At 48.3% G+C, this 68,042-nt stretch overlaps 6 protein-coding genes across 8 annotated transcripts; 3 read left to right on the top strand and 3 right to left on the bottom strand.

Annotated features, from left to right (window-relative positions):
- Window positions 1–16,388: 16,388 nt before the first annotated feature.
- Window positions 16,389–18,702, top strand: LOC138841756 (selenide, water dikinase 2-like). Its single transcript, XM_070042623.1, has one exon. The coding sequence runs from the start codon at window positions 16,572–16,574 to the stop codon at window positions 17,916–17,918; it is 1,347 nt and encodes a 448-aa protein (XP_069898724.1). The 5' UTR covers window positions 16,389–16,571; the 3' UTR covers window positions 17,919–18,702.
- A 3,205-nt stretch (window positions 18,703–21,907) lies between these two features.
- On the top strand, window positions 21,908–25,004 carry LOC138841696 (dCTP pyrophosphatase 1-like). The gene is made up of 3 exons (XM_070042473.1): window positions 21,908–22,052; window positions 23,111–23,221; window positions 24,580–25,004. Exons 1-3 carry the CDS (start codon window positions 21,952–21,954, stop codon window positions 24,857–24,859), a joined length of 492 nt encoding a protein of 163 aa, XP_069898574.1. The 5' UTR covers window positions 21,908–21,951; the 3' UTR covers window positions 24,860–25,004.
- A 402-nt stretch (window positions 25,005–25,406) lies between these two features.
- LOC138841755 (zinc finger protein 771) lies at window positions 25,407–39,730 on the bottom strand. 3 transcript variants are annotated; one of them, XM_070042619.1, is made up of 4 exons: window positions 39,614–39,730; window positions 39,395–39,535; window positions 38,875–39,024; window positions 25,407–26,429 (listed from the first exon to the last, which is right to left on the bottom strand). In XM_070042619.1, exons 2-4 carry the CDS (start codon window positions 39,509–39,511, stop codon window positions 25,617–25,619), a joined length of 1,080 nt encoding a protein of 359 aa, XP_069898720.1. In that variant the 5' UTR covers window positions 39,512–39,535; window positions 39,614–39,730; the 3' UTR covers window positions 25,407–25,616. The 3 variants fall into 3 exon arrangements, with proteins under 3 accessions (XP_069898720.1, XP_069898721.1, XP_069898722.1); XM_070042620.1 differs by lacking the exon at window positions 39,395–39,535; XM_070042621.1 differs by lacking the exons at window positions 38,875–39,024; window positions 39,395–39,535; window positions 39,614–39,730 and adding an exon at window positions 28,576–28,656.
- Window positions 39,731–44,904: 5,174 nt separating this feature from the next.
- On the bottom strand, window positions 44,905–50,897 carry LOC138841754 (zinc finger protein 48-like). Its single transcript, XM_070042618.1, has 2 exons — window positions 50,638–50,897; window positions 44,905–48,216 (listed from the first exon to the last, which is right to left on the bottom strand). Exons 1-2 carry the CDS (start codon window positions 50,714–50,716, stop codon window positions 46,427–46,429), a joined length of 1,869 nt encoding a protein of 622 aa, XP_069898719.1. The 5' UTR covers window positions 50,717–50,897; the 3' UTR covers window positions 44,905–46,426.
- Window positions 50,898–58,867: 7,970 nt separating this feature from the next.
- Window positions 58,868–62,610, top strand: LOC138841753 (septin-1). The gene is made up of 11 exons (XM_070042617.1): window positions 58,868–58,969; window positions 59,136–59,226; window positions 59,325–59,411; window positions 59,572–59,695; window positions 59,971–60,105; window positions 60,187–60,304; window positions 61,066–61,167; window positions 61,281–61,380; window positions 61,617–61,782; window positions 62,012–62,102; window positions 62,207–62,610. The coding sequence occupies exons 1-11, from the start codon at window positions 58,967–58,969 to the stop codon at window positions 62,291–62,293; spliced, it is 1,104 nt and encodes a 367-aa protein (XP_069898718.1). The 5' UTR covers window positions 58,868–58,966; the 3' UTR covers window positions 62,294–62,610.
- Window positions 62,611–62,740: 130 nt separating this feature from the next.
- On the bottom strand, window positions 62,741–65,803 carry LOC138841695 (myosin regulatory light chain 11). Its single transcript, XM_070042472.1, has 7 exons — window positions 65,765–65,803; window positions 64,639–64,731; window positions 64,347–64,422; window positions 64,080–64,184; window positions 63,910–63,988; window positions 63,042–63,090; window positions 62,741–62,951 (listed from the first exon to the last, which is right to left on the bottom strand). The coding sequence occupies exons 1-7, from the start codon at window positions 65,765–65,767 to the stop codon at window positions 62,847–62,849; spliced, it is 510 nt and encodes a 169-aa protein (XP_069898573.1). The 5' UTR covers window positions 65,768–65,803; the 3' UTR covers window positions 62,741–62,846.
- Between the last annotated feature and the right edge of the window lie 2,239 nt (window positions 65,804–68,042).

The following is a 68,042-nucleotide window of genomic DNA, read 5'->3' as shown; positions in this document are numbered from 1 at the left end:
CAAGGCTAGCGCTCTACCACTTGAGCCACAGCGCCACTTCCGGCTTTTTTTCTTTTTGCTTATGTGGTGCTGAGGACTCAAACCCAGGGCCTCATGCATGCAAGGCAAGCACTCTACCACTGAGCCACCTTCCCAGCCCAAAAGTTAATAATTTCATGGCTTGGTCTAAACTCTCTCTTTAGCCTTCTAGCCTCTTTTCCTCCTTCAGTCTCTCAAATCAGCCTGTCCCCTTGACCTGAAGTATACATTCTTCTATCAGCAAAATATTCTCTTGGGGCTGGGAAGATGGCTCAGTGGTAGAGTGCTTGCCTTGGATGCATGAGGCCCTGGGTTCAATTCCTCAGCACCACATAAGCAGAAAAAGCCAGAAGTGGTACTGTGGCTCAAGTGGTAGAGTGCTAGCCTTGAGCTGAAGAGCTGAGGGACGGTGCCCAGGCCCAGAGTTCAGGCCCCACGACTGACAAAACAAAACAAAACAAAACAAAAACTCTAAGGCATCACTTCCAGTCTATTGTGTTATCTTTCTCCATACCTTTGCCTAATAACATCATTTCAGAGTTGGAAAACCTTCAAATAGCAAAAGTATTTTCCTCCTCTACCTCACACAAGGCCCTTCTATGTTCCTACTACAAGACCTGTTCTCCAGGAACCAGAATTCCCAGCCAGAGCCATGGCATCTCCTGCAGCTCTGCCCATAAGGGAAGATGCTTTTTTGTTGTTGCTGGTCCTGGGCTTTGAACTCTCTGCTTGGAGGCTGTTCCTAAATTCCTTTTGTTCATGACTAACACTCTACCACTAGAGCTAGGGCACCATGTCCTGCTTTTTCTGTGATTAATTGGAGATAAGAGTCTGACTTTCCTGCCTGAGCTGGCTTCAAATCTCGATCCTCAGATCTCAGCCTCCTAAGTGGCTAGGATTACAACCCTGAGCCCCTGGTCCCTGGCTAGAATATGCTTTCTTGACTCACACATCAAGTTGAATCTACTGTTCCCCATAAAACAAAACCTCAAGTGCTTTAAAATTCCCTCCTAAGATCTGCTCCAATGCAGCAAGGGTCTTCCAAGACAAAAAAAAATTGTGTACATGTCCCCATCCTGGAGCTTAAACTCAGGACCTGGAAACTGCCCTTAGCTTTTTTTTTGGGGGGGGGGGTCCGGTCATGGGACCTGAACTCTGAGCCTGGGCGCTGTCCCTCAGCTCTTAAGCTCAAGGCTAGCGCTCTACCACTTGAGCCACAGCGCCACTTCTGGCTTTTTCTGCTTATGTGGTGCTGAGGAATCGAACCCAGGGCCTCATGCATGCAAAGCAAGCACTCTACCACTGAGCCATCTTCTCAGCCCTACCCTTAGCTTTTTTGCTCAAGGTTCGTGGTACTCTACCACTTGAGCCACAGATCCACTTCCAGGATTTTGGCAGTTGATTGGAGATAAGAGATCAGAGTGTCACATGGACTTTACTGCCCAGCCTGGCTTTGAACCAGGATCCTCAAGTCAAGCCTCCTGCGTAGCTAGGATTACAATGAACCACCAGCACCTGGCTCAGGAAATCTCTTTATTTTTCCAGTCCTGGGGGCTTGAACTCAGAGCCTGAGCACAGTACTTGAGCTCTTTTTTGTTTGTTTGTTCAAGGCCAGTGCTTTAACATTTGAGCCACAGCACCACTTTTGGCTTTTTCTGTGTATATGGCACTGAGGAATCAAACCCAGGGCTTCATGCATGCTAGGCAAGCACTCTACAATTAAGCCACATTCCCAGTCCCCAGGAATTATTTTAATACATTTTAAAAAACTAAATGAAGGAAGATGGAAGATGGGCTATAGCTCCATGGCAGAGTACTTGCCTAATATATGCACTGCTCTGCTTTCCATCCCTAGCACTACATACTCATACAAAAAAAAAAAATTGTTGCCAGGCACTGGTGGCTCACGCCTATAATCCTAGTTACTCAGGAGACTGAGATCTGAGAATCATGGTTCAAAGCCAGCCCCGGCAGGAAAGTCCGGGAGACTCTTATCTCTAATAAACCACTAGAAAACCAGAAGTGGCACTGTGGCTCAAGCAGTAGAGCGCTCGCCTTGAGCTGAAGAGCTAAGGGACAGGGTCCAAGCCCAGAGTTCAAGCCCCACGACCGACCAAAAAAAAAATTGTTGGGGGGCTGGGAAGGTGGCTCAGTGGTAGAGTGCTTGCCTTGTATGCATGAGGCCCTGGGTTCAATTCCTCATAAGCAGAAAAAGCTGGAAGTGGTACCGTAGCTCAAGTGGTAGAGTACTAGCCTTGAGCTGAACAGCTGAGGGGACAGCATCCAGGCCCAGAGTTCAGGCCCCAAACCAACAACAACAACAACAAAAAAAAAAGGTGGTTAACCAATTCAATATATCCATTTAATGAGTGTAGTAGCTCATACTTGTAATCCTAGCACTTGGGAAGTAGAGGCAGGAAGATCCTAAGTTCCAAGCTATCTTAGTCTACGAAGTGAGAACTGGTCTCAAAAATTACACACACAGGGCTGGGAAGGTGGCTCAGTGGTAGAGTGCTTGCCTTGCATGCATGAGGCCCTGGGTTCAATTCCTCAGCACCACATCAGCAAAAAGAAAAAAGCTGGAAGCGCCGCTGTGGCTCAAGTAGTAGAGCACTAGCCTTGAGCTGAAGAGCTAAGGGACAGCACCCAGGCCCAGAGTTCAGGCCCCACGACCGGACCCAAAAAAAAAAAAAATTACACACAAACACACACACACACACAATCATAGAATACCAACTTTTTTTTCAAACTTTAACAAAATATGATAGCCCTGCATGTACTAGCATAGAAAGATTATGATAAAGATAACGAGAGTTGGAAAATTACAAGTTACAAAATAGTGGGTGTTGCATCCTATTTGTGAGCAAGGAAGGAAGTCTGTCTCAGCTTCACTCCCACAGCGCTGCTGGTTGGTTTTGTTTTGTTTTGTTTGTTTTTTCCCAGTCCTGGGGCTTGAACTTAGGTCCTGGGCACTATCCCTGAGCTGCTTTTGCTCAAGGCTAGTGCTGTACCACTTGAGCCACAGTCCCACTTCCGGTTTTTTTCTGTGTATGTGGTACTGAGGAATCAAACCCAGGGCTTCATGCATGCTAGGCAAGCACTCTACTATTAAGCCACATTCCAAGTCCCTAGGTTTGTTAGTTTTTGGTAGTTATTTTGATTTTTTAAAAAAACTTTGGGAGCCTTTTGTATGTTAGGTGAGCATTCTTTCCAGTCCTATCTCTGTCCTTGACAGGAACCCAGCATCTGGCCATCTTGCTTGGATCAGGAAGTTCTCAAATGGGGACTGTAGGGCTGGGCGGGTCACCAAGCTTATTTGTTTCTTAGATGAAGCTCAGTGTTACTCCATGCTGTGGTTTGGATCATACATGTCCACCCCCCCACCCAAAGCTTATATGCTAAAGGTCCCCAGCCTGCGGTACTGTGGGAAGTAATGGAACCTTTGGTAGGCGGGGCCTAGTGAGACATGTTGGTCATTTACAGTGTGTGTTTGAAGGAGATTTTGAGATCCAGATTCTTTCCTGTCTCTGTTTGCTTCAAAGTGCCACAAAGTGAATAGATCTCACTGGGTACCAGTAGCTCACACCTGTAATCCTAGCTATTCAGGAGGTTGAGATCTGAGAATCAAGATTCGAAACCAGAAAAGTCTGGCACATCCTTAGCTCCAATTAACCAGTAAAAAGCTGGAAGTGGAGCTATGGCTCAAGTAGTAGAGTGCCAGCTTTGAGCAAAATGCCAAGTGCTAGTAGAGCACAAAGCTTTGTGTTTGGTGTCAGCACAAAAAATGAAAACGCCATCATTGGATCTCATCCTCTCCAGTGTCTCCACGCTCAGTCAAACCACCAGTGCCCAAGACTTCCTCAGGAGCCGCCCTGCCTACCCTCACCTTGCAACCAGGCTGGTCATGGCACTTCTCTCTAATGATTCCTCTCCTACTCAGAGTCAAAGACCAAGGCCTTCCCAGGGACCACAAGGCATTGCGCATTCTAGTCCTTCATGGCTTGCCCCTGATCTCCCTCATTTCTCCTTTGCCACCCATCCTGTACTACTTCCTCTTTCCCACATTAGGTTGGCTCCACTGGAGTCTTGGCCATGGTCAATGCTCTGTCCTGAAGGCTCTGCCCCACCCCCACCCCCCAATTATCACATAATTCCATCCTCTACATCTTCAAAGCCATCCTGCCATTCTCTGTCTATATATCTTCCACTTCCTGAGATCTATGCCATTTTTCTATAACTGTTTCTCCTCTCTTCTCTCCCTCTCCCCCCCCCCACCTCTCTCAATGTCATGGCAAGAGATGACTCACAAGGGCTTCTCACATTTGCCCCATATACCAAGCTGAAGCTTTCTGTCACTTGTGACTGAAGGAAGGTGAGAGCTATGGCCTTGGGCGTCAGCTCTCGAGTCTCCAGGGTAGAGTTCCAGGAAGGCCTATGGGTGGTGTGGTTGACAACTGAGGCTGGACTAGACTTATTGTTCTAAGCTTTAGAAACCAGAGAACTATAGTTCTGGGCAGTTACGTTGGAGGTTTATTGTTCAGGGCATTAATCAGTAGTGGTCCCAGCAATTGTCAGCTAGTATAATTCTCAGCTTCCAGCAGCAAGGGAGACAGGAAGCAGCAAATGGCACCTTCTAGTTTTACCACATTTGTAAAGGCCTCTGGTAGGGGTACCTCAGCCTTAAAGCAACAAGGGTTACAGCTCTCCTGCCTAATATATCTGGACTTAACCTAGGCCCACAATTCACATTGTTTCTGCTCTGACTGCCCTCTAGATGCTACTGCTCTCACCCAAAGTGAACTGAACAGCTTGTTCATATAGATAGAAAAGGAGTGTGGCAAGAGGGCCTGATCTTCATGCAAATGAAGATCACATGAAAGACTACCCTTGCACCAAGTAAAGCAGCCCCTCATGCAAATGAAGAACTGTGTTTGAGCCAATCGTAGGCCTCTAGTTGGGCCATCAGGGGAAGTGCTTCTCTGGCATAGGTAGAAAAGGCTGCAGGGTACTGTAGAGTTCACTGAATCTTCTGATGGAAAAGAAAACCTCTGGAAGCTGTTTGAAACAGCTAAGGCTGAACATTGCCTTCAGGAACCAAAGATGTGCTTCAGCAGCAAGCAGCTGTGGTTGCTCTGTAGCTTCCTCAAGGTGTCCATGGAGCAATCCAGCTGGCTGCTTGGCATATGATCCTTCCCTGGAAGAAACTGAGGCATCAGGGAAGAGTCTAGCAGCAGCTGTCAATTAAGGACTCAAATTGCTTTGGCACCCAATATCTTAGCTTATTTAAAAACTAAACCTTAGAAGCCGGGCGCTGGTGGCTCACGTCTGTAATCTTAGCTACTTAGGAGGTTGAGATATGAGGATCACAGTTTGAAGCCAGCCCAAACAGTTAAGTCTATGAGACTCTGATCTCTAATTCACTACCAGAAAACCAGAAGTGGTGCTGTGGTTCAAGTGGTAGAGTGCCAGCCTTGAGCTGAAGAGCTCGGGGACAGCGCCCAGGCCCAGAATTCAAGCCCCATGACCGACAAAAAAGAAAAAAAAGAAAGAAAGAAAGAAAGAAAACTAAATCTTTTAGGCCAGGCACTGGTGGCTCTGGCTCACACCTGTAATCCTAGCTACTCAAGAGGCTGAGATCTGAGGATCCTGGTTAAAGCCAGCCTAGGAAGGAAAGTCCATGAGACTCTAATTCCAACAAACTACGCAGAAAACACTGGAAGTGGCACTGTGGCTCAAATGCTAGAAGGCTAGCCTTGAGCACAAAGAAGCTCAGGGAAAGCACCCAGTCCCCGAGTTCAAGCCCTAGGACTGGTAACCTTCCCATCCTTCCCCCCAAAAATAAACCTTAGCTAGGAGCTGGTGGGTCACTGACACCCGTAATTCTAGCTACTTAGGGGGCTGAGGTCTAGAGTACTGAGGTTTGAGGCCTGGTTGGGTAAAAAGGTTTGCTACAATCTATCTCTAAATGAACCAGCAAAAACCAGAATTGGAGGTGTTTTTGAAATGGTAGAACACCAACTAGCATATGCAAGGCCCTGAGTTCAAACCCCTTTACCAATAATAAAACAAACTAGGGAAAAATAAATATTAAAAAAATATATTCAGAAGCTGGGCGCCGGTGGCTCATGCCTGTAATCCTAACTACTCAGGAGGCTGAGATCTGAGGATCTCAGTTCAAAGCCAGCCCAGGTTTTGAACCCCCCCCCAAAAAATTATATATATATACACACACACACACACACACACACACACACACACATACACACACACAGAGGGAGACTGATGGGAGATGTATTACACTCCTAAATTTATATTTATATATATATATATATATATATATATGTTTTTGTCAGTTGTAGGGGCTTGAACTCTGGGCCTAGAAGCTGTCCCTCAGCTCTTTTTGTTTTTTGTTTGTTTGTTTGTTTTTGGGTCCGGTCGTGGGGCCTGAACTCTGGGCCTGGGCGCTGTCCCTCAGCTCTTCAGCTCAAGGCTAGCGCTCTACCACTTGAGCCACAGCGCCACTTCCGGCTTTTTTCTTTTTGCGTATGTGGTGCTGAGGAATCGAACCCAGGGCCTCTGGCATGCAAGGCAAGCGCTCTACCACTGAGCCACCTTCCCAGCCCTGTCCCTCAGCTCTTTAGCTCAAGGCTAGCACTGTACCACTTGAGCCACAGCACCACCCCCTATTTTTGAGTAGTTTATTGAAGATAAGAGTCTCATGGCTTTTCTTGTCTGGGCTGGCTTTGAACGACGATCCTGAGATCTCAGTCTCCTGCATAGTTAGGATTACAGGTGTGAACCATCATTGTCCAGCTATCATCCTTGAACTTTTTTGCTTAAGGCTTGTGTTTTATCACTTAAACCAGAGCTCTACTTTCAGCTTTTTAGTGGTTAATTGGAGTTAAGAATCTCGTGAATTTCTCTACCCAGGCTGGATTTGAACCATGATTCTCAGATCTCAGCCTCTTGAGATTATTATTACAGGGTAAGCCCTACCAATGTCTGGCTTATTATTAGTTAATCTTTAACAGATACAGACACACAATAGAAGTTGTATATTTTAGTGAGATGCAATTGTCCAGACACACAATAGAAGTTGTATATTTTAGTGAGATGCAATTGTCCTAAGACTTTTGAATAAAGGACATTCAATCTGTAGAAACAAATTTGATTATGCTATTTTTGCTGAGGGAAGAAAAAAAAACAACGTAAAATTGTATATACCCAGAGCACATGGGGTGGAAGGTGTTAGGGTGCCCTCTAGTGTTCAGTGAGAGGTAATGTTGTCTACATACAAGAAAATATCTAAAATAACTTCTTATTAAAAATGTAAATGTACTTCTACTTTTCTCTGGGAAATGGAATCTCAACTTATTCTAAATTTCCTTTTTTTTTACTAAGCTGTCTTTTTTTGTTTTTCTCCCATGATAACAGAAAGATTATTACAGGAAGAATACCAAGAGCGAGAGGCGCTCAAGCCTCAGTACTGACACAAATACACACACACACACACACACACACACATACACACAACTACTGATTATCTGCAAGAATGCATTTTGATGGATATTACAATAGAAACTTTCTTTTTTGGGGGGTCCAGTCGTGGGGCCTGAACTCTGGGCCAGGACACTGTCCCTCAGGTCTTCAGCTCAAGGCTAGCGCTCTACCACTTGAGCCCTAGTGCCACTTCTGGCTTTTTTCTTTTTGCTTATGTGGTGCTGAGGAATCGAATCCAGGGCCTCAGGCATACAAGGCAAGCGCTCTACCACTGAGCCACCTTTCCAGCCCACAATGGAAACTTTCAAAATAAGGATATCAAGCCAGGCACTGGTGGCTCACGCCTGTAATCCTGGTTACTCAGGAGGCTGAGATCTGAGGATCATGGTTCAAAGCAGACCGGGCAGGGCTGGGAAGGTGGCTCAGTGGTAGAGCGCTTGCCTTGTATGCTCGAGGCCCTGGGTTCGATTCCTCAGCACCACATAAGCAAAAAAAGAAAAAAGCTGGAAGTGGCGCTGTGACTCAAGTGGTAGAGCGCTAGCCTTGAGCTGAAGAGCTGAGGGACAGCGCCCAGGCCCAGAGTTCAGGCCCCACAACCAGACCCAAAAAAAAAAAAAAGCAGACCGGGCAGGAAAGTCCTTGAGACACTTATCTCCAATAAAAACCACTAGAAAACAGGAAGTGGTGCAGTGGCTCAAGTGGTAGAGTGCTACCCTTAAGTTGAAGAGCGCAGGGACAATGTCCAAGCCCAGAGCTCAAGCCCCATGACCAACCAACCAACCAACTAATAAATAAATAAATAAATAAGGATATGTCACTGGCAAATGATCAAACCATCTTAATAAGGTTTTTATAATAAGTGTTTTTAGAGTTTCATATGACTATGACATGTAGATATGCCAGAAGTATTTAAATCACTGAGAAATTAAAAAAAAAAAAACAGGCTACCAGTGACATTCTTACTTTACCTCTTAGTTTCTACCACATTCCAATAAAGTCATCAAAAAATAAAGTCATCAAATTATGAATCCATCAGTGGATTAATTAATTGATTAAGCTAGAGCCCTTATGATTCAATCACCTCCTTATGTGGGGTGTGTGTGTGTGTGCGTGCGTGTGTGCGTGCGTGCGTGCGTGTGTGTGTGTATGTGAGCGCGCCTGCACGTTCGCATGCGTGTGCATCTTCTACTTCTACCTTTGTGCTGGTTAGAGATTTTTCTGCTCAAGCTGGCTTTGAACCTTGATCTTCAGAACTCATCCTTCTGAGTAGCTAAGATTACAGGCATGCACCACCAAGGTCAATGAACTCAGGTCAATCACCTCTTCCTGACTGAATCTACCAGGTAGGCACCAGATCTTCAACACTTGAGCCTTTGAGGAAGGGGCGGGGATTTCATATCTAAACCCATGCTTCATTGACTCACATGCTTTAGTCCAAATGAGAAATATAGCTCACTGGATCTCAATAAGAAACAAGATAAAGATTAAAGGGATTCTTTCCAATACTCATGAGATGTCACTAAGATTCCTCTGGGGAGGCCTGTATGGACCACCAGCCCAAAGGGACATAACCTTGTAACTCTAAGCCCCAGTGAGTTGATCTCTAGCCAAGACAAATTCATAACTTTGTGTTCATCAAGTGAACATTGCTCTCAAGTAGCAATGAGCTAGCCATAAAAAAAATTTGGTGGATGACAGGCTGGGAAGGTGGCTCAGTGGTAGAGTGCTTGTCTTGCATGCATGAGGCCATGGGTTTGATTTCTCAGCACCACATAAGCAGAAAAATCCAGAAGTGGCTCTGTGGCTCAAGTAGTAAAGTAACTAGCCTTGAGCTGAATTGCTGAGGGACAGCACCCAGGCCCAGAGTTCAGGGCCCAGGACTGGAAAAAAAAGAATTGGTGGATGAAACTGTACCCTAGAAGAGCCCTGGAAGGGTTAAGGCCACGATGTGGGGTGGTTAGTATCATTGGGTGGTCCCAGGAGGGAGGTAGAGCAGGAGTCTTGAGGTCTGTCAGACTTGAGTTTGCATTCTCACTGTGATCCTAGTTGTTACCCACCCCTCTTACAAACACAAGACTCTTCACTTCTCACAGACCTACTTTTCTGTAAAACAGAAGTCTGGCTGGGTGTGCTAGTGCACCCCTAAAATCCCAAGGGGTACTGAAAAACTGCAACACCTGGAATCTTTGTCTCTCTGGTGTCAAAGAATGAGTCCCCAGACCTAGAAGAAAAAAATACAATGGAAAAGATTTATTGAAGAAAAAGATAAACAGAGCTCCTGCTAAGTTGGAGGGGTCCCAAAGGAGGGTATTACCTAGGGGTGCATTGTACAGGGGCAAATAAGGTATCTTTAGGGGAGAGCTAAAGTTCCTTCATTGGACAGACTGAGGGTCACGCAGTCCACAAACCCAATCAGAGGCCCCATGCAGCCTGTACAAGCACTCCATGCCTTTTGATTGGGTGCCCATTCCAACACACCCCTCAGGGATCCAATCAGCCTGGTATTCCTATGCAAGTGGAAAAATGGGCCATGAAATGATGCCCAAGGGCCTCCAGTGTGTGACTTCTCAAGGTCATGGTGATGTGATGTCTTGGGCCATGGAGAGGGATGCAGAACCCCTGTTGGAGGGGAGCTTTTCCCCTGATTGCCTACCCCAGACCTACCTTTGTGCTTTCACAAGTACTCAGGAGGTTGAGCAAGAGGATCCCACATTCAAGGTCAGCCCGAACTACATAGTGACACCACAGAAGGAAGGAAGGAAGGAAGGAAGGAAGGAAGGAAGGAAGGAAGCCATTTTCCTGGGGCTACTTTGAGAATTGAATGAGGGCATAAATAGATGCAAAATGCTTACCTCTAGCTCATCAGCTAGTAGACGAGATGGTATAAACTGTGTAAAAGGATATATTCATTCACCAGTGGTTATTACCATGCAAAAATGCTAGGACAAAACAAGGCAGCCCTGCTTGGTGGAACTTGTGACTGAGTGGAGCAGATTACACAAACAAATAATTACCAGTTGTAATCGAGAGGGAAAAGTCCAAAGAACCAAGAGCAAATTACCAACATCTGATTTAGTCACTTTTTAACTCAGGTGAAGTGATTACAGATTAATACCTTCCCCTTAGAGAGAGAAGGATCCTTCATGTGCTTTATAGCCACAATTTTTACAAAGTTGTTTTTTGCCTTTGGGGCTTTGGCCTTTCAGTTTATAGAAATGCAGCTTCCGTGCACTAGAATTTCCTCAAGGACACAGCTCAAATCCCAAAGGTTGGTTGTAGGGGAGGGAGGTAGAGCTCAGTGGTAAAGTGTGAACCTAGAATGAAAATAATAATAATAATATGATGTTTTTTGTCCCTATATCTGTTATTTTATCACTGTTATTTTATTCTATAAATCTTTTTTTTTCTTTTGTGCCAGTTCCAGAGTTTGAATTCAGAGCCTGGACACTGTCTTTTGGCATTTTTTCCCTCAAGGCTGGCACTCTACCACTTGAGACACAGCTCTATTTCTGGCTTTTTAGTGGCTAATTGGAGAACAGAGTCTCATTTTCTGCCCAGGTTGGCTTTGATACCAGGATCCTCAGCCTCCTGAGAAGCTAGGATTACAGGCGTGAGCCACCAGTTACTTAAAAAAAAAAAAAAAAAAAAAAAAGCCAGGCACTGGTGGCTCACACCTGTAATCCTAGCTTCTTAGGAGGCTGAAATCTGAGGATCATGGTTTGAAGCCAGCCTGGGTAGGAAAGTCTGTGAGACTCTTATCTCCAGTGAACTACTCAGAAAAAACATTGGAAGTGGTGTTGTGACTAAAGTAGTAGAATGCTAAACTTGAGCACAAAGAGGCTCAGGGACAGTACCCAGGCCCTGAGTTCAAGCCCTAGGACCAAACCGCCCCTGCCCCTACCCCTACCCCTACCCCCCACAAAGTTGTTATTTAAAACTTCTCTTTTTTCCGTCAATCCTAGGTCTTTTTTTTTTTTTTTTTTTTTTTTGGGGTCCGGTCGTGGGGCCTGAACTCTGGGCCTGGGTGCTGTCCCTCAGCTCTTCAGCCCAAGGCTAGCACTCTACCACTTGAGCCACAGCGCCACTTCGGCTTTTTTCTTATGTGGTGCTAAGGAATTGAACCCAGGGCCTCGAGCATGCAAGGCAAGTGCTCTACCACTGAGCCACCTTCCCAGCCCAATCCTAGGTCTTAAACTCAGGGCCTAGGCGCTGTTCCTGAACTCTTTTTGCTCAAAGTGAATGCTCTACCAATTGAGCCACAGCACCACTTCCAGCCTTTTCTGTTTTTGCAGTACTGAGCAATCGAACCCAGGGCTTCGTTCATGCTAGATGAAAGATTATTAGACTTTGCCAGAGAATCACGCAGACATCCAGGTACAGAGAACAAAAAAAGGTTTATTGCTGGAAAAGGGGGCCGGCAAGACCCCTTCTCACAAGGGAGAAGTGAGAAGCAGCACCAGCTATTGTCTGAGGTGACCTATATAACCTAGGAGGTTTAGGAGGTGCTAGAAGAGGCTAGAAGGCGGAGACTCTGGTGTGGACATGTGGGCCAGGGGCTTCATCATGGCGGACTTGGATCTATGGCTGCCATCTAAATAGTAGATAAGGGTCCTGCAGCTGCCTAGACCTGAAGATCACTTTTAAGTGGCTCCTGTTGCTTTATATAGTGGTAGCTGCCCCCAGAGAAGTGCCATCCCAAGGTAAAAGGGGTTGGAAGTGGATTATTTACTGCCTTTACTACAGGGCCTAGTATTGCTTAGGAAGGGAGTGTGCTAAGCTGTGGAGAAGGGAAGGAGTGGACTAAGCTATAGGAAGGGAGCTCATTTCGCTAACACTAGTCAAGCACTCTACCACTAAGCCACATTCCTGGCCCCCATTCTCTTGCCTTTTGAACAAATTTTATTATCTAAGACTGTACCTCTTAACAATACCTGGTGCCATATGCACCAATACTGGTTCACATACATGCAAATGTTGACTTGTTTCTCTTTATATATATAATAAGCAGTATAACCTAACCCAGTTGGTCTTTGGAGCAGGTTGAATTCCTGTTTTGACTCTAAACTTGATGTGATCTTTCATTTCCTTCAATTACTTTTAAAAATAAATTTATAGCCAGGTGCCAGTGGTTCACACCTGTAATCCTAACTATTCAGGAACCTGAGGTCTGAGGATCACAGTTAGAAACTAGCTGGAGCAGAAAAGTCTGTGAGACTCTTATCTGCAATAAACTACTCAGAAGATAGCTCAGTGGTAGAGTGCTTGCCTTGCATGCAGGAGGCCCTGGGTTCGATTCCTCAGCACCACCTAAGCAGAAAAAGCCAGAAGTGGCGCTGTGGCTCCAATGGTGGAGCGCTAGCCTTGAGCTGAAGAGCTGAGGGACAGCGCCCAGGCCCAGAGTTCAGGCCCCACGACTGACCAAAAAAGAAAAAAAGAATTTAAGGTTGTGCCTATTAAAACTGTATTATCTCTCAACTTACATATTTTTACTTTTTTACAGTTACATAATGTCTAATATATAGTCTCATAATTACTTCTTATTATTTTGCTATTGCGGTTATGGTAATTGAGCTGGAGTCCTTCTGTATATTAGGCTCAACCACTGAGCTATATCAGTTACCAGAGGATAGATGACGGCCCCTAGCTCCCAGTCCTGGGGCTTGAACTCAGGGTCTGAGCACTGTCCCTGAGCTTCTTTTGTTCAGGGCTTTCACTCTACCACTTGAGCCACAGCATCACTTCTGGCTTTTTCTGTTTATATGATACTGAGGAATCAAACGCAGGGCTTCATGCATGGTAGACAAGCACTTTACCACTAAGCCACATTCCCAGCCCAAAGACTTCAAATTCTTGAGATCCACTCCTGAAAAGCATTTCAGGGTGTCTAACAAAAAGGAGACTATCACAAGGTAGAAAGTTGTTTTGTTATAGTTATTGTTGTTGTTTGTCGGTCATGGGGCCCATACTCTGGGCCTGGGCGCTGTTCCTGAGCTCTTCAGCTCAAGGCTAGCACTCTACCACTTGAACCACAGCACCACTTCTGGCTTTTTCTGCTTATGTGGTGCTGAAAAATCTAACTCAGGGCCTCATGGGTGCAAGGCAAGCACTCTACCATTGAGCCACCTTCCCAGCCCACAAGGTAAAAAGTTTTAAAAAGGTTTGCTTTAGTAAAAAACAGAGCTAAAGGAAGAAGAAATAAAGAAAAACATTTCTTGCTCCTCATACAGGAAACAAGAGTCTCTATCTGTAGCTTTTTTGCTTTCTGAGCTGGGAGAATACCTATAGTCATGTCAGACTAGTGACTCTTTATCCCATCCAAGACCTAGGTAGCCTGCAGGACTTCCTTCTATAAGACATACTTTCCAATCTGTCTTTACCCAACCACTTATTTTGGTTTTGTGTTTAAAAAAAAAAATTCAGGGGCTGGGAAGGTGGCTCAGTGGTAGAGCGCTTGCCTTGCATACATGAGGCCCTGGGTTTGATTCCTCAGCACCACATAAGCAAAAAGAAAAAGGCCGGAAGTGGCACTGTGGCTCAAGTGGTAGAGCACTAGCCTTGAGCTGAAGAGCTGAGGGACAGCGCCCAGGCCCAGAGTTCAGGCCCCATGACCGGACCCCAAAAAAAAAAAAAAAAAAGTTAAAAAAAAAATTCAACAGGTCAGAAGTACAATGCATCTTTTATTTTATTAGGTAGTTGTACAAAAAGGTTACAGTTCCATAAGTTAGCTTATGAGTATACTACATCTTCATAGACATTACTCCTTTAATTGTTCTCCCCCATTTTCCCCTTCCCATCCTACCTTCAAGTTACATAGTTGAGTTGTGTTTGTTGTATTTGTTTTGTTCAAGTCCTGGGCCTTGAACTTGGGGCCTCTGAACTTGCTGTCCCTGAGCTTTGGTGCCCAAGATAAGCACTCTACCACTTGAGCTATAGCTCTGCTTCTGGCTTTTTAATGTTTAATTGGAGATAAGAGTCTCACAGATTTTCCTGCCTGGGCCGTCTTTGAATCAGGTTTCTTAGATCTTAGCCTCCTGTGTAGCTAGGATTACAGACATCTGGCCATAGTTCAGTTTTTACATAATGACATTGGCTGTAATGACTGCCTATTCCTCTATTCGTGTGTCTCCCATTTGTCCTCCCCCTAAACATGTTTTCACTACCTGGTATTCATTTTGATTCCTCCCCTAAGTGTACCATCAGTTTGTGTATATATGCACAGAACTCTGTATTTGTTATCATTATGTTTGTATTTTAGATACAGCTTCCACGTATTAGAGAAAACATGCCATTTTTCTCTCTGAGTCTGACTTATGTCACTTAACATACTTTTTCCAAGTCTGTCCATTTTTCTGCAAATAACATTCTTTCTAATGGATGAGTAAAATTCCATTGTATGTATATACATTTTCTTTTCTTTTCTTTTTTTGTTGGTTGTGGGGCTTGAACTCTGGGCCTGGATGCTGTCCCTCAGCTCTTCAGCTCAAGGCAAGCACTCTACCACTTGAGCCACAGTGCCACTTCTGGTTTTCTGAGTCTCAGAGTTTCCTGCCTGGGCTGGCTTTGAACCATGATCCTCAGATCTCAGTCTCCTGAGTAGATACTGATGGGCATATGCCACATTTTTTTGATCCCTTCATCCATCTGTTAGTACAATGCATCTTGATCAGTGTCTCCCTTTCCATATTTCTCTCTAGTTCTCAGATTTTTACCATTTCAAAGAAGCATATCTCTTAACTTTGTAATTTAACAAGGAGGTAGGTATGGTGGGAAGCGAGCTTAGTTGCTTTTTTCAGTTCACTCCTTTTTTTAACTTCTCAATCTGGACCTTTTGCTATTTCTTGAAAATAATATATTTTCCCTGTCTCCTCATCTCTCTATCCATCCTACTTCACTTAACACTATCATTTAGTTTAATCATGATTGATAAGCACTTCACGTGTTATTAAGATGATAATGCAATCAGTACAACAATAAATACAGTATCCCACACGGATGCATAGAACTGTTGGATACAATCCTAGAACTGGAACTGTTGGGTCAAAAGTACTTTGTGCAGAGTTTTTCTTTTTGTTGTTGTTTTGTTTTTTGTCATGGTGCCCTTTGGTTCATGGCTAGCTTTCTACCACTGGAGCCACAGCTCCACTTCAGGTATGGCGGTGGTTAATTGGAGAGAAGAGTCTCATTGACTTTTGCAGCCCAGGCTGGCTTTGAACTTGAGATCCTCAGATCTCAGCTTTCTGTGTAGCTAGGATTCCAGGTGGGAGCCACCAGCTCCCAGCCCAGGTGTGTTTTTTTTTAATAAACATTAATAAATCAAACTTAGAGACATGCAGAAGCTTGAATAAGAGCGCACCTAGATAAGGTCAGGTTTTCCACTGCACAGAGGAATGAATTGATGCTGGGGAGGGAAAGTGACACAGAGCACTGGGTGGCAGGAGGAGCCTCGGCGCCCAGCCCGGGGGTCCGACCTTCCCGCCCGAAGTGTCGCGGAGCTGCGCGCGGGTTCCGCTGTGTGGATGTCGCCATTTGCTGCCTTAATCTCTCGGGTTGTGTCTCCAGGGCTGTTTTTCTACGCGATCGATTTCGTGTGTGCGGTCAAACGACCTTGGCCGAGATCACTTAGTCATCCTTCGCTTGCAAGAATTCTGGACTTCGGTCCCCGCCACTCCCGAGAGATCATTTAAATTTCAAGCCGGGCGAACGGGACGCACGTGACGTCCCGCCACCCCCGCCGGGATCTTCTTTTGCAACCCGGCAGTTGCCAGCACCTTTCGGAGTGAAAGCGCCCGCCTCTCTCGGGGGGGGCAGCGTCTTCATTGGATGGCGCATGTGTCAATCACCAGGTCTCTATAAATAGAGGAAGCCGGCGGCTTCTGGCTCCGGAAGGCACCGGTGTGGCGTGAGTCGCGCGTTGTGGTCGTGCCGCGCGGGCCGCGTGAGGGAGCCAGCTCTTCGGGTAATACTGACTGTTACTTCACGCTAACTCGAGTAGCATTTTTGTTTTGAAAGCCGTCTCTCCTCCCCGCCTCCTGTCTCGGCCGAGGCCGGCAGTGATGGCAGAAGCGGCCGCGGGCGCCAGCGGCGAGGCGATGGCGGCGATGGTGGTGGCGGCGGCGGAAGGCTCCTCGGGCCCGGCGATCTTGTCTCTGGGCCGGGGCTTTTCGAGCTACCGGCCCTTTGAGCCCCAAGCCCTGGGCCTCAGCCCGACTTGGCGGCTGACGGGCTTCTCCGGCATGAAGGGCTGAGGCTGCAAGGTCCCCCAGGAGACGCTGCTCAAACTCCTGGAGGGACTGACGCAGCCGGCCATGCGGCCCCCGCTGGGCCCCGGCTTGGTTGGAAGCCTCGATGAGGTGGCCCAGGAAGCTGGCCTGCAAGCCGCCGCAGCCTTTCCCACCCTGAGCATTGGGATGGACTCGTGCGTCATCCCGCTGAGGCACGGGGGTCTGTCGCTGATACAGACCACTGACTTCTTTTACCCCTTGGTCGAAGATCCTTACATGATGGGGCGAATAGCGTGTGCCAACGTGCTGAGTGATCTCTACGCCATGGGCATTACTGAATGTGACAACATGCTAATGTTACTCAGCGTCAGCCAGAGTATGAGTGAGGAGGAACGAGAGAAGGTGACACCGCTCATGGTCAAAGGCTTTCGGGATGCTGCTGAGGAGGGAGGGACCGCAGTGACGGGTGGACAGACAGTGGTCAACCCCTGGATTATCATCGGTGGGGTGGCCACTGTGGTATGTCAGCCCAATGAATTCATCATGCCTGACAGCGCTGTGGTAGGGGATGTGCTCGTGTTGACCAAACCCTTAGGAACCCAGGTTGCCGTCAATGCCCACCAATGGTTGGATAACCCCGAAAGGTGGGGTAAGATAAAGATGGTAGTCTCGAAAGAGGAAGTCGAGCTGGCCTATCAGGAAGCCATGTTCAATATGGCTACCCTGAACAGAACTGCCGCTGGGTTAATGCACACATTTAATGCCCATGCAGCCACCGATATCACAGGCTTTGGCATCTTGGGACACTCTCAGAATCTGGCCAAACAGCAGAGAAACGAGGTGTCATTTGTCATTCATAATCTGCCAATCATCGCCAAGATGGCTGCCGTCAGCAAGGCCAGTGGGCGGTTCGGACTCCTCCAAGGAACCTCATCTGAAACCTCTGGAGGGCTGCTCATTTGTCTGCCAAGAGAACAGGCAGCCCGCTTCTGTTCTGAAATCAAATCTTCAAAGTATGGAGAGGGTCACCAAGCTTGGATTGTCGGCATCGTGGAAAAGGGAAACAGGACGGCTCGGATCATTGATAAGCCTCGAGTCATTGAGGTTCTACCTCGTGGTGCCACTGCTGCTGCTGCTGCTCCTGATAATTCCAACGCTTCCTCTGAGCCTAATTCGTGAGATGGAATAGCAGAAGTTGTTAGGAACTTCAAGCCTTTGTACACGATGATGGATGAGTCTCAAGTGTTGATTTTAAGAAATTTCCAAAGAAGCCTGCCTGCGTAGTGGTTCCAGCTGCCCTGTCTAGGTGATTTGAATCAAGTCATCAAAAGCTGCCCGTGTGTACATTCCAAGGCCAGAAGTAACATTTTGAACTTGGGGGTGGGAGGGGTAGGGACATGTGTTCATCTCTTGGGTAGATAGATGAGGAGCAGGAAAAAAAAAAAAAAAGCCAAAACCTGCTTTCTCTTTTGAAAGCAAGATGAAGATGAAGCTGTTCCAGTTTGATGGATTTGTCTTTGCACTGGGTTGATTCATTTCTGCACAGGGGGTGAGATTATTAGAATTACCTACACAAAAACTAAGTTGCAACATGAAAATGAGAAGCAAATGAGTTTGAACCAATACTATTGATAAGTCTAAATTGTTAAGAGAAATCTTATGATGCAATGTCAAATTCTTTTATTAGATTTTTTTTCTGAGGAACTGTCTCTTTTCCTACTCTGGACAAGAGTTGAGCAGCTTGTCCAATGACTGGGAAAGGAGGACATGCAACCACCTGACTTGGTCTCTATTAATGATGTCTTTCCCTCTAAAGCCCGGTAAGGACTGGGAGAGGCAGAGCAAGCTCTAGAGCCCAGGCCTTGGTGGTCATTAAGATGTTAAATATTGTGCTGAAAAATTCCTGGTGATTTAATTACTAATTTCTTTTGGTTTAATAAATAAAAGGGACTTTGTTGGAAAACTTGTCTGGCTAATGTTTGCTTCTTGGCGATTCTCAAGCTTTTGGCCTTATCAACTAAACTTGTTGATACATTTAGAATCCAGCAAAGTGGAAAGAGTTATTTTCTCTCATCCTGGACCGGGAGGTTTAATACCCAGATTTAGATTTGTATCTTCTTCCTGATATGACACAAAGGGACTGAAAATGGATATATACTTGAGGAATCCAAGGGCAGGAGGAAAAATAGCAAAGGAAAGATTTGGAAAGTGGAAGGGGCTGGGAGAGGGATAAGCCTTAGAAGCTGCCAGGGGAGACCAACAGGAAGTAAACTGATAGGCTCCAGAGGTGCTTAGAAAGGTGAGGGGGTCAGGGCTAAGGATGAAAACAGTTGAAAGCTTTTATGCAATTTAATTAGATCTTTATACTTCTCAAACTCCTCCCATTACACAGGTGACTCACCTCTTGCCTGGGAAAGGGGCAGTCAGGAATACCAGGCACAGCAGAGGACAAAGCAAGAAAAAATGAGACTGCCCACCCTCTTCCTCAACTTAGCCATTAAGTGGAGCAAGGTAGCTAAGTGTTTACCTAGGATGCACAAGGTCCCAGGTTCAATGCCCAGCGTAGCAAGAAGGAACAAATAAAAATCCTGCTGAGGGGCTGGGAAGGTGGCTCAGTGGTAGAGTGCTTGCTTTGCATGCCTGAGGCCCTGGGTTCGATTCCTCAGTCCCACATAAGCAAAAAGAAAAAAAGCCAGAAGTGGCGCTGTGGCTCAAGTGGTAGAGCTCTAGCCTTGACCTGAAGAGCTGAGGGACAGCGCCCAGGCCCAGAGTTCATACCTCACAACTGGACCTGAAAATAAATAAATTAAAGAAAAATAAAAATTCTGCTGAGCACTGATGGCTCATACATGTAATCCTAGATTCTCAGAACTCTAGACCCAAGGATTGTAGTTTGAAGCCAGCTGGGCAGAAAAGTCTATGAGATTCCTTTTCTGTTGTGAACACACACAGGGAATGGGGCGGGGGAGGGGGAGAGGGGGGTTGGAGGGGGGGAGATGCTGGTGCTTAGACTCGGCGTGGGACTGTCCCTTTCTTGCTCTTGCTTTTTTTTTTTTTTTTGGTTGGTCATGGGGCTTGAACTCTGGGCTTGGGTGCTGTCCCTGCACTCTTCAGCTCAAGGCTAGTGCTTTACCATTTGAGACAGTGCCACTTCTGGTTTTCTGGGGTTAATTGGAGATAAGAGTCTCACAGACTTTCCTGCTGGAGCTGGCTGTAAACCACGATCCTCAGATCTCAGCCTCCTGAGTAGCTAGGATTACAGATGCGAGCCACTGACACCTACCCCTTTTTGTAGGTTAACTGGAATTAAGAGTCTCATGGACGGGGCTGGGAAGGTGGCTCAGTGGTAGAGCGCTTGCCTTGCATGCCTGAGGCCCTGGGTTCGAATCCTCAGCACCACATAAGCAAAAAAGCCGGAAGTGGCGCTGTGGCTCAAGTGGTAGAGCGCTAGCCTTGAGCTGAAGAGCTGAGGGACAGTGCCCAGGCCCAGAGTTCAAGGCCCCACAACTGGACCCAAAAAAATAAAATAAATAAATAAATAAATAAAATTTTAAAAAAAGAGTCTCATGGACTTTCCTGCCCAGGCTGGCTCAAACCAAGATCCTCAGATCTCAGTACTCCTGAGTAGCTGGGATTACAAGTTTGAGCCACAGACACCCTTTGAGGCACAAGCACCCAGCTCCAGGAAACACATCTCCAATTAGCCAAGAAACTGTAAGTAGAGGTGTGGCTCAATAGAGTACCATCCTTGAGGAAAAAGCAAAGGGACAGCATTTAGGCCCTGAGTTCAAGCCCCAGTACCAGCACCAAAAAAAAAATGAAGCATATTATTTTATTAAATTTCAATATGCCAGGGATAAAGGGACACTACCAAACAACAGCAAATGGTTCCACAGTATGCTCTGTGCCAGGCACTGAGTGCTTTAGATGTATTAACTCAAAATTCCAACAACCTCGTTTTGCAAATGAAGTTAAGGTGCTGGAAGATTAAGAAATATGTCCAGAAAAGAAAAACAATGTGGCTGGGAATGTGGCTTAGTGGTAGAGTGCTTGCCTAGCATGCATGAAACCCTGGCTTCGATTCCTCAGTATCACATACAGGGAAAAAGCCGGAAGTGGCCCTGTGACTCAAGTGGTAGAGTGCTAGCCTTGAGCAATAGAAGCTCGGAGACAGTGCCCAGACCCTGAGTTCAAGCCTCAGGACTGGCAAAAGAAGAAAAAGAAAAGAAAAACATTGTGTGCTAAGTCACACAGAAAGTCTTAACTCCAGAGCTCATGCTTCTAATTGCCGTGATTTAAAGGTTTATGATTAAGGACGTTGTCTTACTTACCATGAAGACTGGGAGCTAAAAGACAATGCTTTCACAATTCCGAGGGTAAGTGATTTTCTAATGTGAAATTCTATTATTTTCCAGGCCTGGCACACACACCCCAAAAAAATCAGCAACAATAATCCTGGGGAAGTTCTTGAAGGGTGGGGGTTGAGGTACCTAAAATTTCCAATTCCAGATCCACAGAGTAGTACCAGGATCCTGAAGTTTAGACCTGAATGCCACCTCTCTATAGGATAGCACCTGGATAATCTAGAACCATTTTTTATTCAAGGACGACTGAATGATTCTTTTTCTTGGGACAAGGATGGGGAGGGAGTGTAACTTCTTTGAACTAAAGACACATCTGAGGTAGGAAAATAAAAGTGGGTCCTAGTCATTGCTGACCATCTTCCTCTTTTCCTTCAATCTCATTCAAATAGAATGCGAGCTAGACTTAGAAAGTTTCTCCTGTCCCTAGGCGTAAGGTCCTTCATTTATAGGATTTTCCCATCCAGCTGATCCTCTACCAGTTCATAACCCACTTGCCGCTTGGCTTAGGGCTCAGCTTGACGCCACCAGGCAAGTAAAGCGCCTGCGCTCTGCGTTCCGCTCTAGTCTCTTTCCGGAGTCAAATTGGTACCTCTCCCTTTAAGAGGTTCCGCTTAGGCGGAAGAATTCGAGGGTGAGAGTTTAATAGTGCAACCTTTGAAGCTTCTTCTGATTGGTCCAGTGTGGGTAAAAGGCGGGTTGTACCAAAACCCACGTCAGTGATTGGTTTTACCTCCGGTTCTGCCCTGTGAAGGAATGGAGAACGCTTGTGATTGGCCAGGAGCCTCGGAGGCGGGCCCTGAGCGTGGCGCGGGGTTTTGTGTAGTGGCGTCTGCCAGGGGTTGAGCGTTATGTCCCGTGCCGGGGGCGATGCGCGTGGGGAGGAGCGGGAGGATGGCACTGCAGCTGCCGGCTCGTTCAGCTTCAGCCCGGAGCCCACGCTCGAGGACATGTAAGCAGCCTGAGATCGGGGGGTGACCCCTTCCCTTGTTGGGGAGGGCCCCTCCACCTCCACGTGGTTGGGAAGAAAACTCAGTTGTGCTCGGGCCCCGCCTACTCCCTGTTGACCTCTGAACCTTGTCGTGTGCAAAACGGGCTCAGCAGTGCACAACTGAAGGGGAGGAAGTGGGGTGATGCCCAGTTTGGGGGCGGTTAACGAGATCTGATACTGCCTCTGCCCATCTGGAGTTGGGGGGGGGTGTTGGGCAGGGGCAGATGGACCGTCCATTGCGGGGAGACATTACTTCTTACTGGAGGAAATCAAGGAAGTCTTCCTAGAGGAAGTGGCTGTAGCATTGGATAAAACAAACCAATGCGCAGAGATAGGGACATTCTGGGTAGAGGAAACAAGAATATTAGAGGCAGGAGATGGCATAATAAACAATACTATTGTTAGGCTTGGCTTATGGTGAAAGAGGCAGTGACATGCTCAAAGCATCTAAGAAACTACTTGACAGGGGCTGGGAAGGTGGCTCAGTGGTAGAGTGCTTGCCTTGCATACATGAGGCCCTGGGTTCGATTCCTCAGCACCACATAAACAAAAAGCCGGAAGTGGCGCTGTGGCTCAGTTGATAGAACGCTAGCCTTGAGCTGAAGAGCTGAGGGACAGTGTCCAGGCCCAGAGTTCAGGCCCCACGACCGGACCCAAAAAAAAAGAAACTACTTGACAGAATCCTTAATCCCATTGATTTATTTAGTGCTTCAGCTTGAATTTGAGACCTGAGTACTGTACCTTACTTTTTTTGCTCAAGGCTGGTACTCTACCACTTGAGCCACAGCCCCACTTTTGGTTTCTGCTGGTTAATTGGGAGTAAGAGTCTTACAGAGTTTTCCTGCCCCTGGTGGCTTTGAAACTTGATCCTCAGATCTCATCCTCCTGAGTAATTAAAATTACAGGGGTATACTGCTGGCTTCCTAGCGCATACCCCCTTTAAATATCACTGGGGTACCTGCTGCTTAACCCCATAATCCTGAGCTTGTACTTCTGCTTGCCTGTTTATTTTTTTCCAGCCGACGCTTACATGCAGAGTTTGCTGCTGAGCGGGACTGGAACCAATTCCACCAACCTCGGAACCTCCTCCTGGCCTTGGTGGGAGAAGTGGGAGAGCTGGCAGAACTCTTGTGAGTAAATGCAGGCTTTTTGTTAGAGTGTAATGGTGGAGGCATCTACTCCTTAAGAGATGGTGCTGTGGGGGAGAAGGGTGGGAAAGGATGGATAAGAGAACCCTGGAGTTTGGACAGGTGATCCAAAGACCACTTTGTCACAGGATAGATTGAATCATTGCCCCTTAGTTGTTTTTGTTTTGAACTCAAGGTCTGCACTATCTGTGATCTTTTTTGCTCGAGGCTAGCGCTGTACCACTTGAGTCACAGCTCCACTTATAACTCTTTTGAGAGTTCATTGGAAATAAGAGTCTCGTGGACTTTCTTGGGCTGGCTTCAAACCTCAGTCCTCAAATCTCAGCTACTAGTTTGGTCTAGGCTCTTCATTTTTTATAGATCAGTTGGCATTAACTGTGTGAGAGTTTTCAAAACACTGTGACAATTTTATAAAGTAACACAGGACGTGAGGAAGTAACAGAGGGAAGGCTTTCTGAAGAGGTGACATCTGAATTGAGACCCAAAGAAGAAGGAGCCAGCCCAGGAAGAATCTAAAAAGAGCAGGAGGGCTGGGAAGGTGGCTCAGTGGTAGAATGCTTGCCTTGCCTGCATGAGGCCCTGGATTCGATTCTTCAGTACCACATAAGTAGAAAAAGCCAGAAGTGGCACTGTGGCTCCAGTGGTAGAGTGCTAGCCTTGAGCTAAAGAGCTGAGGGACAGCCTAGGCCCAGAGTTCAGGCCCCATGACTGACCAAAAATAAATAAAAAGAGCAGGAGAAAAGGCTTGCAGAGGGAGCACTAAGTGCAAAGTCCTTGTGACAATTTTGCTTGTTTATGAGGCAAAGTCATCAGTGACTTGGTGGACAATGAGAAAGAGGAGTGCATTAGGAAGATGAATTAAAAGGCTTCTGTGATGCTCAAGGTCTGAGGTTTGCTCTGGAGTGCCAGTGATTGGGCTAGAGAGTAGAATGAGACTCCAAAGCTCCAACAAGTAAAGTATTCTCTTGGCCACCCCCTGACTCAGGTAGAAACACAGAGGTATAGCTTTTTTTTTTTTTGAACTCTGTACCTGGGCACTGTCCCTCAGCTCTTTAGCTCAAGGCTAGTGCTCTACCACTTGAGCCACTGTGCTACTTCCCGTTTTCTGGTGGTTAATTGGAGATAAGAGTCTCACGGACTTTCTTGCCTGGACTGGCTTTGAACCTTGATCCTCATCTTAGCCTCCTGGGTAGCTAGGATTACAGGCATGAGCCACCAGCACCTGGTGAGGTATAGCTTTTATCCATGGGGTCTCTCCCCCACACTTATACACTACCAAGGGAGGTGTGGCCCATTGTCCTATTTAGTAGCAATCTGTATCTGTCATGTTCTGTCCCCAGTCAGTGGAAGTCTGATGCAGAGCCTGGCCCCCATGCCTGGCCCCCGAAGGAACGAGCAGCCCTTCAAGAAGAGCTTAGTGATGTCCTCATCTATCTGGTAGCATTAGCAGCCCGTTGTCATGTCGATCTTCCCCAAGCAGTTCTCTCCAAAATGGACACCAACCGGCGACGGTACCCAGTTCACTTGTCCCGTGGCTCTGCCTGCAAGTATACAGACTTGCCTCATGGAGCCATCTCTGAAGACCAAAATGTGAGGCCTGCAGATGAACCCTCAACCTAGAAATACAGGACTGGGACCTACATCTCAACATGGAACCATCTCCCCCTTTCCTAACAACGGGCCTGCGAGCTCTATTTCCAGATGTCTGAGGCCCAGAACCTCTGCAGCTGCCTCCCAAGTGTTTTCTCTCCCAATAAACGGTTTTGTGTAACCTCCAGATTTCTTCCTGTATAGCCAAGGAGGCTCTCTCTCAGCAGGTGCTGCCAGAGAGGGTGCCTCAATTCCCAGTTCCCACATATCCTTGTGCCTCATACCTGCAGGGTAGAGTCTGGGTTCTAGCAAAAATCTCGGTGGGATTTCAGGCAAACCTCCCACTAGATCTATAAAGAGATTAGAAACTGTGGTGCAGTGTTGGTTAAAAGGGGGTAAAATGCCAGCCTTGAGAGAAAAGGCTAAGGGACAGCATCTAGGCCCTGAGTTCAAGCACCAGCACACACGCGTGCATACATATACACACACACACAGGATGGCCACACCCATAACTCAATTCCAGACTGTAGGCTTGGCCCCACCCAGCTCTCTAACACCCAGGCTGGAGATCATCCCATCCTCGTGAAGACAATACTTTATTCACTAACACAGGCCACGGGACTGTAGTGATGGGGGTGGGCCACGGCTCCCAGGGACCCCGAGTTCCAGAGCAGCCAGGCCGGCCGGCCCCATCCTCTCCCGGGCCCAGGTGCAGGGGCGCGGGAGGAGCCACACGTCCAGGTCGGTGCAGCGCAGTCTCCCCGGGCCGAGGCAGGACCAGGGCGGCTCAGCTGCCCTCGCATTCCGGGCAGCGCTCGGTGGCGGTGGCGGCCGTGGCGCCGACTGGAAGCTTAAAGTCCCGGCCACAACCAACGCAGATGTAGAGGCGACGCCGCATGTGTGCGCGACGGTGGCGGATGAAGTGCGAGCTGAGGCGGAAGCGGCGGCCGCACTCCGCGCACGGGTAGGGCCGCTCGCCGGTGTGCGTGCGCGCGTGCTCCGCCAGATTAGAGCGGTGGCCGAAGCGCCGGCCGCACACGGCGCAGCGGTGCGGCTTCTCGCCCGTGTGCACGCGCCGGTGCTTGGCCAGCGCCGAGCTCTGCGCGAAGCGCGTGCCGCAGTCGGCGCATGCGTACGGCCGCTCGCCCGTGTGCGTGCGCCGGTGGCGCGCCAGGCACGAACTTCCGCCGAAGGCTCGTCCGCAGTCCGGGCACGCGTACGGCTTTTCGCCCGTGTGCACGCGCAGGTGCTGTGCGTAGTTGGAGCTCTGCGCGAAGCGCCGGCCGCAGTCGGCGCATGCGTACGGCTTCTCGCCCGTGTGGCGCCGTCGGTGCTGCCGCAGGTTCGAGGCGGCGGAGAAGCGCTTGTCGCACTCCGGGCACTGGTAGGGCCGCTCGCCCGTGTGCGTGCGGCCGTGTTTGGTCAGCGCTGATTTCTGCGAGAAGCACCGGCCGCACTCGGTGCACGCGAACGGCCGCTCGCCCGTGTGCGTGCGCGCGTGCTTGGCCAGCGTGGAGCGGCGCGCAAAGGCGCGGCCGCAGTCCGGGCACGCGTGGGGGCGCGCGGGGTCGGCGGACGGCGCTGGCATCTCGCCCGGGACCTGCGGGGAGAGGAGAGGACGTGTCAGCCCTGACCCACAGGCCCCCGGGAGCCGGACACCCGGGTCAACCTCTTTGAGGACACAGCCGTGCCAGCAGGATAGGTAAATGGGGTTGTGTGTCTTCGCTGCATACGGAACACATCACCATGCCTGCTGGCTTTCCAGCTATTCGTACTAATGCAGCAAATACTTATTGGGCAGTTGAAATGTCCCAGAATGTGTCATGGGCACTGAGGACTCAGTACTAAGTAAGAAGACAGCATTTTAACATTTCTTCCTTTCAGGAAGAACGGATGAGGGATGCTGGAAACTTAAATAGGGTTGTCAAAACACCTTAGCGATAGAGTAACATCAGGGGAGAAGAGAAAAATGGAGAGATGGAGGCAGAAGAGTAAATTAGCCACAGTACTGACTGGCTTCTAGTGTAAATTAGATGGGGAGCCAGGTGCTAGTGGCTCACACCTGTAATCCCAGCTACTCAGGAGCCTGAGAGCCGAGGATCACAATTCAAAGTTAGCTCAAGCAGGAAAATCTGCAGAGACTTATCTCCAATTAACCAGCAAAGAGCTGGAAGTGGAGTTTGGTTCAAGTAGTAGCCCACCAGCCTTGAGCAAGAAAAAAAAAAATCTAAGGGAGAGTGTGCCCTGACCCTTATGGGCATAGTTAAAGGTGGGGATCTATTAGAAGGGATGAAGAGTTTTGAGCAGGGAAGTGGCTAACTAGATCACCCTTAGATCAACAGGCTCCACAAGAAAATGGAGAGCAGAAGGCGCAGAAGGGTTCCATAAGGAGGCTAGTCAGTGATAAAAGAAGACATAGCTGTGGGGAGGAAAGGGATGGTAGGGAAAAACCAAGAGGGGGTAACAATGCTTTATAGGAAAAGACTCATTACCTTGCTCATGTAACTGTAACCCCTCTTTACAGTATCATATATATGTAAATGTATGTATATATACAACATATATATATATGTATACACACACACAGACATATATGACATAGCTTAGATCCAAGAAACCAAAGTGGAAGGTGGATTTGGTGGGAAGTTGGATTCTGGCTGTGGTTTATGACAGAAGATTTAATAATAATGGATTCGAAGTGGTATATAAAGAGAATAATGAAAGGTTTTTTTGGGGGGTGGGTTTAGCAACTATTGAAGAAGCTGTCATTTATAGAGATGAAGATGATGGGAAGAGCAGGTTGTGAGGTGAGATCTGTTTGGGGCTTTGTGGACAGTCAATTCTTGACACATCTAGAGCTCAGGACTGGAGATGTTAACTGAGAAGCTGTCAACCTCCAGGTGGTTTTTAAAGCCTTGAGATGAGAGAAGATCACCCAGAGAATGGGCACAGAAAATCTGGGACAGCAAGATAAGCAGCCAGCAACCAAATCTGAGAAGAAACAAGGACAGTGACATCCTGGGCCAGGACGTTTGACCGACTTTTAAGAGTAAGCACCTTTTGTTTTTTTAAGCTGTGAAGAAAAGAGCAATGGTTAAAAAAAAAAAAAAAAAACAACTGGTATTCTGAGGACTAAAATGAAAATATTTGGAAATGAGCCACTTTCATGAAGCTAAGAGTTTTGAGAGATAAAACCAGAAAGAAAGAAAAAGGATAGCTTTGTAGGAGGTGGGTAAAAGGAAACATTTTGTATTAACAGCAAATCGGAATGATGAGGCTCTGCTTCCTTAGAAAAGGGAATGCTCAGCTGGGAGCAGGCTCACACCAGTAATCCTAGCTACCCAGGAGGCTGAGATCTGAGGATCATGGTTCAAAGCCAGTCTGATTGGGAAAGGGCTCCAGACTCTTACCTCTAATTAACAAGCAGAAAACCAGAAGTGGAGCTGTGGCTCAAAAGAATGCTCAGCCCAGGAAAACTGTAATGAGTATCTAGGGTGGGTCAAGCAATTAAGAGCACTAATTCATAACTGAAGGAAATCTCTGGCATATATTAAGGTCAAGACTGTGTTAGCATCTCTCATATCCAGTCTCTTTTTTAAATTTTCCCTTGTGCCAGACCTGGGGCTTGAAGTTGGGGTCTGGGCACTTCCCTGAGCTTCTTTTGTTCAAGGTTCGTGCTCTACCACTTGAGCCACAGCTCCACTTCTGGCTTTTCTGGGATAGTTTATTGGAGATAAGAATCTCACCAACTTTCCTGCCCAGGCTGGCTTTGAACAGCGATCCTCAGATCTGTCTCCTGGGCAGCCAGGATTATAGGCATGAGACACCAGCACCTGGTGTATTCCTTCTGTTGTTATCCTGTTTAAAGATGATGAAACATGGTAAAAGAGGATAATTAACTGCTTTTCTGAAGCTACAGATGGACAGATCAAGATCAGAGAGTACCAGGTACCTCTGGCCCATGCTGCTGAGGAGGCTGAGGTCTGACAATCTTGGTTCAAAGCTAGCCTGGGCAGAAAAGTCTATGAGACTCTTATCTCCAATTAACCTCCAAAAATCATAAGTGGAGGTGTGGTTCAAATGGTAAGAATGCCAGCCTTGAGCAAAAAAAAGCCAAGTGAGAGTTTGAGGGCCTGAGTTCAAGTCCCACGGTCAGCACAAAAAAAAGTTGGGAAAAAAATTAACTTTGAATTCAAACTGGGAATCAAAATAAATTGAAAAATTAGCAAATGGCTAATTTTAACCATATACTACTACTACTACTAATAATAATAATAATAAAGCCGGGCGCTGGTGGCTCAAGCCTGTAATCCTAGCTCCTCAGGAGGCTGAGATCTGAGGATCGCGGTTCAAAGCCAGCCCGGGCTGGAGAGACCGTGAGACTCCTCTCTCCAATAAACCACAAGAAAACCGGAAGTGGCGCTGTAGCTCAAGTAGTAGAGTGCTCGCCTTGAGCTGAAGAGCTGAGGGACAGCGCCCAGGCCCAGAGTTCAAGCCCCGCGACCCACCAAAATAAATAAATAAAATAATAATAATAATAATAATAATTCAACAGTCCCTTCATGCGTGATTTGACTTTCCTATTTCAATGCTGTCAAGTATGATCAGAAAATACCAAGTGGAGGGGCTGGGAAGGTGGCTCAGTGGTAGAGCGCTTGCCTTGCATGCATGAGGCCTGGGTTCGATTCCTCAGTACCACATAAGCAGAAAAAATCGGAAGTGGTGCTGTTGCTCAAGTGGTAGAGCACTAGCCTTGAGCTGAAGAGCTGAGGGACAGCACCCAGGCCCAAAGTTCAGGCCCCACAATAGACAAAAAAAAAAAAAAATCTAGTAGAAATTCCAGGCCAAAAAAAAAAAAAAAAAATCAATCTGTAAGTTTCAAGTAATTTTTATTACAGCATACTGTTATAATTGTTCTATTGTTCTAGTGGTTGTTAATCTCTTTTTTTAATTTATAAATTAAACTTTGGAAGTAGAAATGTGGCTTAAATGGTACAGTGCCAGTTCCCCTCCCCATTTTTTTTTCTTTTTTTTTTATGAGGCTTGAACTCTGGGCCTGGGTGTTATCCCTGTGCTCTTTTGTTCAAGGCTACCACTTTGAGCCACAGTGCCACTTTTGGTTTTCTGGTGGTTCATTGGAGATAAGAGTCTCACACAGACTTTCCTGCCTGGGCTGTCTGTGAACCTTGATCCTCACATCTCAGCTTCCTAAGTAGCTAGGATTATAGATGTGAGCTACTAGTGCCCAACTACAGTGGCAATTTTGAGCAAATAAGCCAAATGAGAGAGCAAGGCCTTGAGATCAAGCCCCAATTTTGGCACAGAAAAAGTAATTATAGATATGCAGTTAGGAAAAAAAGCATAGTTAGGAAAAAAGCATAGTATATGTAAAGTTTCAGGGTTTCACTAGGAGGTGTCTTGGAATATATCCATAAGGTGGGGAGGGGACTGCCATTAATGCCACAGTATTAAGCTTTGACAACACTACTCTATGTACATTATTGCACTCACTCTCCTAGTCAGGTGTTACCTCTTTTTTGGTAGAGAAGCCTGAGACTGAAGGAAGCAAATTTCATAATCGAGGGGCAACCAGGAGACAATGCTTCCCTGAATTGACACCACTAAGCTGGAATAGGCTGGACTCCAAGTCCCTGACTTTCTCCAAGAGAGATTCAAGTTAAAATAAAACTGGATACTTTAAATCAAGAAACTCCCCACTGCAGGTCTGGCACAGCCTCAGTGCAAGGTCACACTTGCCAGTCTTGGCCTGGTTTTGACATGCAGGGTTTATTCCAACACTTCAGCCATTGTGAAGAGAACTTTTTTCATTACATTGATATTTTTCTGGCCCTTTTTTTTTTTTTTCCCTTGGCACCCTTCTTTAAGGTGACTTTGGTGCACCCTGGGGACTTCTTATTGACTTCACTGACATGGACAACAAATAAATTCTTCACATAAGCACGAAGATCAAGATGTATTATACTTATCAACCTATTTGTTGAATAGTAACCCCTTTGTACAACTACTTAAATATCAAAACTTTAATTATTTATGTTTTGTTGGTTTGGGGGCTTGAACTTAGGGACTGGGTGCTGTCCCTGAGCCTCTTTTTGCTCAAGGCTAATGCTCTACCACTTGAGCCACAGCACCACATACAGTTGTTTGTTTGTTTTATGTCTTTTTGTAGGCCGTGGGACTTGAACTCTGGGCCCAGGCCCTGTCCCTGAGCTCTTCAGTTCAAGGCTAGCACTCTACCACTTGAGCCACAGTGCCACTTCCATTTTTCTGGTGGTTAATTGGAGGTAAGAGTCTCACAGACTTTCCTGCCCAGGCTGGCTTTGAACCTCGATCCTCAGATCTCAGCCTCCTGAGTAGCTAGGATTATAGGTGTGAGCCATCAGCACCCAGCCACTTCCAGTTTTTGAGTGATTAATTGGAGGTAAGAGTCTCGTGAGGACTTTTTTGCCTGAGTTGGCAAAAAAGTAGCTAGAATTATGAGTGTGAGGCACCAGTGCCCAGCTTAATTTAATTTTTTTTAAAAAAGAAGAATCTTGATTCTTGGTGCTTGAAGAAGAATCTTGGTTAGAAGCTGATTCTAGCTTACTAAGACTCTGGGCTACTCATTTGTTTATCCTGTCTCAAGGTCTTGAGGACATAAGTTCAAAGTTTCCCAATTTGCGGTGGCCACAGTGTAAGATACAATAACATTCTAGGTCGTGTGTGGGAAATTTTCTATCTTCTTATAATCATTATGTGTTTATTTCATGGACATTAGAAAAACCATGGATTACTCGAAACTCACAATTTCACCAATATGGTTGTTTAGATGAAGGTAAATTTACTTAACAAAACATTATGAATCCATTTTAAGAGCACTAATAGAATACCGTGAATAAGATAGTACACATGCAACAGAAACTTGACAAATACCAGTGCAGGCTATCATTAAAGGCCTGTGGGTGTCTTATATTCTACAACTAGTAGACTTAAAAATTATAATAAATATCTGAATTGCAACAATGGGGCACTATAGAGGGAGAATTAAGTACAGTAACAATCCAGGAATAAGAAATGAATAATTTTTGTCTTCTTGCTTAAATTCTTGTAACTATGGTCAACATCCTAGTTGCATCCTTAGCCATTACTTTTCTAATTTACTTGTGTGTATGTATGTGTGCTGGTACTGTACTGGGCACTTCTTTTGTTCAAGGCTGGGACTTTATCACTTGAGCAACAGCTCCATTTCTAGCTTTTTTGGTGGTTAGTGACAAAGTCTCATAGACTTTCCTGCCCAGGATGCCTTCAAACCATGATCCTCAGATCTCAGTCTCCTGAGGAGCTAGTATTACAGGCATGAGCTACCAGTGCCCAGCTTACTTTTCTAATTGTTAATAATTGATTCCATTTTTTGAGTATTCACTATGTTCCAGGAACTGTGTGCTAAGTGCTTTTTTTCCTCTTATTTTCCTTTGTTGAAGAGCTTGGGTTGGGAATGTGGCTTAGTGGTAGAGTGCTTGCCTAGCATGCACCAAGCGCTGGGTTCGATTTCTCAGCATCACATACACAGAAAAAGCCAGAAGTGGTGCTGTGGCTCAAGTGTTAAGAGTGCTAGCCTTGAGCAAAAAGAAGCCCTGGCTCTGAGTTCCAGCCCCAGGACTGGCAAAATAATAAGTAAATAATAAAAGCACACCTTTTTTTGTGGGCCTGCTGAGGATAAAACCTAGGGCATTGTTCATAGTACATAACCACTGTACCATTGAGCTACATTCATTTCCCACAACAATGGTCTCATTTAAAACTCATTCAAAATTTCCACAGTGTCACACACCAGTAACCCCTGCCCTTAAAAGTTGAAAGCCAGCCTGAGCTACATAGTGAGAAACTGTCTAAACATGTAATCCTAGCTATTCAGGAGGCTGAGATCTGAGGACCAAGGTTCAAAGTGAATCTGGGCAAGAAAGTCCATGAGACTCTTATCTCTAGTTAACTACCATAAAGCCACAAGTAGAGCTCTGGCTCAAGTGTTGAGTGCTAGCCTTGAGCATAAAAGTTCAAGGACAGTGCCCAGGCCCTAAGTTCCAGTCCAGGACTGGCATATACACAAACAGAAAGAAATCACAATCCTTTGTGTTAGCTATCTTGCCCATTTTATAAATGAGGAAACTGAGATAGAAAAAAGTTGGCTGGGAAGGTAGCTCAGTGGTAGAGTGCTTGCCTTGCATGCATGAGGCCCTGGGTTCGATTCCTCAGCACCACATAAGCAGAAAAAGCCAGAAGTGGTGCCATGGCTCAAGTGGTAGAGCACTAGTCTACAGCTGAAGAGCTGAGGGACAGAGCCCAGGCCTAGGGATCAGGCCCCACAACCGAGAAAAAAAGAAAAAAGTTACCTGGCAAGCCAAGGCTTTAGTGCTACTAAATGGCAAAATCAAGGTCTGAACTGGAGTTCTGTCATTGTCCAGAACATCTATTCTCTTAATGCACAATACAAACATAAAGTCTCCCTTAATAAAGTTTGAGAGGCACCTACCCAGCTTGTCTACTCGCCAGATCCTTCTAATAGTCAAAATCTTCCTTCTTTTTGGTACCAAGTAAAACCTGTCTGGGTACAGTTGTCCACACATGTAATCCCAGCTACTCAGAAAACATATATAGAAGATTGTGGGTTACAGGCTAGCTAAGGCAAAAGGCATAATGCCCCCTCAGAAAGAAATAACCTAGGGGCTGGGAAGGTGGCTCAGTGGTAGAGTGCTTGCCTTGCATGCATGAGGCCCTGGGTTCGATTCCTCAGCACCACATAAGCAGAAATAACCTAAAAGGTTGGCGCCATACCTGTAATCCTAGCTACTCAAGAGGCTGAGAACTGAGGATCGTGGTTAAAAGGCAGCCTGTGCAGGAAAAGTCCATGAGACTCTTATCTCCAATAAACCACTCCGAAAACCAGAAGTGGTGTTTGTGGCTCAAGTGGTAGAGAGCTAGCCTTGAGCTGAAGAGCTTAGGGACAGCACACAGGCCCAGAGTTCAAGCCCCACAACCAACCAAAAATAAAAAACAAACCAAAAGTAAAAAGGGCTGACTGCCTAGTTCAAGTGGTAGAGCAGGGTAAACTCTGGATATAGGTCCAGAGTTCAAACACATATTGCCAAAAAATTTTAAACATAGCCGGGTGATGGGAGCTTATCCCTGTAATGCTAGCTGCTCAGAAGCCTGAGATCTGAGGATCGCTGTTCAAAGCTAGCCCAGGCAGGAAAGTCCATGAGACTCTTATCTCCAATTAACTACTAAAAAGCCAGAAATGGTGCTGTGGCTCAAAATTGTAAAGCACTAATCTTGAGCACAAAAGCTCAGGGACAGCACCCCAGGCCCTGAAGTCAAGCCCCAGAACTGGCACACACACAAAAAAAATTGAAACACACACATCCTCTCTCTCTCCCCCCCCTGCTCTCTCTCTCTCTTTCCCCTATTACCCCAACAACTCAGAGACTGAGATCTAAGGACCATGATTTGAGACCCAATCAGACAAATATAAATAACTCTTATTTCCAGTTAACTAGCAAAAAGCTAGACAAGGAAGTTGAAAGAGACCCTGAATTCAAGCCCCAGCAATGTGCACGCATACACACACACCGAGAAATGCTCAATCTCAACCCTGCCCCAGATTTATGGACTCAGAATTTCCATTTTCAGCTAACAGTGTGTAATCCAGTAGTAGAGCACTTACCTAGCATGAGCAAAGTCTTAGGTTTGTTCCCCCACATCACAAAAACCAACAAGCAAAATCTTCATTTTTAACAAGATCCTCAAGTGGTTTGAATGCATGTTAAAAATTAAGCAACCTGTTAGTTATGGTGACAAACATCTTTAATCGAAGCTATTGGGAGACTGAGACCAGAAGATCCTAAGTTCAAGGCCAGCCTAGACAACATAGTGAGCCGCTCTCCCCCCCCCCATCTCAAAAAAAGAAAAGAGGGCTGGGAAGGTGGCTCAGTGGTAGAGCACTTGCCTTGCATGCCTGAGGCTCTGGGTTCGATTCCTCAGCACCACATAAACAAAAAGAAAAAGCTGGAAGTGGCGCTGTGGCTCAAGTGGTAGAGCGCTAGCCTTGAGCTGAAGAGCTGAGGGACAGCGCCCAGGCCCAGAGTTCAGGCCCACGACCGGACCCCCCCCCCAAAAAAAAAAAATGAAGTAAGCTGATCTAAAAAAGAGGAATGGCTCCTGTGGAAAACAGGTGGAAAAAGCAGAAGGTTTTACAAGCTAAGACCTCATGGATAAAACCTCAGAGGTGAGAAACAGGTGAGTTTGAAGGTGGGCATGGGACAGATGTAGAGGAGTTAGGAATGAATCTGGAATGATGAGGTCCAATGGTGAAGAGCTTTGAATACCAGGCTGAAGAGCTGAGAATTCATCATAGGGAAATAAAACCACTCCAGAATTCAAGCCAAGGAGAGAGATGTGAATGAACATAAATTTTCCCTCTTAGAAAATCTTTTTCTGACCTGGGTACCAGTGGCTCATGCCTATAATCCTAGCTACTCAGGAAGCTGAGATCTGAGGATCATGGTTCAAAGCCAGACTGGGCAGAAAAATCCTCATGGGACTCTTAACTCCAACTAACTCCTCAAAAACTGGAAGTGGAGGCTGGGAAGGTGGCTCACTGGTAGAGTGCTTGCCTTGCATGCATGAGTCCCTGGGTTCAATTCCTCAGCACCACATAAGCAGAAAAAGCCAGAAGTGGTGCTGTGACTCAAGTGGTAGAGCGCTAGCCTTGAGCTGAAGAGTGGAAGGATAGCACCCAAGCTCAGAGTTTAGGCCCCATAACCAACAACAACAACAAAAAACAAAAAAACTGGAAGTGGAGCTGTGGCTCAAAGTGGTAGAACACTAGCCTTGAGCAAAAGAGCTCAGGCCCTGAGTACAAGCCCCACAACCAACAAAATCAAAACAACTTTCTACTCCTTAAAGATAGATTGGAGTTTGAGACACAGCAAATACTCCAGCCACTATATGCAGTGTAATTAAAGTTTAGCTAACAATCACAGAATTCAGCACTGGAAGGCACATTTGTTTGTTTATTGACAGGTTCTCACTACATAGTCTAGGCTGGTATGCCGGTCTCCCAAATGCTGAGATTACACTTTCCTGCCTGAGAGGTGTAATCTCAAATGCTGAGATTACAGGTATGTACCTTCACACTCAGCTGGCAGGCAATTTTGAGGTCACTTTGTGTGTGTGTGTGAGTCCTGCGGCCTGAACTTAGGGCCTTGGGTGCTGTCCCTGAGCTTTTTTGCTAAGGCTAGCACTCTATCACTTGAGCCACAGCGCCACTTCCAGTTTTCTGTGGTTTATTGGAGGTAAGAGTCTCACCAGCTTTCCTGCATGGGCTGGTTTTGAACTGCATCTCAGATCTCAGCCTCCTGAGTAGCTAGGATTATAGGCGTGAGCCACCGGTGCCCAGCTATTTCCAGATTTTTCTAAGTAGCTTATTGGAGATAAGAGTCTCATGGATTTTCCTGCCCAGGCTGGCTTTGAACCATGATCCTCACATTTCAGCCTTCTCAATAGCTAGGATTACAGGTATGAGCCTGGCTTGAGATCACTTGTTTTTACAGAGAGAAATGAGGTTCTGGGAGCCCCATATCCAATTATTGAGCCATCTGCTAAATGTTTGTAATCCTCCATTCTACCTTCTCCTAATCCACTTCTCCAGATGTCATTTCTCAGACTGGCATTTAATGATCTTATACCATTATCTCATTTTAAAGATGGAGAAGCTGAGGCAAAGGTGGTACATGGTAGAGGTAGGATTTGGTGGCTATATGATACACGATGAAGTCTGGCCAGACATATTGTCTTAGCTTTTATGCCAAACTGTCCTTCTGCTCCTCAGTGTCAGCCTGTCTAGTTGGGGTTCCCAAATACCCCTTCTCTCCTTCACTTCTTTTTGTGAGTTGTGGGGCTTGAATTCTGGGCCTGGGCACTATCCCTCAGCTCTTCAGCTTCAGGCTAGTGCTCTACCACTTGAGCCACAGTGCCACTTCCGGCTTTTTCTGTTTATGTGGTGCTGAGGAATTGAACCCAGGGCCTCATGTATGCGAGGCAAGCACTCTACCAATGAGCCACCTTCCCAGCCCTCACTTCAGCTTTTGAGCAGGCCACCAACCTTACACTGATGTCCTCCTATCAATCAATGAATCTTCTCAACAAACACTCCAACCATGTCCCTCCCCTGATTTAAGACTTCCCATAGGACTACAAGCTATACCCAGTCCATCCTCCTTGCTCCCCTGGCTTACTTCAAGGCCTTTTGTGCTCTGGACCCAAGATGAGTCCACCTGCTCCAGACCTTTACTATTAGAATATCCTCCTCCGGGAATGACCTCCCTCTCTCTCCATCATCTGTCGGCCCTCCTAAGCCTGTGTTGGGCCCATGTCAGCACACTATTGCTTCCCTACTGACTGGGGTGTGTGTAGGCATCCAAATAGGCTTCTTTGTTCATCTCCAGATCTCAGGGTTCAGCCTCAAATAAGTATGGATTTTTCTGGGCCCAGTGGCTCATACCTATAATCCTAGCTACTCAGGAGGCTGAGATCTGATGATATGGGTTCAAATCAGAAAAATCCATGAGACTCTTATCTCCAATAAACCAGAAAAAAACCAGGATGGAGCTGTGCCTCAAGTTGCAGAGTGCTAGACTTGAGGGAAAAAGCTAAGGGACAGTGCAAAAGTCCTACACTCAAGTCCCAGTACTGTCAGGGGGGAAAAAAGGAAGGAGGGGAGAGGAGGCTGGAAAAATATCTAGAAGGATGACAGCCCAAGGCCCTTAAGTTTAGGAATAATATTAATAATAATGACTGTTTACATAATGCTTCTGTGTCAGACACAGTTCTAACTTTTTTTTATTGTTGTTTTTTTGGGGGGTCAGTCCTGGGGCTTGAACTCAGGGCCTGGGCGCCTGTCCCTGAGCTCTGAAATGGAGCTGATAGCCCACCCTAAGCTCTAGAGCCTGTAAACTTAGAATATCTGTCTAAGTCAAAGGAGATCAGAAGGCCCATTGGGGCAGAAGAGGCATGCTGGGAGAAACTAATGGGCCAAGTCGGGGGAGGAAGGGGAGATGGGAGCAGAGCTACTTAGCCATTTAGACTAAACAGACCTAAGCAGCCAGCCCTCTTCCTTTTAGGACTCAACATGGCCATTAGGGGGCAGCAAACGTTTCTTAGGAACTGGGCCTTAAAACCTCCAGAGCAAGAGCCCCCTCCAGCAGAGTAAGAGCTACTCAGACTAGGGGTAGCCAGAATCTCATGCAGCTCTGGGAAGTAGAAACCTACTTGGTGGCAATTAAGGTCATAAATGGGGAACTCCAACTCATTATGATATCCTGAAAACCTTCAGCTACCCTCAGTACAGAATCCAGATTCCCTGTGAGCCTCCCAACCAAACCCTTACCATTCAACGGCATGAGCCAGCCACTTGCCTTTCCAATTCCACCTGATCCTTTGCCTGCGGCTGGTCCACTTCATCCCTCAGATTCCTACTGACCTCAGATACCAACTTTGAGACCCTAGGTCAGTGACCAAATTATCCTGGGCCTCAGTTTCCTCACTTGTAAAATGGAATGAACACTACCTACATCATAGAATAGAGGGTTTAGAATTGTCTGGCACACAGGAAACTGTGCAAGAGTTACGTACTGTTACTGTGGCCTAGCCTGACCTCCCCCACTCCGAAGTCTGAACTAAGTCATCTCTGGGTTTTACCGCCTCCATGTTCCTGCACCCATCACACAGGCTTGTGATTGTCTGTTTGACACCCAGCTCTATGGAGAGCAAAGGGGAAGTGCTTTGTCCCAAGCACCCAGCACAGACAAGAGTCTGGCACACAGCAGGCCAGACATCTGTGTGAGGGAAGCTAGGATGAAGGGCAGAATGAGTAAACCTTTAGATTCTAGGTGGGAGATGAGAGCCAGATCCCGGGCTTCCATCTGAGGAAGGCTGAGCGTGGCCCTCAGGATTGTGGGTGGCGGGCCCCAGGGTGTTTATGTGATGCTTACCTCCTTGTTGTCCACAGGGATCTTGAGTTTCACCACCTCATACTTCTCCTCACCTTCCTCCTCCTCACCCTTCACCAGCAGCACCATCTCCTCTTGCATTTCTTCCTCCTCCTCCTCCTCTGCCTGCTGTTCTCCAGGCATCTTGGTGATCTGAGGCATGGAGCTGGATCAGAAGCTCAGGACCCGGCCCCTCCCCCCTGCCCCTTCCCATGGCCCTGACCCAGACTAGGCGGTGCAGCGGTGGCTTCTCCAGCCCTGGCCTGGCCTCCGAGTCTGGCCCTCTCTCATCCACCCAAGCCCCATGCTCCGGCGCAGCCCAGGGGCCAGCCTAGGACATATCCATTCACCCCCACTCATCCCGGCATTCAAGGCCCTGAACAGTTCGAATCCCCAGCCCTCGCTAGTCGCTACCCTCCCCGCGCTGAGTCACTCCCCGGAGCCTGGGTCAGCGACCTGGAGCCCTGCGGGACGGGCTGGAGGCAGGATGGGGCGGCGACCCAGGGGAGGACTGCGCACTCACCAGCCCAAGGTTCGGCGCTCGCGCAGCCCCAGGCCTGGGCGCGGGGCGGTTCGCTACTCCGTGAGGCCGCGGCTCCGGGGACGGGGCGGGGGCGGGGCCGCGGAGGCGACCGCTCATTGGTCCGATGGCCTGGCCACGCCCCTAGGGGAGGAGCCCAGATGACCCAGACATTAGGCCCTATCCGCCTGGGGAGGCCCAGAGCCCAGCCCCTGCGCTTACCGAGAGACCCCCTACTCCCCAACTCTTAAGGATCGGAAAGCTTCCCTTGCCCAGCTTTGGAGGTGCCCGCAGCCGCGGTCGAGTCAGCTGCGAGGTCTACTCCGCGGCCAAGCTCGTCTGCTCCGCCCGAAATAGGCCACGTGCGCTCCCGCCCCGGCTAGGGCCTCTCGCTGGCGCCCCGCCTGGAGGGCGGACCCTGTTGCCTCCTCACCTCCTACCTCGTCCATACCTTTTCCCCCCTCCTGTTTCTTGCTTCCTTTCGTACTCTGCCCGATCTTCCGGCCTCTAGGAGTCTTCTTGCTTCTTTGAATTTATACCGCCCAAATCAACAGAAGCCCAAGCTCTTCTTGTTGTTTATTGTGTGGTAAACTTACTTTGCGCCGGTTAGGCCCAGCATTTACACACTTGGTCTCATTTGATATGTACCACGGGGGGAGATGGCCCATTTTACAGATGAGCTAAATGAAGTTCAGGGAAGTAAACTCATTTGCCTAAGTTGTGACTTGTACCCTAGCTGGAAAATTAGTCCAAACCCAGACCACCAAAGTTTGGCCCTCAGAATAATTTGTGTGTGTGTGTGTGTGTGTGTGTGTGTGCACGCGCGCCGCGCACGCCCGCACTGGAGCTACTCCAGGGGCTGAGATCTGAGATTCAAAGCCAGCCTAGGACAGGAATATCTGAGATACCTTTATCTCCAATTAGCCAACAAAAAAGCTGGAAGTGGGGCTGTAGCCCAAGTGTAGAGTTCAGTCTTGAGTGAAAAAACTAAGGGACAGTGTCCAGGCCCTGAGATCAAGCCCCAGTACACACACACACAGTTCAAAACTGGAGAAATCTTTTAAATATACACATAGTTTCAAAACAGTGGATTAATCTTATATAAACTGTAAAGTTTAGAAATTGGGATATCGGGGCTGGGAATGTGGGTTTGGGGGCTGGAAACGTGGCTTAGTGGTAGAGTGCTTGCTTAGATGAAGCCCTGGGTTCGATTCTTCAGTACCATATACACAGAAAAAGCCAGAGGTGGCTCTGTGGCTCAAGTGGTAGAGCAAAAGAAGTTCAGAGACAATGCCAGGCCCTGAGTTTAAGCCCCACGACAGGAAGGAAGGAAGGAAGGAAGGAAGGAAGGAAGGAAGGAAGGAAGGATGGAAGGAAGGAAGGAAGGAAGGAAGGAAGGAAGGAAGGAAAATGGTGTATGGAGCTGGGTGCTGGCAGCTCATCCCTGTCATCCTATCTATTCAGGAGTCTGAGATATGAGGATCACAGTTTGAAGCCAGCTTGGGCAGGAAAGTCTGTGAGACCCTTATCTTGAATTAACCTCCAAAAATTAGGAAATGCAGCTGTAGCTCAAGTTGTAGAACACTAGCCTTGAGCAAAAAAGCTCAGGGCCAGTGCCCAAGTCCTGAGTTCTGGCCCCAGGACTGAAAAGAAAAAGAAATTGGGATATGGAGCTATGGATATAGCTCACTGGAAGAGCACTTGCCTAGCCATTCAAATGGGGGGAGGAGAGGAGAAAAGAGAAAAATTGGGTTATTATATTTAGAAATCTGTTCTCAATTCTCTTGAACAAGCTGATGCTTATTTCCCCATTTTATGAATGGGGCAACCAAGATATTGAGAAAGGACAAATAAATGAGAAAAAATACATTGTCTACAATCTGTATATTGTCTCTTTACAATAGCCCTTTGGGAATCAATACCTCCGTTTGACAAATGAGACCATTCAACCTTGTAGACATAAAGTAATTTGCTCAAAGTCTCACAGCTGGTAAGAAGTGGATTCTAAGCTCCTGTTCTTCTATTGCATAAAATGCTCTCTTGGGAGCAAAGTTACACAGGAAACCAGTGACAGAGCGAGGACTCAAATCTGAGTCTCTGTCTGCAGAATCCAAGGCATAATTTGTTTGGTTGGATTACATCTGCTTAAATTTTATCACTGGCTCAGCATTGAGAAAAGGACAAATAACTAGACATTTACACACAAGATCCCCCAAAACCATTTTGATTGTGCTTCTTCTCTAATCCCACTATGTGCCAGATACCATTCTAGGTATTGGGGGTGTCACAGGGAACAACAATAACAACAAATCTTGGCATCTGTGATACTTCTAAGAACAGGAAAAATGTAAACAAGTGGCTGGAATATAACAGGTAACAATGAAGCCCTAGCTTGTGTTCCATCCCCAGCATTGAAAAAAAAAAAAAGTAAGCAAATAAACAGAATAATTTAATAAGGAAACCAGAAGCCAGTAGCTTACCCCTGTAATCCTAGCTACTCAGGAGGCTGTAATCTAAAGATTGAGGTTGAAAGCCAGCCCCAGGCAGGAAAGTCTATGAGGCTCTGATCTCCACTAAACTACCAAAAAAAAAAAAAAAGCTGGAAGTGGAGTTGTGGCTCAAGCTAAATGACAGCACCCAGACCTGAATTTAAGGCCCAGAATTGGCACACGTCAACACAAAAAATCACTATACTGATCTGGGAGTGTAGCACAGTAGTAGAACATGTGCTTAACATAAGCAAGAACCTGGCTTCTATCCTTAGCAGCACAAAAGTTTCCTTTTTCTTTTTTTAAAGACATTATGAATCACTTATGTACATACAAAAAGGACACTGGGTGACCTGGCAGAACACGAAGCCATTGAACAACTCCTTGAAAGGAGCAGGCACTGGTGCAGACCTCCCTAAACAAGTGAAGGACCTTGGAAAGCAAGCCAGAGGGAGTTTGTCAGATTGGTAAGGAAATTATGGGATTGTAAACTCTTGTAGAGTCTCACAGACTTTCCTGCCCCAGCTGGCTTCAAACTGTGACCCTCAGATCTCAGCCTCCTGAGGAGCTAGGATTACAGTCGTGAGCCACTGGTGCCCGGCTGTGTTATTTTCAAGATAGGGTCTTGCTCTATGCCTGAACAATCTGGACCATGATCCTCCTACTTGTGCTTCTCTGTGTCACTGGGGATAACAGGCATAGGCATTTCATTGGTTGAAATGAAGATCACACTTTTATCAGACTGGTTTTAAAGGTTGATCCTAGGATGATGCATACTTTCTTTTTCTTTTTCTTTTTTTTTTCTTAGTTCGTCACGGGGCTTGAACTCAGGGCCTGGATGCTGTGTCTCAGCTTCTGCCCTCAAGTCTAGTGCGCTACCACTTTGAGCCACAGTGCCACTTCTGGTGTTTAATTGGAGGTGAGTCTCACAGACTCTCCTGCCCAGGCTGGCTGTGAACCTGGATCCTCAGATCTCAGTCTCCTGAGTAGCTAGGATTACAGGTGTGAGCCACTAGTACCTGGTTTGGTTCTACCTAAAACACCATCTCCCATGCTTTATCTATTTTTTATTTTGTTTGGTGCACATATTGAGGCTTGAACCCATAGCCCTAGTTTTCTCGCTGGGTTTGTTTGGTCATAGCTGGCACTCTACCACATGAGCTATGCCTCCAATCTGTCATTTTATTGGTTAATTAAGAGACAGTCTTGTGGATTTTTTTTCCCTGCCAGGGCTGGCTTCAAACCAACAGGAGGTATCAGTCTCCTGAGTAGCTTGAATTACAAGGAGTGCTAGAAATTCTGTTTTTGAAGGGTCAGGAGGGTAGGATTGCTCTGTTCTCTAAGATAGCCTCAAACTCCTGTGTTCAATGCATCTTACTGCCTCTTCCTCCCCAGTAGCTTACACTATATGTGTATATTGCTAGCCTGACTTCTTGGAACCTGCCTCAGAAACTGTGTGCTTGGTATCAAGCCCATGGTACACGCTGAGTCAAAGATTGGTCTGAATGACATAGCCAGACCCTTTCTTAGAAAAATAAAATCAGGGCTGGAGGTGTGGCTTAAGTAATGCAGGGCCTAGCAATCCTGAAGTCCTGAATTCAAACCCTAGTATGTTAAAAGAGAGGAGAGCGAGAGAGGGAGTTGGAGAGAGAGAGAGAGAGAGAGAGAGAGAGAGAGAGAGAGAGAGAGAGAGAGAGAACAAGGAAAAAAGGAAGAGGCTAACAAGCAGGCATATAGCTAAAAGTATACAAGTGGTAAGCTAAGGAGTTAGGCTTATCAGAGAGGGAGTAGGGAAAGGGAAAGACAGTAAGCATTTATATGCCTAAGCAGTATGGCCATATGTAATTTTACAGCGTTCACCAAGGTCAACTTGGAAGCAAGTCAGGAAAACAGCCAGAACCATCTTCTCAAAAGCCCCCTAAGGGGCCCCATTCAGACTAGCTCTGCCTGTGCAGTTACAGGCAAAAGTTCAAGACAACCAGTCTTGAGCACAAAGTTCTAGTCTCCAAGGGGTACACAACTTAACAGGGGTGGGAAGATGGGGAGGAAAGGCACTGTAGCAAGCTTTGATTTGTTTCTAGGGAAGCCAGTGGGAGGCTGCGATCTCTGGGGAATTTCTATTCAGGACTACTCCCCCAGGACCATTAGCCTGGGACAAGCAAAATTGCAAGCTATCAAGTACTTTAGCATTGCTTCAGCTGGCCAGATGTGCCCTGGTGTTTTTGTTCCTGGCCTCTGAGGTCAATTATTCTTGCCCTTCCCCCTTCCCCCTCCGAGGGCCCTGGCACAGGGAACTGTGGTTACTTTCTGCAAGGGATGACATTCTTTTTGCCTCTCTTTGGGCTGTGCAATCTGGTTGTTTTCTGCTACAGAAAAAAGAGCCTAAGGGAGGTGGGTTTCTCTGCATCCTTGAGTGTCTGGACCTAAAGGACTGGAAACATTCCAGCCAGCTCCAGCAAGTTTTCCCTCCCTTTGCTGAGACACACAATTATCCTTTTAAGGTTAGTGCTTGATCCAGGCTTTGGCCTATGATAGCCAGTCCTTAACCTGGGTCAGCAATTGGTAGACTTGGTATTTGTGTGTGTCAGTATTGGGGCTTGAACTCAGGGCTGGGTACTATCCCTTAATTTTTTCATTCAAGGCTGGCATTGTACCACTTGAGCCACAATTTCACTTCTGGTTTTTTGAAAGTTAATTGGAGATAAAAAGGTCTCACAAACGTTTTGCCTGAGCTGGCTTCAAACCAAAGCTCCATTCTCAGATCTCAGCCTCCTGAGAAGTTAGGATTACAGGCGTGAGCCACTGACACCTAGCTCTTGCGGCCTTTTTAGACCAGATACTGGAGTTCCAAAGTGGCTGACTATGCCAAGACAACCTCTAAAGGACTCCGAGAGCAAGGGATCCACATCTCCTTAAGGGCTTTGCCTGTGGTAGTACATTTACACCATTTTAATTGTCACAGGACAGCATGTTAAGAACATATACACACACCACACACACACACACCTACAACAGAGTCCGAGCCTCAGGCAAGGAAGTTTATTAGGAGACACATGGAAATGTGGCTGTCTGGCCTTTGGAGTTTTTCTGGCATCTCCTGACCTCAGTCCCAGTGAAGTCCCCAACCCAGCCTGCTAACCTATGGGCATGGCATGGCACCCAAACTGGATGCCACTAATGGCCTAGCTCTCTGTCAGTCTATTCCTCTAGGGTCCAGTTGTCATGGCAGTCTAGGGCACATAGATCCGAGCTGCATCCAAATCTGCCCCTTTCTGGCTAAGATTGTGTTTGGTAGCCCCCATTAGAGGTGAGGACCACTTACCACACAGTTAACTTTCCCCATGAAGGTGATCAGAATGCTCCACCTCATTCTTTTTTTGGGGGTGCCAGTCCTGGGTCTTCAACTTAAGGTCTGGGCGCTATTTTTAAACTCTTTTTTGCTCAAGGGCTTTGTGCTCTACTAGAGACATAGCTCTATTTCTGGCTTTTGGCGATTAATTGGAGATAAGAGTCTCACAGACTTTCCTGCCCCGGCTGGCTTTGAACCTTGAGCCTCAGATCAAGGTTTAAGTCTCTTGAGTAGCTAGGATTATAGGTATAGGTGTGAGCCACAGCACCCGGCTTTTATCTCATTCTTAATTCCTAGCCTTCATTTCCAGAAGTCTCATTGCTATATCTCAGAAGGCACAGGGCAAGGCTGAGAAAAGTAAATTCTGAATAGACAAGAAGCAGCCAAACTTTAGGATTTCTTTTTTTTTTTTTTGTCGGTTGTGGGGCCTAAACTCTGGGCCTGGACACTGTCCCTCAGCTCTTCAGCTCAAGGCTAGCACTCTACCACTTGAGCCACAGCAGCACTTCCGGCTGTTTTCTGCTTATGTGGTGATGAGGAATCGAACCCAGGGCCTCATGCATGCAAGGCAAACACTCTACCACTGAGCCACCTTCCCAGCCCTTTCTTTTTTTTTTTTTTTTCCTTGGAGGTACTAGTGTTTGAAATCAGAACTTCCTTTTCACTAGGCAGGATCACACTGCTTGAGCCATATTCCAGCCCTTTTTGTTTTATTTTTGAGATAAGACTGTCCTGGGGTTGACCTGGACTTTCATCTTCCTATTTATGCTGTGATGACAAGCACCCACCATCATACTCAACTATAGGTTGAGATGGAGTCTCCAGAACTTTCCACTCCCACTTGCTGCAATCACAGGTGTAAACCACTAGTTCCTTCCAAACTTAGGGTTAGGAGTCTATAGATCTTAATCCATTTCTAAATTTCCCAAGTATTTAATGAGCGCCTGTATGTGAGGCGAGATTCTAGAATCAGGGAATACAGGCCATACTGGCAAGGTCCTAACACCTTACCTGGACAATTTCCTGAGTATCAAAACACAATTATGGTCTCCGATCTCTATTTCTACCTACCCACTCCTTTCTCCCACTGCTCCCTCCATCTCCCTCCCACCACCTCCCATGCCCTTTTCTTCTCTGCTTCAGCAGCAGATTCCCCTCCCTTTGGTTTGCTGGCTCTCCACCCTCTCCTGGACCCCATCATTCCAGTCCTGTTGGTGATTCTTCCTTGAGAGGCCTTGTCTGAACATCCACTATGCCAAAGGGTCTCAAGGCCAGGTGCCCCCGCTGGTGCTTGATCCGAGCCGAGCTGTCACCAAAACCTTTGCCACACTCTGCACACTTGTATGGCTTCTCTCCAGTGTGGGTGCGCCTGTGTTTGACCAGATCTGAGCTTCGGGGGAATTCTTTCCCACAGAAGCCACACACATGGGGCTGGCTGGGTCCAGAGGGTTGGGCCCGAACTCGGGGTCGTGGAGTCGTGGGTGCTGGGCCAGGTGGGTTATGGGGCCGCAGGAGAGTAGATGGTGGTGGTGGTGGTGGCCGTGCACGTTCACCACGATGGGTGCGGAGGTGCTTAACTCTGGCTGAGCTATCAGCAAAACCTTTGCCACATTCAGGACAGAGGTAGGGTTTCTCTCCTGTGTGCACACGATGGTGTTTTACCAGGTCAGAGCTTCGGCGGAAGCCCTTGCCACACTCAGGACATTTGTGGGGCTTGTCACCTGCCAGGGGTGGGGGTGGCTCCCCAGCCTGGGGGCCTCCGGGCTCTGGCTCGAAGCCAGGCAAGCCAAAAGGCCCATCACCCGAGTGCGAAGGGCTTCTGGGTGTCAGGGAGGGGCTGGTGCCAAGAGGTGGTGGAGGTGGGCTGGAGATCAACGGGGCTACAGGGTAGCCTGCAAAACCGAAGTCTTGGGGTTCCATGTGTGTCAGACGATGGCGAAGCAGGGTAGAGCTGAGGCTGAAGGTTCGGTCACATTCAGGGCAGGCGTGGGGTCTCTCGCCACTATGGGTACGGAGATGCTTAACCCGGGCTGAACTGTCAGCAAAGCCCTTGCCACACTCGGGGCACAGGTAAGGCTTCTCACCTGTGTGCACCCGCAGGTGCTTTACTAGGTCGGAGCCTCGGGCAAATTCCTTCCCACACACATCACAGCCAAAAGGCTTGGGTCCCAGGTGACTGCGCTGGTGGCTCAGGAGGCTGCAGCTGAGTATAAACCTCTTGCCACAATCAGTGCAGGTATAAGGCTTGTCCTGTGCCTTGGGTCCCTGGGCAGCAGTGGGGGTGGCCCGGGATGGCTGTTGTCGAGGTACCACCGGCCGAGGGGGCTGCTCCCCTCGGTGTGTCCGCTGGTGCTTTATGCGGGCAGAACTATCGCCGAAGCCCTTCCCACAGATGCCACACTTGTAAGGTTTCTCACCCGTGTGTGTCCGCTGGTGCTTCACCAGATCAGAACTCTGCCGGAAGCTCTTGCCACATTCCCCACAAATAGTGGGGCGCTCACCAGCCGGGATCCGGGGTCGAGGGATCTTTGGGGGACCCTGGGTCTGTGGCCGAGCCCTGTAGGGCTTCTCACCACTGTGAGTTCGCTGGTGTTTGATGCGAGCTGAGCTATCGCCAAAGCCCTTGCCACACACCCCACATTTGTAGGGCTTCTCCCCGGTGTGGGTCCGCTGGTGTTTCACCAGGTCCGACATCTGTCGAAAGCTCTTGCCACACTCGCCACACACTGCTGTCCGATCACCACTCCCCTGGCCCCAGCGTGGTTCTCCCAAGACTCGGGGGGCTCTGTCCCGAGGCTGAGGCTTCCCTAACCCCTCTTTGTGGACCCATAAGTCATCCCAGGTCTGGATACCTTCAGGTTTTAGAGACACAGTTCCGACCTCATGAGCTGGGGCCAAATCTTCCTCTTCTTTGAATCCCAAGTCATCTTCTTCCTGTAGTTCAAACTCATCAGGCTGAGAAACCTCCACATTCTCACTCCCTAAAGCTGGGAAAGAAAGGAGTTGCACACCTCAGCACTTGATCATTGAGCTGTATACTCGGAGCCCAGCAGATCTTATCTTTGATATCAACCTCCATAAAAAGACTCTTTTGTGTGTGTGTGCATCCTGGGCCTTGAACTCAAGGCACTGTCTAAGCTTTTTTGTGCTCAAAGCTAACATTCTACCACTTGAGCCACAGCTCCATTTTTGGCTTTTTGGGTGTTTAAATGAAGATAAAAGTCTCATGGTCTTTCTTGCCTGGGCTGGCTTTGAACCTTGGTCCTCAGATCTCAGTTTTTTGTTTTTTTTTTTGGGGGGGGGTCCGGTCCTGGGGCCTGAACTCTGGGCCTGGGCGCTGTCCCTCAGCTCTTCAGCTCAAGGCTAGTGATCTACCACTTGAGCCATAGCACCACTTCTGGCTTTTTTCTTTTTGTTTATATGGTGCTGAGGAATCGAACCCAGGGCCTCATGCATGCAAGGCAAGGGCTCTACCACTGAGCCACCTTGCCAGCCCAGATCTCAGTTTCTTGAGTAGCTAGGATTACAAGTGTAAGCCACTGGTGCCTGGTTATAAGACTTCTTTTGACAATGGCTTAGTCTCAAGGATTTCTCCTCTAAGCTTGTCAAGCACTTATTATCTATGCATTTCAGTAATAATGGTGATACCTATTTACCATATCCTTAATATATGCCAATCTCGCAGAACTAAGAAAAGGCCTAGAGCTTGGCTCAAGTGGTAGCCATCTTTTTTTCCTTCTTGTGCTGGGACTCGAACTCAAGGCCTGGGTGCTGTTTTTGAGCTTTTTCACTGGAGTCCTACCACTTGAGCCACCTTTACTTCCTGCTTTTGGGTGGTTAATCAGGTACAAGAGTCTTAATGGACTTCCCTATCCAGCTGACTTTGATCCTCAATCCTCAGATCTCAGACCAGTGAGCAGCTAGGATTATAGGTGAGCCACCAGTGCCCGGCCTGCCTAGCAATCTTAAAAGCCCTGAGTTCACACTCCAAAAATAAATATGTATCAATCACTAAGCTATGTGGAACCCCAAAAATCCTAAGAGATAGTATTACCATTGTAATTACTCTTATAGGCTGGGCGCCGGTGCCTCACTCCTGTGGCTCACACCTGTAATCCTAGCTACTCAGGAGGCTGAGATCTGAGGACTTCAGTTCAAAGCTAGCCCGGGCAGGAAAGTCCCAGAGACTCTTATCTCCAATAAACCACTAGAAAACCGGAAGTGGCACTGTGGCTCAAGCAGTAGAGTGCTCACCTAGAGCTGAAGAGTGCAGGGACAGCACCTAAGCCCAGAGTTCAAGCCCCATGACCACCACCACCACCAACAACAAAAATTACTCTTATAATCATAGAGATGCTGAGAACTTAGGGTTTTTTGTTGTTTGTTTGTATTTTGTGCTGGTCCTGGAGCTTAAACTTAGGGCCTGGGTGCTGTCCCTGAGCTTTTTTGCTCAAGGCTAGCTAGCACTCTACCACTTAAGCCACAGCTCCACTTCTGCCTTTTTGGTGGTAAACTAGAAGAAGAGAGTCTCATAGATTTTACTTCTCTGGCTGGCTTCAAACCTCAATCCTCAGATCTCAGCCTCCTGTGGAGCTAGGATTACAGGCTTGAGCGCACCAGTGTCCCACTCAAAGCCAGATTTTTAATTTAAGTCTGACACCCAAGCCTGTGTTACCTATTACGCTATGTCTCTATTTTGAAACCTGGTATGTGTTCTATTTGTATCTTGACATATTACCTGGTTTTGTAATTTATTTCTTCACTCATCCTATGTATGACTGTGGGTACCCACAGCCATCCCTCAAGATGCTTAGGAGTGGTAGGAGCGGTAAAATAAAGTACCAATCATTATAACTCGATTCAGAGAGAGGAGAAAGGAGATAGGGACAGACATTTGCATTGGAACGGAGAAGATCCTGGAGAGGCAGGGCAGATAAAGCTAGAGATGGATGTCGGGACTAGTCTGAGCATGCAAGATCTGGACTAAACAGAAGCTAAGAAAGGCTTTCAATTAGTAGAGGAGAGCTAAGGAAGGCTTGAAAACGCAGAGACCAGATTAGATCTGGGACGTAGATCAATCCGGCTGCAGGAAAGCATCACTGGAGAGAAAAGGTCGAGGGGGAAGGTTGACTGCAATTGCTCGGCTGAGACAGAACGAGACCTGAAGTAGGGCAGAGACCGAGAGCGTGGTGTAGACTGTGGGGGAGGGGTGCGATTCCGGAGCAGATGCCCCTTCCGGCCTGGCACACAGTAGGTGTTCAGAAAGGCTGGCTTCCTCCCTGGGAGCGCGCTCCCCTCCCCCTCCGCCCGGGAGCACAGCTCCTGTCCGATTTCCCCCCGATCTCAGTGGGCCAGAGCCCAGGACCGGAGTCCCCACCCAGCCATGCCCTGTCAGTGGGGGTCCTCACCTGCACCGGCGCCTCTCGGCAGCTCCCTCTCCTCCGGGCTCCGCAGGTTCGGACCCCAGGGCTCCACGGCGCGCTCCATCGCGCGGCACGCCGCCCTGGGCAAAGGGACAGACACCGGCCCCAGCGGTCACGCAGCCATGTGCGGCCCGCGGCGCCCTGCCGCCGCCCTCTGCCGGCCGAGGCGGGCACCGGGGCCCCGGCGCGGGGCGCGGCTCCCGGGGACCCCCGCCGGCCTCCCCTGCACCTGCTGCTCCCCGTCGCACGCGCGCGCGGCCACCGCGTCCTTGCCTCCCAGCGGGATGCGGGTTACCGGAGCTCCCCGGCGCCCCGCGACGCGGGCTCCGCGCCCAAGCCGGAGGGGGGGGGCTCGGCCCCCAGGCGTCCCGGGGCGGCCGCGGGGAGCGGAAGCCAGCGCGGGGCGCGCCGAGCCGCTCTAGGACCCGGGAGGAGCCGCGCGCCCGCGGGCGCCGCCCGGTCGGCGGGGCTCGGTGGCTGGCGGGCGGCCCGAACTCGGTGGTTTTAACCGTGTGCTTCCTGGGCTGCTGCGGGGCGCCGGGGGCCGAGGCTGCTTCTTCCCGATCGTCGCCGGGTCCCGGCGTCACCCGCGCCCACCTCCGGGGCGGGTGGGCAGCGCCACCAGCCACGCTGGCCCGGGAGAGACAAAGAGGGAGCCGGAGCCGGACCCGGGGAAAGGGGTGGGGGAGAGACCGAGGCAGACAAAGGGCGGCGGGGACCCCAGACGGGGCGGGGCGGGGCGCCGAGTCTCGGGAAACAAAGCCCGGCTGGCCCGGAGGCCGGCGGCCCGGGAGGGGCGGGGGCTGGGCTGGGGGGGGGACCGGGACAGGAGAGGGGCTGGGGGGGGACCCCAGGTAAATGCTGGGGGGTGAGGCCGGCTGATAGAATAGGGGGAGAAGCAGAGAGAGAGAGAGAGAGAGAGAGACACCCCTTCCTCTTCCTGAAGACCCTGGAAAGCCGAGTCAGCAACGCCCCTGACGACCCAGGAGCAGATCGGTGCCCGGGGACGGGCGCCTCTCCCTTGGGGTGAGGTGGACAGGGCCCCAACCAGGTGCCAGATCCGCTGAGACGTGCCCAAAAACGTTGTAAGAGGGAAATCCCAAGAGCATTGCATAAGGCTACAGATTTCCGGACCCCCTTCTCATCCTCAGGCTGAGAAGTCTGTCTCCTCCCCCTCCTGCCCTTCCTCCTCCTCTTCCTCCCCTCCCCCCCCAGCAGGTGGACAGGAGTCCTAGATGGGGAGCTTAGATGACCTGCTATTAGCGTTCCCCAACTGCCCTCGCACTTTACTCTCACTTTTGAATAAACTTTGCCTCTGCTCTCACTTTTCCTGCCTCCTAATTTGTTATTTGTTGGAAGAGAGAGAAAATAAAATAAAATAAAAGAACCCAAGACCCCCACGTGCTGTCAGAATCACATTTGTAGCCTCCACCGAGACCCTGAAGCTGCGACTCAACAGAAGTCAGAGGCCTGAGTTAAAGAGGATGCAATGCTCAGGCAGAGACAATGCACCAAGGTTGACAGTGGAGGGGGGGGAAAATGGCCTCTGGTGACAAAGAGATGGACAAACAGATAAAAGAGAGATATAAAGTTATTGAAGCAGTGTTGGAGGAAAAAGGAAAAGGGATGGGGGGAGCAGGAAGCCTGGAGAGAAACAGCCAGATATAGAGGAACAAAAGACAACATTGAGTTAAACAGGCAGGAACAAAGAGACAGAGACACAAAGAGGCTGTCAGAAAGCTAGGGACCCGTGGACATACCTACAAATCCCAAGCCCAGGAAGAGGCATAATTGCAGGATCTTTTTTTTGAGGGGGGGTCAGTTGTGGGGCTTGAGCTCTGGGCCTGGACACTGTCCCTGCCCTCTTCAGCTCCAGGCTACAGCTCTACCACTTGAGCCACAGCACCACTTCCGGTTTTCTTGTGGTTTATTGGAGACAAGAGTCTCATGGACTTTTCTGCTCAGGCAGCTCTGAACTGCCATCCCCAGATCTCAGCCTCCTGTGTAGCCGCCACCCACCGGCACCTGGCTTGTACTCCAGGAGGCAGATCTACTTTTGAGGAAAGGAACGCCCAGAGGGATCTTTAGCCACTCTTCCAAAAAGAGGCATGGGGAGCTGGCTCACACCTGTAATCCTAACTACTCAGAAGACTGAGATCTGAGGATCAATGGTTGGAAGCCAGCCTGGGCTGGAAAGCCTGTGAGACTCTTATCTCTAATTAGCCACCAATTAGCAGAGATGTGGCTCAAGTGGTAGAGAGCTAACCTTGAACAAATAAATTGCTCAATAGTGCCCAGGCTTTGAGTTCAAGCCAAAGTACCGGGACAAACAAAACCAAATAAAAATATTTGGAACTTTTCCTTCCCTCATCCTCCACAAGATATTCAACTGGTGTTCAAGTCTAGTCTCTCTATCAGAAAAATTGGTCCCCTTTTCTTCACCCACTGTACTCTACTGTCCTGCCTTAGTTTTTTTGTTTTTTTTTTTTGGTTGGTTGTGGGGCCTGATCTCTGGGCCTGGGCGCTGTCCCCCAGCTCTTCAGATGTAGACCAGCGCTCTACCACCTGAGCCTCAGCCCTACTTCCTGCTTTTTCTGCTTATGTGGTGCTGAGGAATCGAACCAAGGGCCTCATGCATGGAAGGCAAGCACTCTACCACTGAGCCACCTTCCCAGCCCCCCTGCCTTAGTTTTACCTCTGGTCAGCTCATTCCTCTTACTCAATAACATTAAAGAAGGTAATATATGCATTTCTTTATTTTTTATTTATTTCTTTATATTTTTTTGGTTGGTTGTGGGGCTTGAACTCTGGGCCTCAGTGTTGTCCCTCAGCTCTTCAGCTCAAGGAGAGAGCTCTACTGCTTGAGCCACAGTGCCACTTCCGGCTTTTTTCTTTTTGCATATGTGGTGCTGAGGAATCGAACCCAGGGCCTCATGCATGCAAGGCAAGCGCTCTACCACTGAGCTACCTTCCCAGGCCCATCAGCAGGAAAATTTAAATCTAATATTGTTACACTGATATAATCTCACTTTAGTATTTATCCTTCCAGATGTGCATCTGTGCCTGTACATAGGTAAGCATATAGATTTCTTTCTTTTTGGTCAGTTGTGGAGCTTGAACTCTGGGCCTGGGCACTGTCCCTCAGCTCTTCATCTCAAGGCTAGCACTCTACCACTTGAACCAAAGTGTCACTTCCAGTTTTCAGGTGGTTAATTGGATATAGTCTCATTGACTTTCTTGCCTGGGCTGGCTTTGAACCATGATCCTCAGATCTCAGCCTCCTGAGTTAGCTAAGATTACAGATGTTAGCCACCAGCACTGGGCTGCATATAGATTTCTACAAATAGTCACAATCCCGTGCCAGTGGCTCATGCTTGTAACTGTAACTACTCAGGAGGCTGAGATCTGAGAATCTGGGTTCAAAGTTTGGGTAGAAAAATCTACAAGAGGGGCTGGGAAGGTGGCTCAGTGGTAGAGTGCTTGCCTTGCATGCATGAGGACCTGGGTTCGATTCCTCAGCACCACATAAGCAAAAAGATTAAAAAAAAAAAAAAACGGAAGTAGTGCTGTGGCTCAAGTGGTAGAGTGCTAACCTTGAGCTGAAGAGCTCAAGGGACAGCACCCAGGCCCAGAGTTCAGGCCCCACGACCAGCCCGAAAAAATAAAAAAGAAAGAGAGAAAGAAAGAAAAGTCTACAAGACTCCTATCTCCAGTTAAACATTAAAAAAAAAAAAAAAAGGCAGGCCCTTGTGCTAGCTCATGCCTATAATCCTAGCTACTTAGGAGGCTGAGATTTGAGGATCACAGTTAGAAGCCAGCCCAGGCAGGAAAGTCCAGGAGACACTTATCTCTAATTAACCCCCTAAAAATGGGAAGTAGATCTGTGGATCTAAGAATTTAAGGATTAGAGTGTAGCTTAAGTAGCAGAGAGTTTGTCTAGTGAGTTCAGGGCCCAGAATTCCATTCCCTTGTACCATCACAACACAAATACTAAGTGTTCCAGGGTGGCACTCTACTACTTGAGCCACAGCTCCATTTCTGGCTTTTTGCTGGTTAATTGAAGATAAGTCTCAAGGACCTCTGTGCCAGGGCTGGTTTCAAGTGTTGATCCTCAGATCTCAGCCTCCTGAGTAGCTAGGATTATAGGCATGATTCATGGTTAGCCAGATATGATTTTCTTTTCTTCCTTCCTGCTTTTTCTTTTGTGATGTTGGGTCAGAGCCCAGTGCCTCATGAATACTAAGTGATTCCCTGACTCCCCCACCCCCAGAGTCTTAACTAAGACCATAGGGCTGCTCAGCCTGATGAGAAACTTGGGAGGAAGGGCTGGAATAGGAAAGGATATAATTATCCTTCCCTTTGCTTCTATCTAAGCATTACTGTCATCCTTCCTCCTCCCCCTCCCCCCACTTAAAAATGAACGCTGTGAGTTATACTTACTTGTGGCTGTCTCTCTGGACTGACTTAATTCACACTGTCTGAATCTTTAACAACTGATCCAGACAGCAGTGACTGGATTTGAACTGTCAGCCCCACCACACTACTCAGCTCATGAAGTAATAACTAGAGTTTACCATAAGTGAGCTCATCTCATAGACAAAGCCTGTTCTAACAGCTTTATGTGATGTAGCTCATATGCTATAATCTTCATCAGGTGTGTGTGTGTGTGTGTGTGTGTGTGTGTGTGTGTGTGTGTGTGTGTGTGTGTGTGTGTGTGTGTGTGTTATGTGTACACGTGTCCAGTACTGGGGCTTGAACTCACGGCCTTACACTTTCGCTTGGCTCTTCTGCTCAAGGCTGGTATGCTACCACTTGAGCCCCAGCTTTGCTTCTGGCTTTTTGCTGATTAATTAGAGATACGGGTCTCATAGAAGCTGGGCACCAGTGGCTCATGCCTCTAATTCTAGCTATTGAGGAGGCTGAGATCTGAGACTGGTGGTTTGAAGCCAGCCTGGGGAAAGAAAGTCCATGAGACTCTTAGCTCCAATTAATCACCAAAAAGCAAAGTGGAACTGTGGCTCTAGTGGTAGAGTGCTAGCCTTGAGCAAAAGGAACCTTGGCACAGACACAGCACCCAGTCACAGAGTTCAAGCCCCAGGACGGGGGTGGGGGGGAGAGGGGGGAGAGAAAGTCTCATGGACTTTTTTTTCTGCCCAGGCTGGCTTCATGCCACAATCTTTTGACCTCACATTCTTTTTTTTTGTCGGTCGTGGGGCTTGAACTCTGGGCCTGGGAGCTGTCCCTCAGCTCTTCAGCTCAAGGCGAGCGCTCTACCACTTGAGCTACAGCACCACTTCCGGTTTTCTGGTGGTTTATTGGAGATAGGAGTCTCACGGTCTCTGCTGCCCAGGCTGGCTTTGAACCACGATCCTCAGATCTCAGCCTCCTGAGTAGCTAGGATTACAGGCGTGAGCCACCAGCGCCCAGCTGACCTCGCATTCTTTAAGTAGCTAGAATTACAGGTGTGAGCCACCAGGTCTTGGCTTTTTTTTTTTTTTTTTTGGGGGGGGGTCCGGTTGTGGGCCTAAACTCTGGGCCTGGGTGCTGTCCCTCAGCTCTTCAGCTCAAGGCTAGTGCTCTACCACTTGAGCTACAGCGCCACTTCCAGCTTTTTTCCTTTTTGCTTATGTGGTGTTGGGGAATCGAACCCAGGGCCTCATGCATGCAAGGCAAGCATTCTACCACTGAGCCACCTTCCCAGCCCAGGTCTTGGCTTTTTCAGGTTTTTACAAGAATAGAATTATCACTGGGGCCATTGAACAGGTATAGAAATGGAGTCACCAGAAAGCTAAAGATGCACAAGGTCACACAGTTCTAAATGACTATGTGTCACCATAGTCATATGTATTTACTAAAGCTGTGAGTTTAGCGTGTTAGGACTCCCAATCTTGTTAGTTAGAATAGAAGGAAGACCCAGAGAGATGACTTTTCTAGGTTACATAGGAGAAATAAACTAGTAATGAGCTTGAAGTAGGGATATAATAAGTCAGGGTTTGTGGTACATACTTGTAATCCCAGCACTCAGGAAGCTGAGGCAGGAGGATGGTGCTGTGAAGCCAGTCTTGGTTTCATAGGGAGACGCACTAACAAAAAAACAAAACAAACCAGACACTGGTGGCTCATACCTGTAATCCTCGCTACTTAGGAGGATGAGATCTGAGGATCACAGTTCAAAGCCTGCCCAGGCAGGAAAGCCCGTGAGACTCTTATCTCCAATAAGTCACTAGAAAACCAGAAGTGGTACTGAGGCTCAAGTGGTAGAGCACTTGCTATGAGCTGAAGAGCGCAGGGAAGCACCCAGGCCCAGAATTCAAGCCCCATGACCAACCAAAAAAAAAAAAAAAAAAAGCTAAGGGATAGTGCCCAGGCCCCAAGTTCAAGCCCCAGGACTAGCACAAAATAAATAGATAAAAACCAAAACGATAGGGGCTGGGAAGGTGGCTCAGTGGTAGAGCGCTTGCCTTGCATGCATGATGTCCTGGGTTCCATTCCTCAGCACCACATAAGCAAAAGGAAAAAAGTTGGAAGTGGTGCTGTGGCTCAAGTGGTAGAGCGCTAGCCTTGAGCTGAAGAGCTGAGGGACAGCGCCTAGGCCCAGAGTTCAGGCCCCACGACCGGACCCAAAACAAACAAACAAACAAACAAACAAAAAAGATACATATATGGCATATATAAAGTCTTGGATCTGGCCTCTAGAACTATACATACACACAACACACCTTTCTATATAAATATATACCAAGTAAAAGGTACCTCTATGGCACATTTTTCAAAATGTATAGAAACAAAAAAAGTACATATTAAGCACAGTAGCGTAATTGCCTTAGGATGGACAGACAGAGGAGTGAGTTTTAGGGCTATGTTGGTCTGTTGGAGTCTACCTAAGAGAATATCTCAGCCTGGGTGTCTAAAACAACAGACATTTATTTTCTCACAGTTTTGAAGACTGGAAATCTGAGATCAAGGTGCCAGCATGATTGGTGTCTGGAGGCCTCTCTCCTTGGCTTGCTGATGGCCCTCTACTGGCTGTGTCCTCATTTGGCCTTTTCCCTGTGGGTATACACACACAAAGAGAGAGAAAAAGAGAGAGAGACAGAGAGACAGAAAGAAGGATAGAGAGACAGACACAAACAGAAAATTTGTGTTTCTTCCACTTATTAGGACACTACTGTTATTGAATTAGGGCCCCAAATATGTGTGTGTGTGTGTGTGTGTGCGCGTGTGTGTATGTGTGTGTGTGTGTGTGTGTGTGTGTGTACTAGCACTGGGGCTTGAATTCAGGGCTTGGGCACTTGAGCCACAGCTCCACTTCTGGCTTTTTGCTAGTTAATTGGAGATGAGTCTCACAAACTTTCTTCCTCTGAACCTCAATCTTCAGATCTCAGCCTCCTGAGTAGCTAGGATTACAAGCATGAACCACTTACAACGGGCTCCAAGCTTGTTTAAGTTTAATTACCTCATTTAATCCTTTTTTTTTTTTTTTTTTTTGCCGGTCGTGGGGCCTGAACTCTGGGCCCGGGCTCTGTCCCTCAGTTCTTCAGCTCAAGGCTAGCGCTCTACCACTTGAGCCACAGCGCCACTTCGGCTTTTTTCTTATGTGGTGCTGAGGAATCGAACCCAGGGCCTCATGCATGCAAGGCAAGCGCTCTACCACTGAGCCACCTTCTCAGCCCTACCTCATTTAATCCTGTCTATACATAGATTTGCACTGGGGGGCTAAGACTTGAACATAGGAATTTAGTGGAGGAAGGGTAAGATACAATTCAGTCATAACAGAGGCTAAAAGAAAAATAATAAACGAAAAGGAAGGGAAAAGAGAAGAACATGGAGTTGTGGAGGCGGGTGGGCTCCAGATGGAGCAGGCCCTTGTAGAAACTTAGTTTTAAGGCTCAGAGAGAGTAATTGCTTATCTTTTGCAGTACTGGCATTTAGCTGAGTCTTGCACTTTCAAGGCACGTGTTCTGCACTGAGCCACACCCCCAGTGCTTTTGTGTGTGTGTGTGTGTGTGTGTGTGTGTGTGTGTGTGTGTGTGTGTGTGTGTGTGTGTGTGTGTGTGTGTGTGTGTGTGTGTGTGTGTGTGTGTGTGTGTGTGTGTGTGTGTGTGTGTGTGCTAGTACTGAGTGATGAGTAAAGGGATCCAGAATGTAGGAGTCCCAACTCTTCTTGGTTTTGTCTTTCCCTATCTCTCTGGCCTGGGCCAATTGAAGCATCTCCACTTCCTATGCTGCCCGCCCCCTTCTTTGTAGCACTCAACTTCCTGCCTCACAGAGGAAGTGGGGAGAGATACCAGGTGCAGCAACAGCTAGTGGAGCCATGGTGAGTCCTTATGCCCAGGATCCCTACCCCGTTCCCTCCAGAGCCCCCTCCCCCCAAAACCTTGGTTGACACACAGTAGGCTGACTTTTCCTAGCCTTTGGGTTCAGGTGATAAGGGGGCTATTCCACAGAGCCTCATATGGAGTCCCCCTCACCCCTCCCAACAGGACAAGGAGTATGTGGGTTTTGCAGCCCTCCCCAACCAGCTGCACCGCAAGTCCGTCAAGAAGGGGTTTGACTTCACACTCATGGTGGCAGGTCTGGGGGTTCTAGGAAGGGCTTTGGGGAAATGGGTGGTGTCCCCAGGGAACCCTAGCTCTCCCTTCCTCTGATCGATTGGCCTGGTCTGCCCACAGGGGAATCAGGGCTGGGGAAATCCACCCTCATCAACAGCCTGTTCCTTACCAACCTGTATGAGGATCGGCAGGTGCCAGATGCCAATGGTAAGACCCTCCTGCCCTCTCCTTTGGCTGTGTCCCTAGACTGACTCTTTTCTGTTCCAGCTGGGGACTCGGTAGCCACTGCTTCTCTCCCTGAAGAACGAGTGGCAGCAGCTGTGTTGCTGGGAAAGGAACTCAGTCTGGCTTCTTCCCACCCCCACAGCCCGTCTGACACGAACGCTGACCATTGAGCGCAGGGGTGTGGAGATGGAGGAGGGGGGTATCAAGGTGAAGCTGACCTTGGTGGACACACCTGGCTTTGGGGACTCTGTGGACTGCTCGGACTGGTGAGGAAAAGGGCAGGGGATGGGGGATGAGCTTCTCAAAACAGCTATCTGGAGGCCCAGGGGTCAATCACAGGGTTAAGTCTATCCTGGATTCAAAAGGAAGTCATTTCTGGGCTTGGTGACATCTCGCCTGTGTCCCCACCCGTTGCCTTTGATGCCTTTGGTTGGCAGCAAAGGAACTATTTCTTGTTCCCATAGCCCTGGTTAGCCTTACCCCCGTCCCTGTCCTCTAGCCTCTGATCTCTGACCCCCCACATCCTCTTCCCACACCCCAGCTGGCTGCCTGTGGTTCGCTTCATTGAGGAACAATTTGAACAGTATCTCAGAGATGAGAGTGGACTGAACAGGAAGAACATCCAAGATTCCCGGGTTCATTGCTGCCTCTACTTCATCTCGCCCTTCGGCCGGGGGTCTGAAAGACAACCCGAGGGGTGGGAGTGTTAGGGGTGTCTGTCTATTGGAACTTGGTCCTGACTAATTTCTGGGTGCAGGCTCCGACCCCTAGATGTGGCCTTCCTCCGGGCAGTGCATGAGAAAGTCAACATCATTCCAGTTATTGGTAAAGCAGATGCTCTGATGCCTAAGGAAACCCAGGCCCTCAAGCAAAAGGTGTGGGCATTGACCTTAAAGTGAAAAGTCATGACCAAACACAATCTTAGGTTTGATTTTCTTCCTTTAGATGGGTGTGGGGTGGAGGAGGTTGGCTTTCTTAGAATTCTAAGTGTCAGGCTAGATTATAAGAGAAAGTGTCCCAGGAAGGTGGGCAGGGGGTTGCCATTCCTGAAAGGGTCAGAACAAGATGGATGTTCAGTACCAGAACTAGATACTTGGCTAAGACCCACTTGGCCATGATGATCTCTGACATTGTTTTAGCCCCTACCTGGTGTCTTCAGAACCTTTGCCCACTGCTGTTTGTCTCTCCTGATCTCCGGGTATCTGTCCCACCTTTCTCAGTTTCTAACCATCTATGCCTTTAAGATTTTGTTGGTGGTGGTGGCGGTTGTGGGTCTTGAACTCAGGGTGTGGGTGCTGTTCCTGAGCTCTTTCACTCAAGGCTAGTGCTCTACCACTTTGAGCCATAACACAACACTTTGGGTTTTTTGGTGGCTAATTGGGGATAAGAGTTTCACCAACTTTCCTGCCTGGGCTGGCTTTGAACCATGATCCTCAGATCTGAGCCTCCTGAGTAGCTAGGATTACAGGTGTGAGCCACCAGCACCCAACTAGATTTTATTTTTGGTTAGTTTCTATGTGTATCCCTCACCATCTCTGTCTTTCCTCTCTTCTTTTGTCTCTGACCATCCACTGTCTCTGGCCATGCCAATATTCCCTAAGCCTCTGTTCCTCACTCTGTATCTGTTTCCTTTGAGATCCGGGACCAGTTGAAGGAGGAGGAGATCAATATTTACCAGTTTCCGGAATGTGATTCTGATGAAGATGAAGATTTCAAGAGGCAGAATGAGGAGATGAAGGTGGGAGAGGCACAGGAGGAAGAGACAGAAACCAAGAAGGCAGATGCGGAGGTGGAAGCTGATCATTTTCTGCCCACTAGGGGCCGACATGACCCCTGATCCCTGTCTTCTAGGAAAGCATTCCTTTTGCAGTGGTTGGTTCCTGCGAGGTGGTGAAGAATGGCGGGACCCGACTAGTGAGGGGACGCCGCTATTCCTGGGGTACCGTGGAGGGTAAGGCGTAGACACGTTCTGGCGCCAGCTGGGAGCCCAGAGCCTGCACCTGATATGTGAAATTGGAGTGGGCACTGGTCCGGGGAGTTCCTGGGAATCCAACTAGGGATGCCTGGGTTGCAAAATGTGGGTCCCTGAGAAGTACAAAAGCAGGACTCCCAGTGCACCTAACCTTGATCCTGAGGTTGGGCCCGAAGCTCCCCGTCCAGCTCTGGGTCCCCCCATCCCCCCTCCAGTGGAGAACCCACATCATTGTGACTTCCTGAACCTGAGACGGATGTTGGTGCAGACACACTTGCAGGACTTGAAAGAGGTGACGCACGATCTGCTCTACGAGGGCTACCGAGCCCGCTGCCTCCAGAGCCTGGCCAGGCCTGGGGCGCGAGACCGAGCCAGTCGCAGGTGAGAGCTGGCGCCGACTTATTTTAGATGCTTTTATTTTGGTGCCCGACCCTTAGGGCAGCCTTTCGGGTAGGCCCCGCCCCAAGCCCCGCCTCCAACAAGACTTCTCCCTCACTTTCTCCTCCCACTTTGCCTAACTCAGCGTCCGCGGCCCCGCCTCCCAGGCCCAACTTCTCCCCAAACCCAGACCCCGCCCCTGACTCCGATCTCCCCCTCCCCATCCTCCCAGTAAGCTATCTCGTCAGAGTGCCACAGAGATCCCGCTGCCCATGCTGCCTCTGGCCGAGACGGAGAAGTTGATCCGTGAGAAGGACGAAGAGGTGAGCAAGTGCCTCACTTCCCCTCCAAACGAGGCCCTGGGTCATTTTCACGGTGCCCCTTGGGCTTTGCCTGGTCCCATCGCCTGCAATCTTGTCCCGCACAGCTACGCCGCATGCAAGAGATGCTGGAGAAGATGCAGGCCCAGATGCAGCAGAGCCAGGCTCAGGGCGAGCAGTCGGACTCTCTCTGAGGTCCCCGCCTCTGCCCTTCCTTACCTCGGCTCCGCCTTAAGTCGGTCGCTTGTCCAATCCCCGGGCTCCGATTGCCCAGCCGGACCCCAACCACTAGATGGGCCCTGGCACTTGCTTTGCGTAGGTGCTCAGACTAAATGGTTCAGCCCCGGAGCACTATGCCTGAATGTGCCGCCCCGCCCCGCCAGAAGCCGCGCCCCAAACCCACTCCCCGCCCAGTTCTTGCAGAGGAGCCCTCCAGGCCAGGCCTAGACCGCTCCTCTCCCCTTTGGGGGTGTCCCCCTCTTCATTCAATAAAATCAGCTTCTCATATCCACTCGAGTGTTCTCCATCCTCCCAGCCCGCTGGCCTCCTGGCCCTTGATTCATTCATTTGTTGGAACACTGGACAGTATCAGCCCAGCTTTGAACTTGAGCCCCTCTCACATAAACATACTGAAGGCGCCGTTAATAAGAAAGAAAGACCAGTTGAATTTTATTGGGAGTTTGTCTGGGTGAGGATCGGACTGGCTGGAAGTGTTGTTGGCCACCAGAGGCCCTAAAAGGGTCCTCTCTACTCCTGGTCCTTAGCATCACCGTGCGTGATGACGTAGCAGATGTTCTTGTAGTCTACGTTGCCGCCCACATCCGGGGGGAAGGCAGCCCACATATTCTTGATCTGAGGGAAGATGCACTCATACCTCAGCATCAGTTCCTGGCCCTTTCCCTCCCAGTTCCTTCCTCCTTCCCAGCCTCTCTCCCCACTCACCTCCTCCTGGGAGAAGCGGTCACACTGTGTGGTAAGCAGCTCCTCCAGGCTGGAGAGGTGACATTAAGGGAATTGAGATTGGGTTCATGATTCCTGTCCACTTCCATCCCCGTTGCCACCCCCATGCTTCTCTGGGGCCTACTCTTAGATCTTTCACTCGTTTTCCAAAACTGCTCCCTCTTAAGTTTGTCCCAATGTGCTGCAAAAATGTAATCCTACTACTAAGTTTCTCTGTCTCTGTCTTTCTCTTTCTTCCTTGCTTGCTTCCTTCCTTCCTTTCGCCAGTCCTGGGGCTTGAACTCAGGGCCTGGGCAGTGTCCCTTAACTTCTTTTGCTCAAGACTAGCACTCTATCACTTGAGCCACAGCACCACTTCTAGTTTTCTGGTGGTTAATTGGAGATAAGAGTCTCACCAATGGGCTGGGAAGCTGGCTCAGTGGTAGAGCGCTTGCCTTGCATACATGAGGCCCTGGGTTCTTATTCCTCAGCAACACATAAGCAAAAAGAAAAAAGCCAGAGTGGCACTGTGGCTCAAGGGGTAGAACTCTAGCCTTGAGCTGAAGAGCTGAGGGACAGTGCCCAGGCCCAGAGTTCAGGCCCCACGACCGACCGGACCCCCCCAACAACAACAAAAACAAACAAACAAAAAGAGTCTCACCAACTTTTCTGCCTGGATTGGCTTTGAACTGCTATCCTCAGATCTCAGCTTCCTGAGTAGCTAGGATTACACGTGTGAGCCACGAGTTTTCTTTCTTTCTTACTCACTATGTAGCCCAGACTGACCTGGCCTATATAGCCTAGGCTGGCCAATACCTTAGTAAGAATTTAAGGAGTCGTCTGTGTAGAAACAGTGAGAGGGACCACTTACAACTGCTTCTTGATGGTGCCCTTCCCTTCTGGGTCCAGGACCTTGAAGGCACCTGTGATCACATCCTCGGGGTCAGCGCCTAAAGGATCAGAGGACATCATGAGTCAGAAGAGTGACTGATGGTCTGGGAAGAGGCAACTGGGGGCTTAACCCCAGGACGCTTCACTCACCTTTAAGCTTCTCCCCAAACATGGTCAGGAAGACAGTGAAGTTGATGGGGCCACTGGCTTCCTTCATCATGGCATCTAGTTCCTCATTTTTCACATTGAGGCGGCCTGCAGGGGGATAGGGGAAGCAGGGGCTGGGACTGGGTCCCCTAAATTTAGATTACTTCATTTTTTTTCCTTAGCTAGATAAACTGAGGCCTAAGACAACTACATTCCCCTGGATGCTGGAGTTTTGTACTGACTATTTATGGGTGGGAGTATGGGGCTCACCCATGGCTGCGAAGGTGTCCCGAAGGTCCTCCTTGTCAATAATGCCATCACGGTTCTGATCAATTACAGTGAAGGCCTGGAGAGGGAAGGGGTGAGAAAGAATAAGGTCCCACATAGTCTGGCTTCAGCCAGATCAGATTCTGGCCCCCAGCCAGCTGTCCCCTTCCACCCTAAGCAGGGGGAAGGGAGGAAGGAATTCTAAACCTTCCTCCTCCCCCCAACAGGTGCACATTCCAGGGAGGGGAGGGGAGAGCTGTCTTTGGTCTTTGGTCTCCCATCTCCCCTTACTCACCTCTTTGAACTCCTGGATCTGAGTCTGGTCAAACATGGAAAAGACATTGGAGCTCCCTTCTGCTGCTGCCCTTCTCTTGGCCTTCTTGGGTGCCTAAGGAGTGAGGATTGGGCAAAAGGGTCCATGGGCCAGTCCTTAAACTGCTATGGAAGCAATGATTAGATTCAAGTTTTTTGTGGGGTTCCCCCCCCTTTTTTTTCTTAAGATAGGGTCTCCCTTTGTCATCCAGGCTGGCCTTGAACTCAACTAATCCTCCTGCCTAGTCAGTCTCCCAAGTAGCTAGGACTATTATAAGAATCTTCACCCCCCCCCCATTTTCCCCTATTTTTCTTGGTAGTGAGATTGCTGGGCAAGCATTGTATCACTTGATCCAGATCTCCAGCCCTTGAAGCCCACCCCCCTTTTTTTTTTGGTCAGTTGTGGGGCTTGAACTCTGGGCCTGGCTGCTGTCCCTCAGCTCTTCAGCTCAAGGCAAGCACTCTACCACTTGACCCACAGCACCACTTCCAGTTTTCTGGTGATTCATTGGAGATAGTCTCATTGACTTTCCTGCCTGGGCTGGCTTTGAACCATGATCCTCAGATCTCAGCCTCCTGAATAGCTAGGATTACAGGTGTGAGCCACCGGCACCTACTTGAATCCTTTTTTGTAAAGTAATTTTTCCCCTCCTTGGGATTTCTTTGCTGAGGGGGCTTAGCCCAAAGGTTACAACCCCCAAATCCTACCTGTAGTTCTGGGATCCCATTCCTTTCATCCTGCCCAATAGGTAGAGACTTCTTTCCCTTCTCAGTACTCTGGGACTCCTAGGAGTCCCAGACAAATTGTGTGGCCTTGATCTACTCATTTACTCTGGTTGAACCTCATTTCTAAAATGGGAGTAGGAATCATCATGTCCCAGAAGACTTTAGGAAGATGGAATGCAAGAAAGGACAGAACAGGCTTTGAGGGGGACTAGACCCTGGTGAATGGAATGGAAGACTATCCTTAAGTTCTTTAGATCATCACTATGCCTGTTTCTTATTCTTATTAGTAATGTTAAGAAAGACAAGCATCATCTTTTATTTCTTTTCAAGGGTGAGGCTGAGTATAAGGGATCTGACCAGGGGCAGGGGATTCTCTCACTCACCATGTCTTATGTCTTCTGGGGGTGAGGCAGGAGCTCCAGCTGGAACAAAGCAGAGAGTCAGCCTGGAGCAGTCCATGTGGAGTTATATAGCCCTGCCCCGGGGAGCCCTTAGCATACCAGGGTAACCTTAGCCCTGTTGGTGCCCACCCCAGATACCAAAATAGCCCAGCTCAGGGCCTCTCCTTTCTTGGAGGGCCTGAAGCAGCTGGAGCCTAGGGAGGGAGGAGGGAGTGGGTCTTGGGATGAATGTCTCATTAGGACCTAGGCAGGAAAGATTTTTTTTCCTCCCCAAAGAGGCCTAGAATAGGTGGTGTAAAGGTATAGTAACCATTGATTGGTTACCTACAGGGTACACAGGTAGTATGCTGTGCTTTGTGAGTACATGTTGGTAAATACAGTCCCTGTGCACCCACATCCTAGGATTCATAGTCCACTGTGTATTGGTGTGGAGGTAGTGGCAAAGCTTAAAGATGGGAAAGAAATACCTGTGGAATCTAAAAGCTCAGGAAGATTTCCTGTCCTATTTTTTTGTGAGGAAAGATAGTCTGTGGTTTCAGGCTTTGAGCTTTAAACCCCTGGGCCTGGGTTTCATTTCTATAAAATGAGAACAGCTCTCATACTGCAGAATTTTGTATTATAGTCAACAGTTAAGCTCTTCCCTGGTGAAATTCAATAGTTTAGCCATGGAAGACAGGAATAAATGCTAAGAGTGATATGTCTGCTGGCCAGAAGTCTAAAAGTAGACAGCACAGTAACTTTGGGAATATAGGAATGGCTTCAGGAAGTAGACACACTAAGCAGAGTGCCCAGCATGAGCAAAGATCAGGTGTTAGAGTTGTTAACAATCATAGGCTTAGAGTAGAGGATACAAAATGTTAGTGACTAGACAGTAGGGGACATTCAATGCAGTGGTAAAGACTGATAAGCTTGGCAAATTTTGAAGCAGGAAAAGAACATGGACTAGTCTGAGACTAGATCATTTCTCTAGGTTCTGATGTGGAGGCTGGGCCTCAGTGGAAGGGAGGTAAAGACATCAAGAGGGAAGCTGGGCGCCAGTGGCTCACACCTGTAATCCTAGCTACTCAGGAGGCTGAGATCTGAGGATCAAAGTTCAAAGCCAGCCCGGGCAGGAGAGACCGTGAGACTCTTATCTCCAATAAACCACCAGAAAACCGGAAGTGGCGCTGTAGCTCAAGTGGTAGAGCACTCGCCTTGAGCTGAAGAGCTGAGGGACAGCGCCCAGGCCCAGAGTTCACGACTGACAAAAAAAAAAAAAAAAAAAAAGAGGGAAGCTGGCTGCCACCTTATCCTAGGTGGCTGGGATGTGATGTGGGTGGATGGTTAGTGACTTCTCTTTTCGCTATAGGTAAGAGAGTTTGGCTATGTGACTCTGATGTACCCTCTCCTAACCCTATGGGTCTTCATGGAGTGAAGTCTGGGGAAATAGTGATGGAAGAAGATCCAGATAGGCAAGGATACCCATCTCCTACAGCTCCCTCTAGGACCTAATGTCCTGAGGAAGATATATCCTCCCCTCCCCTCCTCCAATCCCATGCCAATGCCTCTAAGACATTTTCTTTTCTGGGCACTGGGGCCCAGCCACCTGTTGTCTCTAAGAAGAGAGAAGGAGCCACCCTAAACTTAGCAGCTGCCCTTGGCCTCCTGCGCCAGCCCCTCCCGACCTCAGATGGCAGCTGCCTGGCCTTATATGGTTACCATGGGGGTCTATGCCAGGGAGGAGCCCACTTTATTAGTCCTTTCTGGGAGGGGAGGAGGCCTCCAAAAAGGGCAATGGGGCAGTACTCAGTAAACCTGAATCAAATGGAAGATAGGGACAATGAGGAGGCCAGATACTGAATAGGCAGGCGATCACAGTATTTGGGTCTGAGTTAGGAGGCTCTGAGCAACCTCTGACAGAAACCAAAGAAGAACTGGGAAGTTCCTTGAGAGCTAGATCTGTCTGAAATTTCAGGGTGGTGGAGTACCATATGAGTACCGAGACCTTCTAATCCCTTCGTGTTTAGAAGTGGGAAGGTTGGACTTCATAAAATTTGGTTTTTATGTTTATGGCCTAAAGGCAACCTGGTGAGGGGGGAGGGCTGGTGATATTGGGGTATGGGTTCTAGAAATAAAGAGCACAGAGAGATGAGCCAATGAGGGGAGAGGGGATGACTGATATACCTGTGTTCCTGGACCTTCTCAAGAACAGTAAGTTCATGATAGCAAAGCCTCATAGATTTGGGTCCTGTGATTTCTCACTAGAATGGGGAGAGATGGG

Source organism: Dipodomys merriami, unplaced genomic scaffold, assembly GCF_024711535.1.
Source record: "Dipodomys merriami isolate MVZ:Mamm:240054 unplaced genomic scaffold, mDipMer1.0.p SCAF_328, whole genome shotgun sequence".
Classification (NCBI taxonomy): domain Eukaryota; kingdom Metazoa; phylum Chordata; class Mammalia; order Rodentia; family Heteromyidae; genus Dipodomys; species Dipodomys merriami.
This window is presented reverse-complemented; position numbering and strand designations above follow the sequence as displayed.

Excerpts from the sequence above, each read along its gene's own strand:
- LOC138841696 (XM_070042473.1), top strand. The coding sequence starts at position 21,952 with ATGTCCCGTGCCGGGGGCGATGCGCGTGGGGAGGAGCGGGAGGATGGC. Across the intron at positions 22,053-23,110 it reads GAGCCCACGCTCGAGGACAT|CCGACGCTTACATGCAGAGT; the intron begins GTAAGCAGCCTG and ends ATTTTTTTCCAG. Across the intron at positions 23,222-24,579 it reads GGAGAGCTGGCAGAACTCTT|TCAGTGGAAGTCTGATGCAG; the intron begins GTGAGTAAATGC and ends TTCTGTCCCCAG.
- LOC138841755 (XM_070042619.1), bottom strand. The coding sequence starts at position 39,511 with ATGAGCGGTCGCCTCCGCGGCCCCGCCCCCGCCCCGTCCCCGGAGCCG. Across the intron at positions 39,025-39,394 it reads GAGCGCCGAACCTTGGGCTG|ATCACCAAGATGCCTGGAGA; the intron begins GTGAGTGCGCAG and ends TCCATGCCTCAG. Across the intron at positions 26,430-38,874 it reads TCCCTGTGGACAACAAGGAG|GTCCCGGGCGAGATGCCAGC; the intron begins GTAAGCATCACA and ends CTCTCCCCGCAG.
- LOC138841754 (XM_070042618.1), bottom strand. The coding sequence starts at position 50,716 with ATGGAGCGCGCCGTGGAGCCCTGGGGTCCGAACCTGCGGAGCCCGGAG. Across the intron at positions 48,217-50,637 it reads GCCGAGAGGCGCCGGTGCAG|CTTTAGGGAGTGAGAATGTG; the intron begins GTGAGGACCCCC and ends TTTCTTTCCCAG.
- LOC138841753 (XM_070042617.1), top strand. Across the intron at positions 60,305-61,065 it reads CCCAGGCCCTCAAGCAAAAG|ATCCGGGACCAGTTGAAGGA; the intron begins GTGTGGGCATTG and ends GTTTCCTTTGAG. Across the intron at positions 61,783-62,011 it reads CGAGACCGAGCCAGTCGCAG|TAAGCTATCTCGTCAGAGTG; the intron begins GTGAGAGCTGGC and ends CCATCCTCCCAG.
- LOC138841695 (XM_070042472.1), bottom strand. Across the intron at positions 64,423-64,638 it reads AGATCCAGGAGTTCAAAGAG|GCCTTCACTGTAATTGATCA; the intron begins GTGAGTAAGGGG and ends TTCCCTCTCCAG. Across the intron at positions 64,185-64,346 it reads GGACACCTTCGCAGCCATGG|GCCGCCTCAATGTGAAAAAT; the intron begins GTGAGCCCCATA and ends ATCCCCCTGCAG.